Source organism: Pristis pectinata, chromosome 28 (genome assembly GCF_009764475.1).
Source record: "Pristis pectinata isolate sPriPec2 chromosome 28, sPriPec2.1.pri, whole genome shotgun sequence".
NCBI lineage: Eukaryota > Metazoa > Chordata > Chondrichthyes > Rhinopristiformes > Pristidae > Pristis > Pristis pectinata.
Genome location: NC_067432.1, coordinates 14,456,192 through 14,524,542, shown reverse-complemented (window position 1 = coordinate 14,524,542; position 68,351 = coordinate 14,456,192). Strand labels below are relative to the sequence as shown.

Genomic DNA, 68,351 nt, shown 5'->3' with positions numbered 1-68,351 from the left:
GCTTAGGAACTGGGGGAACCAGTCACAACCCAACACAATTGACTAATTCCCAAGTTAGCAAGATTGGTCCAGAAGCCAACTTGAGTTGTCACAAGCATTTCGGAGGATGTGCAGGTTCTAAGCAGACCTCTGTTAAGGTAAGTAAAATAGTTCAGAGTTAGCAATAAGAACTCCTGGCATGGCTGCCAAGTGGCTAAAGAAGCTGATTGCAGTTTGTCCACTACATACTTTGGTATTGGTATTGGTTTATTATTGTCACTTGTACTGAGGTACAGTGAAAAACTTGTCTTGCATACCAATCATACAGATCAATTCATTACACAGTGCAGTGACATTGGATTAGTACAGAGTGCATTGAGGTAGTACAGAGTGCATTGATGTAGTAGAGGTAACAACAATAACAGTACAGAGTAAAGTGTCACAGCTACAGAGAAAGTGCAGTGCAATAAGGTGCAAGGTCACAACAAGGTAGATTGTGAGGTCAGAGTCCATCTTATCGTATAAGGGAACTGTTCAATAGTCTTACCACAGTGGGGTAGAAGCTGTCCTTAAGTCTGGTGGTACATGCCTTCAGGCTCCTGTATCTTCTACCCAATGGAAAAGGAGAGAAGAGAGAATGACACGGAGAGAAGAGAGAATGACGCAGAGAGACCTGTTTTCAGGTGTGTAGCCCAGGGGCTTATGAAGGAGCCTTTGCCAATATGGTTGGCAATGTATTTCTGGCATGGAGTCAGGACAGACAAGTTACCTTTAATTGATGCTCCTATAATGCCTGTAAAATAGGCAAGGTAAAATTCTGTTTCTATACCAGCAAATTTGATGCCCAGAAATTCATCCATGGTTACCAGCAGTTATTGCATACATAAAGTAGTGGCTGCATGTTGTTTTCTGCTACCAAAAGTTCAATTGCATTGAAGTTAATTTGATGAATTTCAGAAGAATTGTACAATGTGCAGTCATTACTATATCCGCATGTTTAGCACAAGTAGCTGAGAATGAGGTTCTCTCTTTTGCACTGCCCAAGCATTGGGGTTAAAAATTGAATCCTGCATTATTCACCAGTTTTTTGAAATTGCCAATGGACTGGCAGTAACTTTGTTGTTGTACATTTTTGATTAAACACATGACAGTTGCCAGACAACTGCTTTCTAAGCTGTTGATGAGTTATACTGCATGATCAACATCCTGAAAGCAGGAGTGGCACTCACAGCATGAACTCTCGACATGAAGTGCTGCCAAGATTAGGATTTTAAAACAAAGAAATTAGAGTGACGCTCAGGAAATGTAATGTGAGCCAACAGACCACAAAGCTTTACACAAGAGATCTTAAAATGCTGTCCAAATATAACAACAACTATAACAAAGATACTCACCAGGGATGGGTGGGTGAGGGTAAATAGACAGAAGGAGCACAAGTATTGAATTATTAAATCAAGAACAAATATATAGTCAAAGTCTGTTCCCCAAGAGGTAGATCCTGCTGCTTTCGTGGGAACACTTACTCATGAATGATAAAGTATGCAAATAGTAGATGATGGAAAGAATGAGTGATTTCTTAATGAGGCAGACCAAAAATATGTTGGAGAGTCAGGCAAAATGTAAAGAATAAAAACTGACTGACAGCTAAGTGAGGGCAAAGGGAAGTAATGATAGACAAAAGTAGAAATTAGAAGCCACCTTGTCCAGTCAAATATAATGTATGTACTGTAAATACATATCCACATGTAAGAAAGTGGAGGCTGAGAGATATGACAAGCGCACACACCTAAAGGGTGATATAGAGAAACTTCGAGAATTTCAGTATGACCTTTTACCTGTCCTACAGGACTTTCTATATTTAACTACATGTTAGTCGGCTGAGATAAACTTTACTTCACTGCAAAAATAATTCATAGCATGAAATAGAACATAGTACAGCACAGGAACAGGCCCTTCGGCCCACTATGTTGTGCCGAACTAATTAAACTAATGACACCTAATCCCTTTTGCCTGCACATGGTCCATATCCCTCCATTCTCTGCACATCCATGTGCCTATCCAAGGGCCTCTTAAGTGCCTCTATCATACCTACCTCCACCACCACCCCCAGTAGCACATTCCAGGCACCCACCACACTCTGTATAAAAAAAAAACCTGCCCCACATATTTCCTTTGAACTTTCCCCCTCTGTCCTTAAATGCATGGTCTCTAGTATTAGACATTACGACCCTGGGGAAAAATATACCAGCTGTCTACTCTATCTGTGTCTCTCATAATTTTGTAAACTTCTATCACGTCTCCCCTCAGACTCCGCCACTACAGAGAAAACAACCCTAGTCTCACCATCCTCCCCTTATAGCACATACCCTCTAATCCAGGCAGCGTCCTGGTAAACCTCTTCTGCACCCTCTACATAGCCTCCACATCCTTCCTATAATGGGGTGAGCAGAATTGAATGCAATACCCCAGATGTTGCCCAACCAGACCTTCATAAAGCTGCAACATAATTTCCTGACTCTTGAACTCGATGCCTCAACTAATAAAGGAAAGCATGCCATATGGCTTTTTTAACACCCTATCGACTTGTGCAGCCACTTTCACGGAGCTATGGACTTGGACCCCAAGACCCTAAGATATGAAAAACAGGATATAAATTCATGATTAGATTTGGAGATGGGATATTACTTGATGTACTGAATATTTCCAGCATTGTCTTTTATTTCTGATTTCCAGCATCTGCTGTGTTCTGCATCTTACAGTTCTAGCATGTTGTTTTCCTCTCCCTACTTCCCTTTCTCATCTGCATCTGTTTATGGACTCCTCCAGAAAAAACCTGGGCACAGAAAACAACTGTTACTTGGTCAGTCTTGGTCTCTACCCTTGTGTGTTCATTCCATCCCTCTCCCTCTCTGCAATTTATATTCTCACTTTACCTGTTCTAATGAAGGGTCATTGACCCAAAACAATTACTCTGTTTGTCTCTCTACAGATGCTGCCTGAATGCCGGACATGCTCAGCATTTTCAGTTTTTAGTTCGGATTTCAGGCATCTGCAGGCTTTTTGCTTTTCAAAAATTGGTTATTTGTTGCAATCACGCAGAACACGCAGTGCCGCAGCTGTAAAGCCACTGCCTCATAGTGCCAGAGACCTGTGGTCAATCCTGACCTCAGGTCCTGTCTGTGTGGAGATCGCACGTTCTCCCTGTGACCATCTGCATTTCCTACAGTTGCTCCGATTTCTTCCCGCATCCCAAAGACTTGTATAGTCCCCTGTAAATTGACCCACATTTGTAGGTGAGTGGTGGAATCTGGGGGGAATTGATGAGAATGTGGGGAGAATAAAATGGGATTAGCGTAAGTGGATGGTCATCATAGAATCTGTGGGCTGAAGGGCCTGTTTCCAAACTGCATGCCTCTAAGATCTCCACCTGTTGTGATTCATACTCTAACTATTCTTTTGGCCGACAGACTCATTTGGGTGTTGTAGTGCAATTGCCTAGTTCTCTCTTAAGAAATGTATTCATTTTAGCCAAGAAAAAGAGAACATCAACTGACAGAAAGCAATCGTTCAGAGGAAGACCAGCTATACTTTGACTTGAATGCTTCTCACAACTGATTTTACTTGATCATTTTTGGCAGCTTGTTTCCTTTTGAAGACTCATGTTTCTGTTTTCAGCAAGCACAACACTGCGTTGCTACAATCAAAAGCCTGCAAATGGGAATTCTACTGGGTGCACCACGTATCCCTGTGATCTTCAGAGAAAAAGATCAGATGAAAGAAAGAATGCAAAGCACATTCAAATCATCACCAGCAGTCTCCCCTTAACCAGCAAACCACACGAACAATTGGAAAGTAGAATTGTTTTTCACTGTGATTGATTGAAGAAGAGGCCATTGCATTTTTTAAAGGAAATGTGAAGCAGAGGATGATCTATTGGGAGAGAACAGCACAGAGTAATTATTTCTGCATCATTTTCACGAGGACCCAGAATGGACACAATGGGCCGAACTATCTTGTTCTGTGGTTCAGCACACTACTTGGCAATGGATATGGAAAGCTTTGCAGTTTTTACTTAATCAGGTGAATAGAGGCAGATGTGTGCATTCTTTGGGAACATAACTTGCAGAATAGTTCCATTACATGAAGGGTGTGACAGCAGGGCAGGTTCACCAAACCCCTGATTTTTTTATGCCTCAGGGTTTTTCCAAACCACCAACAGAGGCTGCAAATGAATCAGTCATGCTGTAGAACATAGATGCATAACCTTTCTGCTAGAAACCTGACAGCAGAATGAGAGAGCTCTGTATTTCTTTTGACGTAGGAAGATTTCCCAAAGTACAGGGTTAATAAATGGCATTCTTGTAAGTCTCTAGCACTCACCACAAGCTCAATTGTCCCCTTAGGGTTCCAGTTACTTGTTGTGACTATGACTAAGTCACTGGAGAAACTGGAGATATGAAGGTCTTTATTCATCACAACAAGCAGGCATGCTCTTGGAGACACTCTCAGTGGAGTCTCCCAAACTCAAAGTGCATCAAGTTTTTATACTCCTAAGAACAAAGATAACGGCAGGTGATTCAATACAATTTCAATTGCTACAGTGACATTGTTTACCTCCATATTTTGAGTCTGACATATGGTTCCATTGAATTACATATTTACAATCGGAAAACACTGTACCTGACAAGACCTCTGAATGTCGAAACACCTTTGCTGGGACAAAGTAATTCACATGGATGTCTAAAAGCTTCTGAGGACAGAGAACCCAGATACCCGGAATTAGTATTGTGAGGGCTGACTCCCTGGGGACACAAATATCCCAATTATTGACAGAGCAAATTTGCCTATGACCACGTTTGATGCACTAAACGACAAAATAAGTCTGGTCTGAAAGTTTCTTTGATCATTATCACCGTGATGCAAAAATAACTGAAGGTGTCTGATACCTGGTTTGACGTCGGCCATTGTCATACATTTGCCTGATGCATACAAGCACATCTCATGGTCACGTCAGTTTGCAAGACAGCGTCCTGCTGTTGGCCAGTAGCCTGTGCTCTATAGACAGTGCTGTTTGTTTACAAAGCTGTCCTTTTAATTTGAAGACTGATTACTGTTTGTAGTCTACATTTGAACAGGTTTTCTTTGAACTGGTTACTACTTGCAATTTACATTAAGAACTGAAGACTGGGTTCTTGTTTGAATTAATGCCTGCTATATTCGCATAATTCCATAATTCCTGAACCCCTAATATTACTTTGCCCATCTAGAGCCAATGATGCTTAGTCCATGTTGCCTTCATTTTTAGTCAGTTCCCTCTGGGAAGACTATTTGAAAGGAATAAGACAGAGTAAAAATGGCTTCAGCTTTGGCTCAGTACAGCATTGATCATCATTATAAAGATTTAATGGGATAATGGTTCCACTAAAGCTACAGGAAATTGAAATAAATATTTGGTTGCTGCTAGATGGTTATTTCCAGGCTAAGCAATATGTACTTACCCCAAACCATCAAAGGTCAAAGAAAGGGCACTCTGGAAATGGTAAGTTTCCAACAGGGTAAAATAATTAAAAAATAAGACATTTTGACAGGACTAGAATAGTAATAAACACTGCCTTATGGTTGTTCAGATTTTTTTTATCCTCTAGAATTGTTTATCTTTTACTAACCAATTTATTCTTGAGAATAGCCACATAATGCTATTGTTGAACAAACACCTGGCCCTCAAAACTTGCCTAACTATAATCTTAACTTCAATAGACAGCTGCAATAGTCATGAAAATACTTTCCAAAGAAAATAAAGGAAATTTAATCTCCAAGGACCTCCTCTCCAAAATCAGAGTGACCTATGAAGTCATATCTTGGTTGAAGTTCAAAATGAATATCAGTATAACAGTTTTAACAGTAAATCATAGGCATGCTTTCAAGTAAAAACATTCTGTTATTGTCCCTGTCTCTGTTTTACTTTCTTGCTTTCTCTTGGCTCCTTCTCCAGTTACCTCCCATTTTTGTGTCCAATCATGTCACCTCATTTTTTCTCCACTCAAGGTTCTTTGCTTCCCTCAATCCCAAATCTATCGTTTTACTCTGCTATCACCATTTCAGCCATCATTATCTCTTTGGATAAGCCCAAAGATACTTCTTGTGATCCTCTTGGCATTCTTCATAGGATTCATCAAAGAACTTGTCAGAGTCTTCTCACAAGCAGCAATTGAAACTATCTCATTTTCCTTTCCTTCTGATTTACTCTTTGTATGTGCTCCCTGGGGCTAACATTGCCAGCTACTTCCTTGTATTATTTTCTCCACTAAGACTGCCAGGGAATTAATCTCCACCTCTCTCCAGGATATGTTGATCAGTGAATGAGGTGCCTGCCGTCCAAGGCTCAGTTTCAGTTGAGGATTACTGCACTCTCAACTTACCTTTGACGGGAACTTGGCTCACAAGTAGTGACACCTGTTTTTCCCTAGCGAAGTGTCCTCATTGGCACTACTTCCTACAAATGATTTGGTCAGCTCCACCCTCTTTCTCATATCCCTCATTACCTGCATTCCTTAACACCATCAAGCACCTCTTCGTTCTGGCTTCATGGGACCCTACCTGAAATCACTTATTGCTGCACTTTCAAAAGAATGTAATCTTTAACCTTCTGTAGTTGATGATCTGTTCAACCACTCTGTCATCTCCACCAGCTTATACAGTTTCCCCAAGTATTGCCCTTACTTTTACCCAGATTGGCTGTTGTCTCTGTTCTGGACCCTTCAGTCCAAGCATATTGATTTGTGCACATCTCAAGTATGCTCAATTGATTTATGCATTTGGTAGGGACACACCAAGCCTTTCTTGATCCTTGTTCTCGTTGGCCAATACTGTTTATTACACCAGGATAAGCCGTCGCTGCTTTCCTCTACTGTCACCATCTCCTTGAACTGTCACACCTGCCTTTATCGTCCACCTCCAATAATACTTGTCACTGCATTTGAAACTGTCTTTTAGCATCCCCTCATCAATCCTATTCATGCCCTTTAACACCAAGTTAAACCTTCTCCCAGAGAACCACTCGGTCTAGCCATAAACTGCATTAGGTTCTTGCACCTCATATACCTTGTATCCTCCCAGAATTCATCCTGTCCATGACATCTACCTCCTCTTCTCTCGGCTCCATTCCCACTAAACTGCTAACCACCCAACCTCTTTTCCTGGTTCCCATGTAGCTGACATGTAAAATAGACCTTCTCTTTAAGCTTGACTCTCTCTCTTCCAAAATTGCTGTTATCACTGATTTTCAAAAGGAGTTCCAAACATTTCTTTGCCTTTTGATGTTTCCAAATTTACCCCTAAATTTGAGACAATTACCCTACTCCTAGATTTCCAAGCCAACAAAAGTGATTTTCTTCTCCCTTGGTTCACCTTTCCTATTTTCCTCGCTCCCATCCTCCATCCCCCAGTTCCATCTGACACCATCCCTCCCTTATCTGATTTTACCTACCAGCCTCTATCTCTACCCTTCCCCCTCTCCTTCCCCACCCAGCTCCATCTGCTTAATTTTTTTCTTCCTATCTGTTTTAATCTATCACCTAACAGCCTCTGTCTCAACAGTCCCCATGCTCCCTCCCCCACTTGGCTCCACCTGCCCATATTCATGCCCCACCTCCCCCCCACCTGCCCGCCCTTCATCTGGCTCCACCTATCACTTACCAGTCCTACGAGTCTCTGTCTCACCTTCTCCCTCTCAATTCTATATCCTGTCTCCCTTCCCTCTGCACTCTCAATCCGGATGCAAGGTCTCAACCTGAAACATCAACCATCCCTCTTCCTCCACAGATGCTGTTTGACCTGCTGAGTTCTTCCAGCAGTTTATTTTTTGCTCCTTCCAGATAACTTTGATTATATCACCCTTTAATATTTTAAGTTTCATGGAATAGAACCCTTGGTTCTCTAATCTCTTTTTGTATCAGGCAGCCAAGTAACATTCTGTTTAATCTGCAGTTCACTTACTCTAATACATCCTTCCTCAGCTGTACATTAATGACACCGAATTCAAACTCTCCACCACCTCTCTGAACATCTTCCAATGTTTCTGCATTGTCAGATTGCTTATCACTTTTATGAGATGGAATTTTCTCCGATTGTATATTGATTAATGTTTTCTTTATAAAAAAAAGTTAACAAAAGTTAAGAAACGAGTGGTGCAGCAGTGATTCAGAAACTTGTCTACAGTTACTAATGCTAAATGGGTGTTCTAGTACTGGTTGCTCATTGTACTTCTATTTTGATATTTGGTTCTATTGTTTTGTGTCATGAGGGGAATACAACAGACAACTGATACTCCACCACACTTTTAAAACTGGTGACAAAAGGCAAATTTATACCCATGACTGTGCTATAGTGAAAATACCTCTGTTTAAAACCCAATTATGAATTATTGACAAATGCTTTATAATATTGGAAATTAATGAGAGAAAGTATAAAACAAAACACACCAGTTCTCTTCTGGACATTTAGAAGTTCTCAAACTTCAGATTAAGAACAGAGGAAATAATACAATCAAAGATCAGCTTCAATGTGATGGCTGAAGTCCAGAGAACACACACCAGTCCTTATTGAGGGGTCAGTGGTGGAAAGGGTGAGCGGTTTTAAGTTCCTGGGCGTCAGCATCTCAGCAGATCTATCCTGGGCCCAACACATTGATGCAATCATGAAGAAGGCACACCAGTGGCTATTTCATTAGGAGCTTGAGGAGATTTGGTATGTCACCAAAGACTTGCAAATTTCTATAGATGTATGGTGGAGCGCGTTCTGACAGGTTGCATCACTGCCTGGTATGGATGCTCCAATGCAGAGGATCGCAAGAGGCTGCACAGAGTTCTAGACTCAGCCAGCTCCATCACAGGCACAACCCTCCCCACCATCGAGAACATCTTCAAGAGGCGGTGCCTCAAGAAGGCAGTATCCATCACTAAAGACCCTGACCATCTGGGACATGCCCTCTTCTCATTACTACAATTGGGGAGGAGGTACAGGAGCCTGAAGACCCTCACTCAATGATTTGGGAACAGCTTCTTCCCCACCGCCATCAGATTTCTGAACAGTCCATGAACCCTTAAACACTATCTTATTATCCCTATTTTTTGTTCTATTTATTTATTTGTTTATTTTGTTACCTATAGTAATTTTATGTCCTTGCACTATACTGCTGACAAATTTCACGACATATAAGTCAGTGATAATAAATCTGTTTCTGATTCTGATTTGATCTATCAGGTTGGAATCCAGAGATATGTTGTCTCAGCTAGTAGAACACAGCCCTCTGATTCAAAAGGTTTGGAATTCAAACCTTATTCTGGGACTCAGACACATCTAGTCCTATAATAGGGTGGTACTGAAAGTGTACAGTATTTCAGAGGTGGGATTGGCAATAACAACCTGGATTTCTACAGCCCTTTTATCTAAGCAATGCATTCTAATGAGACGTTAATATAAGGGTGTACAAGATGATAAGAGGCATAGATCGAGTGGACAGTCAGAGACTTTTTCCCAGCACAGCAATGGCTAACACGAGGGGACATAATTTTAAGGTGATTGGAGGAAGACATAAGGGGGATGTCAGGGGTAAGTTTTTTACACAGAGAGTGGTGGGTGTGTGGAACGCACTGCCGGCAGAGGTTGTGGGGGCAGATACATTGGGGACATTTAAGAGACTCTTAGATAGACACATGAATGATAGAAAAATAGGGGGCTATGTGGGAGGGAAGGGTTAGATAGATCTTAGAGCAGGGTAAAATGTCGGCACAACATTGTGGGCCGAAGGGCCTGTACTGTGCTGTAGTGTTCTATGTTCTATGTTCCATTGCTGGATCAAGTGAACATTAAAGACCTTAAAGCAGAATACAGAAAAGGGTAGGGGATTGTTCCATCCTATGACCAACCTCCTTTTCTCAATCAACACCATCACGAAACTGGTGAACTGTCCATTTATTTTGCCATTGTGCTTCAGCACTTTCTCACATAACAATGCTGACTGCTCATAGAAAAACATATGGGAAGGTTTTTGGGAGGTTTGTGAGACATGTGACACAGGACTATGTAAATATGTTCTTTCTTTTCCAAAGGAGAACAGAATGACTCATTTCAATGACTCAAAAGGAAGAAGGAAACTGCCAATTAAAGTCAATAAGATCAACCGGAAGTGGTTGTTCTGTAGCAAATAGTTGCACTTACCTTCCTATTAATCACTTGGTTTTACTTTGTTACATGTACCCATTGCATTCATTGAATTAAAATATTGAAATGACAACCACTGACAAGATGTGTATGCAAAAATGCGAGGTGATGAAATGCACATTTATATTTAACTGTATATATTTATCTGTTCTCTAGTGTTTTCTCAGGGAAACATTTATGTTCATAAATCAAATTTTCACAACTATAATCCAGCTGCAAAAATGCATTTGAAACCACCGCTGAAGAAATTGGTTGAGGCTGAGGAAGTTGACGAGGGAAGAGAATGGAGTGAGCACCACTCACATTGGTGCCCGCTCTACACAATGCACAGTATTGATGACATTGGAAGGATGACATAACTTTTCTATCGGACTTTTGAATTAGGAAAGATCATATTTACTTTCACTTAAAGGTATTGGGAAGCATGCAATCCAAGGGATGGGATCCTTGCATCAGTACTTGTATTACTCAATTCAGACCAGTCCATTGTAAATTGCCTCAACCTATAGGTCACCAAACTAGAATTCCCAGAACCTAATCCACAGCACCTCCCACCCCACTGTCCCAAAGGCATCAAGTTCTGAGCTGTTCAATATTTATTCATTTTCCAAGGTATTATCACAATTGCTGTGCGCAGCTCTTTATGTTGTCTCTAGTGATAGCAGTGTTTTCCTTTCAGAAACTGACAGTGTGGAATAGAATTTCCACAGAAATTCTCCAGCTTGCCCTCTGTAACTTTGTTGAAAATTCTGTGGAATGTCAGGATAAATTGTTGTGTGCCAGTGGGTTGCCTGCAATATTCTATTTCCAGGGGTTAATTTTTCAAAAAAGGCTTAGTAGAAATGGAAACACAGAATGCTGAAAATTTTCAGCAGGTCAGTCAGTTTCTGTGAGGAACTTGCATTATTTTGCAGCTCTTTTTGTCTTTTCAACACCTTGGTGAAAGTTGCCATTAATTCTATCAATGGCTAGATCAAGATTTTCTCTTACCTCCTACTTTGGAGTCTGAAGGTTGTTATTTAAGTTACTTCAGATCAGTGTCTCTGCTGCACTGCAGTTTAAATGAAGAAATATACTGTCAGTAGTGCTTTCTTTTATATGATATATTAAGCACTGTCTCATTCACCCTTTCAAGTAGATGTGCAAGATCCAGAAGCACAACTTTGAAAATGAGCACGAGAGTTCTCAGTGTCCTGACCAATACTTTTCCCTTAACCAACATCAGTTTAAAACAAAAGATAATCTGGTCATTGTAATGCTACTGCTTGTGGAACTTTGCCGTAAACTTTATTATATTATAGTAGTGGCAGGCACGGTAGTGTAGCGGTTAGCGTAACGCTATTACAGCACCAGCAATCCGGGTTCAATTCCGGCCACTGTCTGTAAAGAGTTTGTACATTCTCCCCGTGTCTGCATGGGTTTCCTCCAGGTGCTCTAGTTTTCTCCCACATTCCAAAGACGTACGAGTTAGGAAGTTGTGGGCATGCTGTGTTGTGGCCAGAAGCGTGGTGACACTTGTGGGCTGCCCCCAGAACACTGTACGCAAAAAGATGTATTTCACTGTGTGTTTCGATGTACATGTGACTAATAAAGATACCTTATGTTAGTGGATACATTCAAAAATACTACATTGGCTGTGAAACACTTCAGAATGCCCTGAGATTGCAAAAGGTGCTATATACAACATAGTATATATAATGTGTATATGAAGATAATATATATACAAAGATGCTGTGTACAATATTTATTAATGGGACAAAATTTCAGATTTTGCAGGTGACATGAAATGTGGAACTATAAACAATGAGAAAGAAAGAGTCGGACTTTATACATCTATTCATGCCCCGTAAGGAAGTGTAGTGTTACAAGATGGGTGATTTAGAAGTGTGAACAGAAGATCTGAAAAGACGAGCTCAAAACCCATCATGGCAGCTAATATAAATCTGTGCTATTGAAGAATGTAAGTATTGATAAAGGTGAACATGAAACTACTGGATTGTTATTAAAAATGTATTTACTTTTGCTTTTTTCCTTACCTACTCCGGCCTGTTTGAGATTCCAGACCCACTGCAATGTGATCAACTGCACTGTTCAATGAAGTGCTCAGCTTAAGCTCAATTTGGGAGGAAAAATAAATAATAAACCCTAATCAGTATGCCTCTACATCCTTTAGGATCAATTACATCTTTTTGAAATGGGGCGACTACTATCAGGTGACCTACAGAAATAGGATGAATGTACGGCTGAAATGATTATGCTGAAAGGAGGGCTTTAGATTCCAGGGGGCCTTTGGGACCAGTTCTGGTATCTATGTGTCAGTTGGAGTGTATCTCAATAAGACTGGAACCAATATCCTTAAGGTAGGTTCGTTAGTGGTGTTGGGGAGAGTTTAAACTGGCTTGGCAGGGAGATGGGAATCTGAGCAAAGCTGCAGAAGGGAGGAAAGCAGAACCTGAAATGGAAGGCCGAAAATCAATGCATGAATTTGAAAGGCAGAGAAAACAGAGTAGACAAAAAAGGAGCCTGAATGTGCTTATGCAAGGAGTACAGCGAAGGCAGGTGAGTTGATGGCACTATAAACACATGGAAGTGTGATATTATAGAAAAATAACTTAAAAAGAGGGAGGACTGGAAGCTTAATATTCCTATAAGGATTGAACTAAAGAACAAATAGGAGGGATGATACTGTTGTGAGTGTTCTATAAAGTTCCAAACAGTCAAAGGGAGGTGGAAGAACAAATTTGCAAGCAGATTTCTGACAAGTGCAAAAAGCCTTTAGGCAGGAGCAATGGGAGATTTCAATTATTTTAAGATACAGTCAGCGTAGAAGGTACAGAGGGCACAGAACTTTCAAATTTCATTGTGGAGAAAAATTTTCACTAGTCTGCAGCAAATCCAGTAAGATGGGTTTGGGGTCAACTCTGGATTTAGTTTAGGAAATTAAACTGGGCAGGTGGAAGAAGTATCAGTGGGAGTGTGTGATTGTGGTTGTGATCATAATTCAGCTAGATTTAGCATAGTGATGGAAAAGAACAAAAAACGTAGGAGTAACAATTCTAAATTGGAGGCAAGGCCAACTTTCCAGACTAAAAGATGATAATAAGATGATAATAAAAGATCATAAAAATGGACTGGAAGGTAATCTACTTCAAAATAAATCAGTTCCAGTGCACTGGAAGGCATTTAAGGAGATTAAGGTCTTCAGGGTAGACATTTCTACAAATAAATGCCATATCTGGAGCCTCCTGGGTGACAAGATTCATGGAGGGTAGAAGAAGGCAGAAAGGGAAAGAAGTCAGACACTAAGAGCTGAGTACAGCAGAAAGCCTGGAAGAGTATAGAGGACAGGAATGAAATTCAAAGGGGTGTTGGGAAAGTATGAAAAACAATAATAAACAAAACAGAAAATATTAGAAACACTCAGTGGGTCAGACTGCATCTGTAGGAAGAGAAACAGAGTTAACATTTCAGATTGAAGACCATTTATTAGAACTATGAAAAATAACATTGGCAAGGAAAACAAAGAAAATCAGAATAAAAAATCACTAACTTGTTTTCTCTCTTTCCCAGTTCTGATGAAGGGTCAGAAACCTGAAACATTAATTCTGTTTCCACAGATGCTGCCTGACCTGCAGAATGTTTTCAGCATTTTCTGTCTTTAATAAAATCGAGAAATGTTTTATCAGTTCTTAAGAACAAGTGGATCAGGAAAGAGGAACATCTAATTGGGACCAAAGGGATAATCTGTGTGCGGAAGTGGAGGATGTGGGTAGCATTCTTAATATTTTGTTATGTCATTATGAAAAATGGGGAGATGTCAATGCAGCAGTTAACATAGACACATATGAAATATTGTGTGGGTTAAGCATTTTGTAAGAGGAGATATTAGATCTTAATCCTGCTGAAACATTCAATAACATCCTGGCTGATCCAAGTTTGGCCTCAAAGCAATTTTCACACTCTCTTCCCATATCCCTTTCTTTAATTCAAATGTCTGTCAATCTTTGCTTTGACTTTATTCATTGAAAGCACCTCAATATCTCTCCGGGCAGAGAATTCCAAAAATTCACAACCATTTATTTGAAACCATGTCCCCTGGTTCCAGATACCCCCACCAGTGAAATTTACAAAGATAATTTTGTGGAGGAGACACAAGAGACTGCAGATGCTGGAATCTGGAGCAACAAGCAAAATGCTGGGGAAACTCAGCGGATCAGGCAGCATCTGTGGAGGGAAATGGACAGGAACTGGATGAGTCCAGGTGAGAGGGGAAAGATGTAATAAGCTGAGAGGCGATAGGTAGAAGAGGCAAAGGGCTGAAGAAGAAGGAATCTTGTAGGAGAGGGCAGTGGATCATGGAATAAAGGATGGAGGAGGGAGGAGAGGAGATGGGCAGGTCATCAAGGCAGGGGAAGGGAGCCATAGGAATAAGGGAAGACAAAGGAGTCGGGGGGGGGGAGAAAAAAGAAGAGGTAGGGTTACCGAAGTTAGAGAAATTGATGTTGAGACAGAATTTGAGGTGGTGTTCCTCCAACCTGCATCTGGCCTCAACATGGCAGTAGAGGAGGCCGTGGATAGACATGTCAATATAGGAGTGGGATGTGGAGTTGGATGGTGGCCACCGGGAGGTCCTGGCTGTTGCAGCGGTAGTGTTCATGGACCATTCAGAAATCTGATGGTGGAGAGGAAGAAGCTGTTTCTGAATCGTTGAGTGTGGGTCTTCAGGCTCTCCTCTACCACCTCCCCAATTGCAAGGAAATTTCATGAATCATTTTCAATTAGTTTTCATGACATGGAAGAGCAATACAAGCAGCTTCAATAATATTTTTTCATAAATTACATAAATTCATGAAGGGATATTTTGTGGGGGATTTGAGGAAGAGGCAGGAGGATGGAACTGATGTACATCTTTCGCAAGGAGCCAGCGCCTCTGTTGCAGGAGTTGATGCCACCTAGAGAGGGCGCCCCTGAGTACAGGGCCGCTCCCTCTGCAGGGATGAAACAACCTCTTGCGCAAAGGCAGCAGCACTGCGCCTGCGCGGTCTTCCTTATTTCCCTAATCCCGCCTTTCTCACACAACCTGCCCGGGGATTGGTGAGTTTCCATCCGGCCGGCGGGGAGAAGGGAAGGGGCCGGAGGCGGGGCTTGATAGGCGGACGGGAGCGATTGGCGCAGGTCGACGCCAATGGAATGACGTCAGCGATTGGCCTGGAAACGGGGGAGGAGGAGCTCGGGCGCTGGCCACGCCCCCTTGGGTCCCTGGGCGAGAGCGAGGCTGCTGGAGGGCGGCGGGGCGAGGAGGAGGGAGGGAGTGCGACCTGTGGGCAGCTGCTGGGGCGACGCTGCTCGACTCAGCCGTGCCGGTAAGTGACGCTCGGCTGCTCCGTCCAGGGCAGCGGCGTCAGGCTGGTATGACCTGGTCATTGAGGGGAGAGGGGGTGGGGTCCGGAGCCGCCTGGTCCCCCTCGGGGCGGCTGTCAGGGAACGCCGGTGGGGTGGGTGGGTGAACGAGTGGGGTCCGCCCGCTTAGGCCCCACGCTCGTCCCAATGAAACACCGAGCGCCCCTCCCTCCATTCTACCTTGTCCCTTCCCGTTGCCTTGAGGGCTGTAGGTAGGGTCACCGGCGTGGGCTGCCCCTAAATATGTACTGTTTACGCCCATCAATAAAGCCTTTTATCGTCACCAGCTGAGGCTTCATTGTACCTCGGAGTCCGGGGGTGTGGATGGTGACATTTAAACGCTTTTTTTAATCCTTGACCCTTGCTGTGGTGCGTTGTGCTTCGGCAGAGCTGGTACGGTGAATAAAAATGCTGCCAAGTGCTGACTGGTGCTGCAGTGGACCTGATTTGTGGCTGGGTGTTGAGACAAAAGCAAAAAAGAAAGTTGGGGTAGCAACAATTAATATGTGGGGGGGGGGGAAACATTTGGAGGGACTTTGTTTTTCCAAAACTGAAACTGTATATTTCTGTTCCCAGCTATCCAGGCATTACAAATCAATTTATTAATGTTTAGGCATTTTGTCCTCTTTCAGGTTATAAGCTTTAAGGCTATAATTCATATTGTTGGCTATTGGTTGAAATTTTACAAACGTTTTAAGATTGAACTTTTGAGATTATAATTCTTGACTTTGTGTTGAAAATCCAGATGTTTGATGATTCAGATTTGCCTTTTGGATGCAATACTACCTGGTAAATCTTCATGAAGGAAGGGAGCAATTTATGCTTTGGGTTTTAAACAAATTGCCTCGTTGCATTTTACAAAACAGGAAATTTAAAGTTGGGGAAGGGGAAATGGAACTTTTAAGGTGCCTTTGAAAAGAAAGGTTGAAAATGATCTGAGCTGACCACTGGGCAAAAATTTATTTTGTGCAACTGCAAATGCTGGGTAAAAGAATAAGGAATTAGAATGCTGTTGGATGATTATACTAGGGTAATAAACCATTGTTTTTCTTCTTGGTAGACAACTTTGGGATATTCTGAATGTAGTTTGTTTTAAGAACTCTAGTCACTCTTAATGTAGAAAGTGGGTCTATAAATTAACATCCTGATTGAAAAATGGTTGCTTTGGTGCACCCTTGGGTATTGCAGTTGTGTTGGCCTTTTATTTTTGTTTGATAGGACCTTCTGACTCAGTTGAAAGTGTAGCCACTGAACCACAGCTGACAAAAGTTGCTTGATTGTGGAGATTGCTAAAAAAGTTGAGGGGTGGCATGAAAAGAAATAAATGGGATAGTCCAGGGAATTATAGACCAGTGAGCCTTATGTCAGTGGTGGGCAAGCTGTTGGAAAGGATTCTTAGGGTCTATGGGCATTTGGAGAAATATGGCCTGACAGGGACAGCCAGCATGGCTTTGTGAAGGGCAGATCATGTCTCTCAAGCCTGATAGTGTTCTTTGAAGAGGTGACCAGACAGATTGATGATGGTAGTGCAGTAGATGTGGTCTACATGGATTTTAGTAAGGTATTTGACAAGGTTCCACGTGGTAGGCTTCTTCAGGTCAGAGGGCATGGGATCCAGGGAGGCTTGGCCGTGTGGATTCAGAATTGGCTTGCCTGTAGAAACAGAGGGTTGTGGTGGAGGGAGTGCATTCAGATTGGAGAGCTGTGACTAGCGGTGTCCCACAAAGGATTGGTTCTGGGACCTCTGCTTTTCGTGGTTTTTTTAATTAATGACTTGGATGAGGGGGTAGGAGGGTGGGTTGGCAAGTTTGCAGATGACACAAAGGTTGGTGGTGGTGTGGATAGTGTGGAGAATTGTTGAAGATTGCAGAGGGACATTGATAGGATGCAGAGTTGGGCTGAGAAGTGGCAGATGGAGTTCAATCTGGAGAAGTGTGAGGTGGTACACTTTGGAAGGACAAGCTCCAAGGCAGAGTACAAAGTTAATGGCAGGATTCTTGGTAGTGTGGAGGAGCAGAGGGATCTGGGGGTCCATATCCACAGATCCCTAAAGTTGCCTCACGGGTGGATAGGGTAGTTAAGAAAGCTTATGGGATGTTAGCTTACATAAGTCGAGGATCGAGTTCAAGAGCCGCGAGGTAATGATGCAGCTCTATAAAACTCTGGTTAGACCAGTTCTGGTCGCCTCATTATAGGAAGGATATGGAAGAGTTGGAAAGGGTGCAGAGGAGATTTACCAGGATGCTGCCTGGTTTAGAGAGTATGCATTATGAGGAGAGACTAAGGAAGCTAGGGCTTTACTCTTAGGAGAGGAGGAGGATGAGAGGAGACATGATAGAGATGTACAAAATATTAAGAGGAATAGATAGTAGTCAGCCAGCGCCTCTTTCCAGGGCACCAATGCTCAATACAAGAGGGCATGGCTTTAAGGTAATGGGTGGGAAGTTCAAGGGAGATATCAGAGGGAGGCTTTTTACCCAGAGAGTGGTTGGGGCATGGAATGTGCTGCCTGGGTCAGTGGTGGAGGCAGGTACATTGGTCAAATTCAAGAGATTACTAGAAGCATATGGAGGAATTTAAAATAGAGGGATATGTGGGAGAAAGGGATTAGATAGTTTTAGGCGAGGTTTAAAGGTCGACACAACATTGTGGGCTGAAGGGCCTATATTGTGCTGTACTGTTCTATGTTCTAAAAGTAGGAATAAAAATCCTGGAAAGAACTGCTGGATACTTTGTACATTCTGGAGCCTTCCACCATTCTACATTTAATTGCATTTCCTAAGCTTCCATTTGCATTCCTTTTTTTTGCTATCTTCTTGGTACTTCCAACTCGTGTTTATTCATCCCTCTAGCTTAATCTGGTTTGTTATAGGTGCTGCACATGTCAAATCATTGGCAAGGATTGAGCAGTAGCTGTGGGGGACTTTGGATGAGTATGTAGTTGAGACTTTTTTCTGAACAAGTTGGTTTGTTTTTTGAAGCTGACAAGATTGAAGGTGTTGAGTTTGAAGTGAAAAGATGTACTTTGAGGAAGAAAGTTAAACGATTGCTGATAATTCAAATTTGGGATTACTACCTCACTGCTCTCTGTACTATCTCGATGCATTGTGTAATGAATTGATCTGTACAAATGGTATGCAAGACAAGTTTTTCACTGTACCTCGGTACAAGTGACAATAATATACTAATACCAATTTCTGTGCCTGAGAGGTCAGGCACAAAACATTTGGGGGAGGACTATTGGTGACAATTTATGCTTTGAGAAAGGGGTTGGATATGGAATCTGAGATCCAACAAATGTGAATGTGTGGGGTATGTGAGGAATAATAATTATTAAACCACACAAGTTGTACCATGATATCAGTGTCTTGTATATTGACATGGTTTCCCTTCTAACAGCCAGGGATTAAAAGAGCTGTTTTCAAGTTCCTCACTGGTTAAATCTTGCACTTAATTTAACATTTGATGGTGATTGATCAGATGTTTTTCTGTTGAAATGCAAAAGTAGCTCCATAATGATTTTTTTTATTTCATGGTGTAATATGCTAGCCCTGTGAGGTTGGAAGCTGTTTGATAGAATGCTTAGCATTGTGGATTGGATTTTTTATATTGTGGTTTATAGTAAAACCAGCTTTGTGTTCAACTTTTGGTAGTTTGAAATTGCTAAATTTTGCATTAGCTGATGGCTGTGGTGATCTTAATGACTAATATATACTGGTGTTGCTGCATCTTTCATTAAATTAATGTTTTGTTACCTTAAAATGTCAGCACATAAAAGTAGCATAAGTATTTCGAAGAGTCCTGCTGTTTTTGATGCTCAGAGTTCAGTAGGCCTATTTTTGTATTCCAAGGGATGTTAAACAAATTGTCAGTATTCTTGGGCTCGATACCAAGCATGAATCTAAAAATATTCCGCACATGCTTTTGTCCATAGCATCATTGTGAATTCTTTCAATTTTTATCTGACAGTTACTGTACATTTTTTTAAAATTGCATGCATCAGAAAATCTTTCGTTGAGCCAGCTTTGAAATGTCAGCATAAGAGTTTAATCCTGTATGTTTTTTAATTTTGTTTCTACTGGTTCAAATGCAAGAAAAAAAAAGCTATCACTTTGGTAATGACAGGAAGGATGTAATGCCTATCAGTGGTTAATGGTGTTTTTGAGACTGTTGAATACTTGCTGCCTGGAGATCTTTTGTTGCTGTGTCATCCTGTCGTATCTGCTTCATGATGCATCTATAAATACAAGTAGTCAATCATGCACAAGGGTGGGTTCAGACACAGACCCTGAGGAAAAACAAAGCAGAGTCTTGAATCACCTGCTTGGTGCTGCCTGATGGTGGATTGTGATCTCCTGGTGCTCTGCCGGTGGGTTCTTCCTTGTGATTTCCAGGCAGATGGGGGCAGATTCATCTTGCAGGTACGGGACTGTTTATTTCAGCTGGTTCTATTGGCCATTCATGACTTAAAACATTTACTCTCAGCTTCACTGGGAAATTAGTTCTTTTTTAAGGAAACAAGACTTTCTTCTCTAGCATTGAAGACTCAAATGTTCACATTTCACTTCTAAATTGCAATTATTTAAGCAGTGCCATTCGGAGTATAAGCCTTCCCCCTGACTTTACCACACCATATTTCTTGTATTGTGCCAGCAGCAGCAGCAAACTCTCTGGTACTCTGATCACTTGGTTCTTGAACTGAGCCATCAAAACAGAAGTGCTCAAATAGAGGCCTCTCATCTCTTATCAGCTATGGACCACCATGTGTTATCAGAATCTAACTGTATACTTGTTAATTTTAAGCTGCAGTGTTTCATTGGTCCTTAACTTGATGAGGAACAATCTGAGAAAAATCCTTTTTCGTAAGCTATGTCATTACTCTGCTCATGTTTAATAAAATTCTGGAGAAAGTATGATTAAAGAATTATATAGATAACTCGCTCTCATTGATAAGAAGGTACAGATCCAATAATGGTTTGATCTGAAGAAAATATAAGCTCTTGAAGTTGTGCATATTAGATCCTACGTTGTGAACAGTGTATTTACTGATGGAATTGTTTCTTTGAACTTGCAATCTACTGCAATTCAGTTAGTCTACGATGGAAGACATTTGAGTTTATGGTTTGTATCTAGCAGTTCTGTGAAGTACAAAATTCTCATTGAGATTGGAAGCATGGTAGATTTCCTAATAATTTGAAGTCATTTGTACAGATTTTTTTAAAAATTCTATTGAATAATTAGCAGGTAAGGCACATCTGTGGAGAGAGCAAGTTAATATTTTGCATCAATGACATTTCAGAATTGGGGAAAAGTTAGAAATAAAATGTTTAAAGGCACAAATGGGGAGGGTGGTGAGAACACAGAATATCTGCAGGGGGTGAGGGCACAGATGGAATGGCAAATGTGATGGTGGAGTTGGCTAAAAGAGCATGTGAATTACAAAGTAGGAGGTAGTGAGTGAAATGGGGAAGACAAAACCTGGAATTACCAAGAAAAATGTGTGAGGTGGTAGGAAATGGAGTTGGGGATGGAGACTAATGGTTGGAATGGCTGATCATCTGAAATTGTTGAGCCTGAAAGGCTAATGTGTGTAATTCAGGCTTGAGGTCCAGGAGGGGTCACTGGGATAGAGAATTCAAGTAGCAGACATGTAGAAGCTGGGGTTATCCTTGCAGATGGTATTGGATAAGTGGTTACCCTTGCATTCTATACAGAGGTTAACCTTCCTTGTCAGGATGAATCCAACCTCCCTTGAACTAAAGAAGGCACTGCAACTCAGCTACCTGGCTGCAGAGCACTAGGGTACTGCATACTGTCAATATCAGCAGGGTGGTTGTAATGTGGGGGTGGGGTGGGTGGAAAGGAGAAGATTTCTTGCTGGGTCGTAGGCCTTGGGGGACTGGAGAAGGGGGCTTCCAGTTGTGGGTGAGTGAAATTGAAGGAGGAGTGGATACTTGAGGAAAGGGGTGTGTGTGTCTGTGTCCATCTCCACATGTGCGCTTGATATTGATGCAGCACAGCCTGGTGTCCAGTTGCAGACTCAGATCTCACTCTTACGATTAAGAGCTAGCTGGTGTGCAACAGCCACCTTGCATTAAAAGGACTTGTGAATATGTGCTACCTTCTCATTAAAATGAAGTTCAGCACTTGGAATGTTAGGACCTGGATGGAAATTAGAGCAGTGACAGACCTGAATATCATATTGGTCCCAGAGCTTAGGAACTTGGGCGTTTTGATATTAATGTTGCTGTCCTGAGTGAGACATTACTGGCAGAAGACAGACACATCAAAGAACAAGGTAGTAAGTATACCAGCTAAAAGGGCAATGCAGAAAGAATTGTAATGGGTTGGGTTTTCCTGTCAAGTATGAGCTAGTTTGATATCTAGTGAAGTTATCCTCCTGACAGAATCCTTGTTGTATCCTTCACCCTGTTTTGTCAGAGACAAGTGCAAGACCTCATGGCAAAATAGTCAATCTAGGCACTGGCACTTGTCAACCTTTGTTGTTATCCAAGTGAGATCCCAAGGATGCATGCATCACTAGTGCCATGACAGGTGCTGATGACGACTGGACTGACCACTGCCTAATTGTTCTGTTATTTACATCAGACAACACCAGCAGCAACAAAAGCATTGCAGGAAAAAAGCAAGAAAATCAATGAAGGTTTCAAGGACCCTGCAAAGCAAGCTCTTCTCAGTTAGCACCTGGCAGACAATTTGACAACTCCCAAATGCTTGAACTGCTCTAAAATCCATCATAATTTGCACCAGTGAAAAGATTCTTGACTTCTCTGTCAGAAAATGTGTATTGGTTTGAGAATGACCAGGAGATCTGTGAGCTAATTGAGCACAAACACAAGGCATTCTTGAAAACTGCATGTCTCAAGGGGAGAAAAATAGCTTTATAGGAGTCTGAAGGCAGAGGTCCAAAATTACAAACTTATGACCTAAAGAACAGATGGTGGGTGGAAAGAGTGCAGGAGATCCAGGAACTAACTTACAACTACACTGTTAAGACTATCTGGGATCCAAATACCGAAGGCCTCCCCTGCTGAGAGCCAGGAACAAGGGAGCTTATTGAGCGCAGAAAGATGCTCGGTGTCTGCTGGATGGAGTTTTTCAAAGAATCTCCTCACCTGAGACTTTGATACACGCCTCGAAGCCATCTCTCACAGCACATCTGCATTCTCAGCATTACCCTGAGATTGTAGATGTGCTGTGAGATGGCTTGAGGTTGAAAAGACATTATGAGAAACAAGGAGGGCTCTAGAGCAGATGGTATTCCTGCTGAAACTCTAAAGCTTGGTGGAGAGTAACTTGAGACAATTCCTGTTTACCTTGCTCAGCTGAGAAGATGACATGTCGGGGACCCATTGACGTAATGTGACCACCTTGGAGGCAAATCGGATTGTGTCATTATCTGCCTACCAAAGGGCAATCTTCGCAGGGGGACCTCAACAGACTCTCATTTGGCCAGACCATTCCCTGAGTTTCAGCATGAATTCCATCTACTAAAGATGAAGTGGACATAATTTTTTACTGCATTGAATATATGGAATGGCAACAATCACTGCGTGACTGTTTGTGACCTCACCAAAGCCTTTGTCTTTCGTTTTAAGTGACAGTGGGAAAACCTCAAAATTGGTTGCCTTCAGAAATTTGTCTTCATTCTAAGTCTGCTGAGATAAGCCATTAATTATTCCATATTCCCTTACAACTTAGGAGGAGGGCCATTGAGTGTATACTGGCTCTGATCATTCTCATGTTCCCATTAGTTTCCCTGTAATTTATTCTCCCCACATTCCTGTCAACTTTTATTTTCCTCCAACTGCTCCCATCAACAACTTGTATCCACAGCACTCCTAACCTTAACCAATCACAGATATTCCCTTTGTCTTTTCCATCCCTCCCCCACCTTCTCTGGAACTTGTAACTGACTTATCTTTCCCTGTTCTGGTGAAGCTGTTTCAACCTGAAATGTTAACCCTGTTTATCTATTCATAGATGCTGCCCACAAATGTTTTCAACATTTTCTGTTTTTTGTTCTGGATTTCCAGTATCTGCAGTTTCCCTTATTGGCAAATAATACAATTGTGGTTTAGAAGTTGGTGGTATCAGTTTTACCATGCTTGGTAGCCTCTTCATCTTGAGAATCTTGTATGTGAATTTGATGTCATCTGGATGAATCTTTTTGAACAGGGAATGTTATTTATTACTCAAGGCAATGCAATTGTGAGAGCATTGCTGAATTGCAGGTTGAATATTTTGTTATTTTAATGGTCACAAATATAAATAACTGTTTCCTTGTTGAGGCATTAATTTTAAAGCGAAAGAATCAAATTTCTAACTAGATTTATGAAAATACTTGTGTGAATTTGAAGTTTTATCAATGAGCTCTGATCTGGGAACAGTTAGAAAAGGATTGCGTTCTTAGAATACTGTCCGTATCGCAATTTTTTTTGTAATGCAAGCCCTTGGCAAAAATTGACAAAATTTGTTTCTTTCATATTTTGTTGTTTTTATTCCCTTGCACAACTTCCCTAAGAGTGTATTTTTATTCTGTATATTTTTTTTGCAGTGATTTGTGAATTCTGTAAGGATGAATTTCTGTTACCAAACTGCCATAACCTGGCGGTACACTGTATCAAGTTATTTACTTGGCCTTAATTGTTTGCAGAGCAGTGGTTGATAATTTTGTTGTTAGTATTCATTAATGTTTTCAAATGTAAATGCTAAGAATGGTAGTTCTGTTTTCCTGGAAATGTTTTTAATTTGTTTTAGTTGATAATTGCAGTTTTATGAATGTAGCAAATCATAAGGTGGCAAATTTTTAATTTCAAATTGTTTGTGTTGACAAGCTTTGTTTAATAGTTCTTCTTGGTATTGTATCATAAGAAAACAACTTGGGAAATTTTAGCATAGTGTATAGTGGCAAAATGTATGTTTATTCTTGGTGTGATTTTCTTTGGGGAATATGGCCCCTTTAGACAAATTTTGTACTAGTAACAAATCAATTCAAAATGATGGATAAATCATTTAATCACTATTTTGCAGTAAGGCAGCAATAGCTAGATTTTGATACGACTTTACATCTGTTCTAAAATTGGCTATCTCCCACTTAAACATTTCTGACAACTTTAAGCACGTTTCTGTAGCAAGATTCGTGGCCAGTTTGCAGTATCATAGAATAGAAAGGTGTCGAAGTGTTTATTTGTGGTTGAATTATTCATTGCAGGTTCTTTTCAATGATTACATTTTAGAATAGCACTTTAATGTATTTCCAGATGCTTGACTCTTTTAACTGGCACCTAATTGGATGAATCCTGGAATTGTTCTTAATTGGCTAAAATGCCAGTTAAAACAATTCTGGGAAGCTGTGATATTAAAGGAGGGACAGATATTTATATGGCACATTTTGCAAAGGCCGAAAATGCTACATAACCTATGGAGTGCTTTTGAAATGCAGTCACAGTTGCAGTGGGACATCCAGTTTGTGTACAGCAATATCTCATAAGTAGCAAATAAACTACAAGGATTCTTTTTCACTTATTTGAGCTATAAATATTCGTCAAGGTCCAGGGAGAACTCTAGTCTCTAAGATAATTTCAAGTATTTTTGTCTTAAACTTGCATCTGAGTGAACAGATGAGGCCCAAGTTTAATATCTCATCTGACAAATGGTACATCCAGTGCAGCACTTTGAGTACTACATTTCACTCAGTCTAGAGGCAATTCAAGGCTCTTGAGTGGGACTTGTGTCCAAGCCAAAAGGAGAGCTCGGGATCAGGTACTGGGCCATGGCTGCCACAATGGGTAATTTTGCCACTTCAGTTTTTGCAATTAGCTCATTGCAAAGGACCAAGATCAAATATTTGATCTTCAATCTATTGAAGTAACTTTGAGTGAAAAGAAACCAGTCCTATTTTCTGTTTCTGTCTATTAAACAGTGATTCTTTACAAAGAATGCATATTTGGATATCAGTTGAGGATTTCACTTTTCTTTCCACCTCCAGTCAAGTAGCTTATTGCCGTTCACTTTCCATGCTTGCACATCAAAATGTCGATTTGGAATAAGAAATTTAAGGTAGCTGATCCTTTACTGCTGTGTCACTTTTCTGCACTAAACCATTATTCTGTGATTCTCATAATATGTCTTCATGTCTGAGAGCCTTTTTGGGGAAAGTGTAAATGGTATCAACCATCATAAATATGGTTTGCATGAATAGTTATCTTTTAGGACTGTCTAATCAAATAGGATTGTGCCTTGGCAATAATATTGGATACTACAGGAGAGAAATTACAAGTAGAGGTCTGTGTGGATATGAAATTAAAACCTGACCTGGTCACAATGAATCTGGACACAACTTGAGCCTGAGTACTTAATTTTTACCATATCTTAAATCCATCCTAGAAGCAGGAAAGGTGACTTGATTTGTTGCATGTATCTTGCTGTTGATCAAGAACTGAGGACAACATGCAGTAATATGTAAGGAAATTACCCTGACTGAGATAAATTACTCAGCTAGGTTACTCATCTCAGCCTGGCTCCACCCACCCAACCAGAACCCAGTTGTTATAGTAAAACATACACACATAGTTGGGTTCTGTCAGACATGGGTCAAGTAGCCAGATTATAATTGCAAAAGGTTAGGAAGTTGGGGCTGATACTGCTTTGTTATTCACCATGTTTACAGGTTATATGACTTCAGCTTTTGTCCTGGTTGATGTTGACAAAATAAGAAATCTACCAATCAGAAATATTAATAATGCCTTTTTGATGCTCTAGCCTAACAGTTACTGTTGTAGTCTAGTAGATAACATTAAGTTACTGGTAACATTGTCCACATGCTTTTTAGAATGAGTAACTTGATAAATAATGAACAAAATAGCAGCACAAGAATGCTGTTCCAAGGGTGTCCGTCTGCAGTAACTAAATGTCAGTTCTATATTCTAGTCTTGCCTGGTTCTGACCTGACTTGGTAGTGTCATTACTAACTCCTGTTTAAACAACCATGATCAGTTTGGAAGAGGTAGACTTCATTCCTAACAATGTGCAGCATTTTTAACCATGAGAGGAATTTACAAATTAATCTGACCTATTAGGATAAAAATTTGCATTGCACTTATGTGATTTGTCTTTTTTTTAATTTGGCATTCAACCATGTACAATAGTGTAGGGAGTGGCTGCAGCTGTGTGCATTGAACCCAGTAAAAGAGAAACTCAAATCATGGCAGAATTATCAATTTAAAATGCCTGTTTTTGGAGACTTTTAAACTCTTTATTCCTAAAATCAACAATGTGTACATTTGCTTGCATTTTGTTCACGTTAGGTGGAGTGATGCACAAGGCTGGTTAGGTTCACAGGACTATTAAAAGTTTGCAATTTGGCGAAGTCTTGGGTCCTGACCTAATGTCTTGACGTATTTGAAACACATTTGCTTAAGGTCTGAATCAAGTTTGCCTGGGGAAAAAGTTATGAAGTTATGTACTGTTTCACACTTAAACTGATTTTTTTTTCCCCTGCAGTAACTGAGACAGACTTTTGGATGCATTTTTAAATAGAATTGCAACCAATCCCTGTATTTTATGCAATTCCCAGTTATACCTTGCAGTTTGTTGAGAAGAATGTGTGTGGGGGGTGGGAGAGGGGTCTAACTTTGATATAACATAAGCACTGTTATTTAGGTGTCCATTATTGCAAATGAAAGAATGTTTATAGCTTCTCTGACATTAAGCATTGTTTTTAATTTTTGGCCTTGCTGGGACGGTCAGTATTTTAATTATCCCATTTAACCAGCATTGGGCTGCAAATATAGTATTCCATTCTCAGTTGATCAGAAACTACAGTGGCAGCCTAAGTGACTGTTATTTGTTCTTTCTCGATGGCACGTCTCAAACCAAGGTATACAGCATAATTCCCATAAATGTAACACTGCTTAATACTTTCAAAAATAGGATATTTTTGATTAAATGCATTGATTCTTGCCGTGAACTTTCTGTAAAGTTTGATCAATTTTCATAACCATATTTTCTTATAACATGGGCCATTTGGCCCGTCAAGTCTCTGCCAGCTCTCAGAACAGTCTCATAAATTCCATTCCCCACTTATTTCTTTACAACCATTCTTTCTGCTGCCTCCCTGATTCTTATCTACACTAGAGATAATTTTACAATAACCAATTAACCTACCAGTCAGCATATCTTTGTGATGGTGGGGGGGGGGGGCGGGGAACCGGAGCACTCACTCTTACGGGGAAAGCCTGCAAATTCCGCACAGGAAGTACCGGAGGTCATAATTGAAACTGTTGGAGCTGTGATTCCCCAGTCAAGCTCGTTGAAGTTGAACTTTCTACAGTGGCTAACTTAGAACCGAGAACATAGCAAAAGATTTCTGCCAGCTATAGAATTAACAAGTTTATCCAATTTCCTTTCAAATAGAATATCAAGTTTTGCAGATGTGCATTAAAACTAATTGGAGTACATCTGATGTTTGTGCAACATCATCCTGCCATTTAACCTGCTCATTAAATGTTCTGTATGTATTTTGGAAGGTACTGTAATTTGCATTCATTAGGCTAACCTTTCCTTTTACTGAAAGATGAAAGTTGTGTGGTTTGATCTGTGTAATGCATACTTTACTAACTGGTGTAATATATGGAAAAGGTTTCACATTAAAGTAACAATGTGAGTCATCTCTGGAGTATCGTGATGTGTTGATCATCTAACTACCACTTGTATGCATTCCAAATTGGGAATATAACTTTACTATAGAACCATAGAACCATACAGCACAAAACAGGCCCTTCGGCCCACCGTGTTGTGCCGTCCATCAGACCACCCTCACACTACCTAACCCCTTCCTCCCGCATATCCCTCTAGCTCACGTTCCTCCATATGCCTATCCAACAAGCTCTTGAACCTGTTCAATGTATCTGCCTCCACCACCACCCCAGGCAGTGCATTCCATGCACCAACCACTCTTTGGGTGAAAAACCTCCCTCTGACATCTCCCCTGAACCTCCCACTCATAACCTTAAAGCCATGACCTCTCGTCTTGAGCATTGGTGCCCTGGGAAGGAGGCACTGACTGTCTACTCTATCTATTCCTCTCAATATTTTGTATACCTCTATCATGTCTCCTCTCATCCTCCTTTCCAGTGAATAAAGCCCTAGCACCTTAAGCCTCTCCTCATATTCAATACTGTCCAATCCAGGCAGCATCCTGGTAAATCTCCTCTGCACCCTCTCCAATGCCTCCACATTCTTCCTATAATGAGGCGACCAGAACTGAACACAGTACTCTAAGTGTGGCCTAACTAGAGTTTTGTAAAGCTGCATCATAACCTCGCGGCTCTTAAACTCAGTCCCGCGATTTATGAAAGCCAACATCCCATTGGCCTTCTTAACAGCTCTTTCCACCTGTGAGGCAACTTTCAATGAACTGTGAATATGAACCCCCAGATCCCTCTGCTCCTCCACACTGCCAAGTACCTTGCCGTTTACCCTGTACTCTGCCCTGGAGTTTGTCCTTCCAAAGTGTACCACCTCACACTTCTCCGGATTGAACTCCATCTGCCACTTGTCAGCCCAGCTCTGCGTCCTATCAATATCCCTCTGTAAGCTCCGACAGCCCTCCACACTATCCACAACACCGCCTATCTTAGTGTCGTCCGCAAACTTACTAACCCAGCCCTCCACCCCCTCTTCTAAGTCATCTATAAATATCACAAAAAGTAGAGGTCCCAGAACCGATCCCTGCGGGACACCACTAGTCACTGCCTTCCAATCCGAGGGCACTCCTTCCACCACAACCCTCTGCTTTCTACATGCAAGCCAATTCCTAATCCACACAGCCAAGCTTCCTTGGATCCCTCGGCCTCTGACCTTCTGAAGAAGCCTACCATGAGGAACCTTATCAAATGCCTTACTAAAATCCATGTAAACCACATCCACCACACTGCTCTCATCAATCTTCCTGGTCACTTCCTCAAAGAACTCTATCAGGCTGGTGAGGCAAGATCTTCCCTTCACAAAGCCATGCTGGCTGTCCCTAATCTGTCCATGATTCTCAAGGTGCTCATAAATCCTATCCCTTAGAATCCTTTCTAACAGCTTACCCACCACAGACGTGAGACTCACCGGTCTATAATTCCCTGGCCTATCCCTATTACCTTTTTTGAACAAGGGGACCACATTCGCAACCCTCCAATCCTCCGGCACCACCCCCGTAGACAATGAGGACTCAAAGATCCTTACCAGCGGTTCAGCAATCTCCTCCCTAGCCTCTCGAAGCAGCCTGGGGAAAATCCCGTCAGGCCTCGGAGATTTATCTGTCTTAATATTATTTAACAACTTCAACACATCCTCTCTCTTGATATCAACAACCTCGAGAACATTACCCCTACCAGCACTCCCTTCCACATCATCAAGACCCCTCTCCCTGGTGAATACCGAAGAGAAGTACTCATTCAGAACTTCTCCCACTTCCGCTGCCTCCAGGCAAATTCTCCCACCTTTGTCCTTAATCGGACCTACCTTCACCCTAGCCATCCTCCTACCCTTCACGTACTTGAAAAAGGCCTTGGGATTTTCCTTAACCCTACTAGCCAAAGCCTTTTCATGTCCCCTTCTAGCTCTCCTCAGCCCTTTCTTAAGTTCCTTCCTCGCTACCCTATATTCCTCACGGGCCCTGTCTGAACCTTGCTGCTTATACCTCACGTATGCTACCTTCTTCTCCCTAACAAGTGATTAATATTAGGTATTAAACCAGGTTGTCCATTTTATTCAATAAGAAAACTTCATCAAAAATTCTGTGATGTACCTTGATCTTGTAGTTGATTATTGTAGACTATAAAACTTGAAGCAAATCTGATATTGAAATATGAGAACAAACTAGCAATACATAAAATATATATTTTAACGTGGCTTAATCCATCAGTCTGTTTATTGCTGAGATGCTTGTCATTTCGCCCAGCAATATTTGTGTGCTGCTTTTCAGGACTATAATAATGTTTTAGTGAAATTGCTTTTAACTCAAATGTTAAAACTAGATAATATACAGGCAGTTCCCAGGTAATGGCCAGGGTTGCGTTCTGAGAACTGTTCGTAACCCGAATTTTTCCTAAATCAGAAATGAACAAAAACTGTGTGGGAGAGGATCACAGAAATAGCTGTGATGGGGGAGTGAGCAGGCACGAGAAGAGCAGCCTCCAGCTGGCCTCATTGAGAATCATGCAAAACCTGCTGAATCTAGTTTCAATAATATGGAAAATTTGAGAACGTGATGAAATAGTGATACCAAACACTTTACACTAGAAAGCAAAAAAACCTGTACATAAAAAATTTTACAGCACAGGGATGCCATTTCACTCATGTTTATGCTAGCCAAGCAAAATCTATTGAGTTAAATCGCACGTAACAGCTCTTGGTCCACAGCTTTCCAGTCATGACACTTCAAGCTCATCAATACTTTGTAGGCTGCCAGCACCATCATCAACTCTCTCACCCTTTGGAGAGAAAAATCCCTTCTCAATTCAATTACCTTAAATTTGTGGGCCTTTGTTATGGGAAATTTTCATTAAATTTCTGCAAAATGTAATCATATTTACTTATGACTGAAATTGTTCAAACCTGAGCTGTGAAAGCAATGACATGTAAGTGAAGAGTTCAAACCTTTTCCAAACGTGGCATCTGTTGTATATTCCCTCTTCAGAGAATTCCTTTTATAATTGGCCTGTAGTATCAGAAAATTTGGCCACTTGAAAACACATGTTTGGGAAGGACAGTGATTTCATCAGTTGATTATTTAAGCAAAAGTGTGTTTGGAAATTTCACTTTTGCTAAGTGGAAGATCATTGTTTAACTTGAAGCAAACATCCTTTTCTGAAAACTTTAATTTAGGGTGGGATTTTAGATAATATTTCAAGTTGAGAACAGACTCCCACTTGGGATCTGATGCATGTAATCCCTTTGTTTCATTTCTATGCTTTCTTTAGCTATAACATCTGTTCAGCTAAACTATCCCAGAGCTGAAATCTGAGCTATCCGCTATGACAGAATTATTGAAATGTTATAGCATGGAAGGAGCCAATTCTGCCCATCAACTCGCTACTGGCTGTATCCCATGACCAACCCAGTTAGTCCCACTTGCCTTCCCACTTGTACCCTCGTTTTTTTTTCTCCCTTTCAAGTACTTATCCAGTTCCCTTTGACCATCGCCAATGAATCTGCTTCCAGTACTTCCGATGTGTTCCAACCCTATCCACTTTCTTGTTTAAATCCAACAGAAGGAAAAGCAGTTTTTAGCTTTATCAATCACCATCATGCTGTCTTGCTCTAGATCCTTTCACCAATGACAACAGTTTCTCTCTATCTAGACCATACATGATTTTAAATATCTCTGTCAAATTTCTTTGCAACCTCTTGTTCCAAGGAGGAAAAACTCCAGTTTCTTCAGTCTGTCCATAGAACCAAAGTTCCCTGTACCTGGAATCAGTACTGCAAGGCCTTCACATTGGAGTATGGTGTTCAGGACAGGGCGCAGTACTCTTAACTGTGACTGTATTAAAAGTTCATCCTGACCTCTTTGCTATTGTGCTTGGAAGTAAAGGACGCTTTGTTTTAATCACTTTTTGAACTTGGCATGCTGCTTTCAATGACTTATGTGCACATACCCCCTTATGCTTCTGTTGCCTTTCTAGAATCGTGCTTTGTAACTTGTGTTGTCATTCCATCTTCTTGTTCTTCCTAACGTGTAACACTTGGTTGGTTAATTGACCACTGACTTTGTATGTAGGTGAAATGTAGAATCGGGCTTGGTGAGGATAATTGATTGGAATATGGAGAGAATAATATGTAATTAATGTAGGATTTATATAAACGGCTGCATGATGGTCAGCATGAACTCTGGGCCAAAGGGCCTGTTTCCTTACTGCATGATTCTAGACTTCATGATTTCATATTTCTCTGCATTAAATTTCATGTCTTGTGTGCCCTTTCTGGGCGATCAATCTGAATTGTTTTGCTGAATGTAAAATGTTTCACACAGTCCCTCACACCATGTTGTATTTGAAGTCCTTGTGGTACACTACTCCCAATGCCCAGAATGAGCTGTAAGGAGGCCTTTTTGACTATCTCTAAATATCTGATGTTCAATATTTAGAAACATTGACAAACATTTAAATAATATAAAAGGATTAAACTTGGATAATTTATTTAAAACATTTTAATTCATGGTAATGATTTTGCAGGAAAAACAAAATAAAGCACTTCACCTGCCTGCCTTAATGAAGGTTAGTGACCCCATTAAACTGGGTTCACGCTAGATTTGCCAGACGAGGCCAATGTATAGCTTTGTATTGGGGTTAGATACAAACTGTGTCGGGTTCCTCATTCAGCTTGATTAGGAACTGCCCCCACATTTGGTACCAGTAGTAGGAGGTCAGATGCATTGTTGGCTCGGCCTCGGCACAATCCTGTCAAATAGTTGGAGTTGCGTTATTCCCCTGTACATCTGCTTCATGCCTGGTTAGTGGTCATTTGGGTTTCTTTCTGATTATTGGCTTGTAGCCAGACTGCAAAGTAATCTAACATGCAGCCTTTCTCTCTTGCCAGCTGACATATTTATGTTTAAAGTACCAAATAGATGCAGGCAACCCTCGAGTTACACAAATTCACCCTTGCAGAATTCACAAGTCACAACCCAAAAATTTGAGATGGGGAATAAAATTTGTTCTCATGGAATCAATGTGAGGGGGGATTTAAAAATAAAGTAAATCAATACTATTCAACGCTGTGTTTCAACTCGTGTTTCTTGACTCATGCGCAGGCATGGCTTGGTGGTACAACACATTTTCCAGGACTGCAACACCCCCTGTAACGTGGGGGTCGCCTGCACGTATGTTAAATCAAGGGTACTTAATATTTTGAAACCCTGTGCTACATACTTGTATCAAAACCTGTAGGCTGCATGATAATTCCAAAATGCAAGCCCAGTTGAAGATAGTTAAAACCTCATGCACAGAAACTGAGAGCCATCCCCATCACCAAAAATATTGAAGCAGTGAGATTGTCTTTGCACAAAAGAAACCAATCCTCCTACAGATCTACATCTTCCTTCCAATTGTCAACCCCTCCCTCCAGTTTGAGTTGAGAACAGAAATGGGGTAAGTAGATGGCTTTTGAGTACGATTATTTAAATTCTTGCTTAAATAACGCACGGTGGATTGTGCCATCCTGTTAAACTCTACCCATTTAAATCTAATCTGCAGCACAAGCATTTCCCATGTCATTTCCCTAAATGTTGTGCCGGTCACTAATTCTGAGGAATACTACCATTTAAATCTTTGCCCATTTCTGCCAGTAACTACTTTTCCATTCCTCAAAATAAACGGTGTAATATATGCTCTATCCAAATGCATTTCATCACCAGCAATTTAATGCAGGGTTATGAGCAGATGTTTGGTTAAAAATGCTGTTCTGTAATTGTGTATTTAATACTTAATCTCAAAGCCAAAACCCTCAGAACTAAATGCTGATGTGCTCTTTAGATTGTGGCAACTAACACACCGGGGATCTGCCAGTTTTCAAACAGTTGAATTTTAGATTTGAGAAACTGGTGCATAGTGATGTGAGCATGGTTCAAGTAAAGTGTTTCAGTGCTGATATTTTATATGTTAGATGGAATATTATCAAATCAGTTCAGGAAGTGTACATAATTCATATTAGGCATTGAATTAGTGCATGTCAGAAACTTCTTTGGAGTTGTATAACTAGAATGTGAATTAGCTTACTTTTTTCCCCCAAAGTGTGTAAATGTGAATTGAAGTGGGAAATTACCAAAATTTTGGTGAAGGAAAACGGTAAACACAGCCTCAAGCCTGATATGAATATTAAAATCTTGTTAAGTGAGCTAACTTGAAATGTGTGATCAGATGAGTTGGCACAATAGCAAGGGTAATAAATTGTAAATGTTTTGTCCTGAAACTGATGCAGGCTTTTCCAGGTTTGCAATGAATACCCAGGTTTTCCATTTTTTTGGGGAAATGGAGCTGCTTGGAAGAAACATTTATTGACTACTTATTAAAATGACATTGCAGAATGAAAATGGGCAGACTTTTTTCTAAGTTTGTGTAAATATTGAAGTGCTAGGAAGCTGAATTTGATGCTCTATATTGTTCATGTGAAACTATTCCTTGTTGGGTTCCGTTATCTTTGACAATTGCATTCTATTCCCAACAAACAGTAAGCAAGGTGTCCTACACTAGGTTCTTCCTGGATGGATACTTTTTGCTGCTTGTCGTGGATCTGTAAATTGCAAAAAATAATTAAGTCGGGGATTTGGTTTTGTTGAAAGCTTCATGTCTATTTACTGTAGAGCACTGCAACAATCTTGAAGCTGCATTTTTCAATGTGTACAAGTTTTGTAGATGGTCAATGAGGTAAATGCTGAAGGTGCACATGTTCTGTAGGGCTGTCTGATTTTGTTGCTAAAGGTCGTCATGAACTGTATGAAATTGCTTTGGAGACTGGCTATTTGCTAAACAAAAGCTTTGAAGTAAATGTTAAAACTATTAATTGAAAGATTTATGTAACTTTCGGATCTAATTATAGTAAACTAATATAAGCCCATGTTAGCCAGCTAGTGAACAAAGCCCTCTTTTCCGTTTTGGCTTTGTTATTCATTTGTTAATTTCTCTTATCGCTGCAAGTCAGATCCAGAAGGCATTCGGGTGTTCTGTCTTTCTATGGGCTAATCTGTTGGGTTGTTTCACGTACATATGTCGATTTATTGCTTAAAATTGAATTTTTGTGTGTATTTGAATTGTGAATGTTTCAATCTAATTTTAGATTAAAGGGTTCACCAAAGAGCTCTGAAAGTCAGTTTTTTTTTTAAGTGTTTCACGTGCTCTGAATAAACACCATTATAGAATTGTGATAAACTGTTTCACCTATCATGCCTGTTCTGGGTCTGGCTGGATGAAAAGACCTTTGTTAATGAAAGCAGTTTATTCTTGCACTTAAAACAGGTTTGAAGTCTCATTCACGTCTTCCCTTAACCTCCTGAGTCCCCTGGCTTCTCCAGTTTCAACTAATTGAAATGCTGTATCCTTGTTGCTTTTGATAAGAAATCTGCTCCCTTACAGTAGAGATTTGTGTACATACAGCTTCAGGTTAAATAGCTCCTGCCATGTTTTTACTCATTCCACTAGTCAGTGGCTTACTCATCTGTTACTGTCTTACAGGTTTTGTCATATGTAACTTTCCTGAATACCCAAGAGCAATGTTCTGATGTACATAATCTGCCCCAGAGAACACCAATGTGTACTAGGAATAATACAGACTTCTATCTATTGTAATGTTAAATTGTTTGACAGATGTTGGGTAGGGAGGTGAGAGTTGGCTATCATATGATGCCAGATGTTGGGGCTGAGCAATACAAAGATTTAATGACTTTCAGGCTATTCCCTGTTTATTGTTGCAGTCACTATTAAGGTACTGGCAGTTGTTCAATTTCTGACTAATGATTTAAGATAAAAATTGGCACTCATGGATATTTAAAGCAGCATTTTGTTTTGGAGCACCAGAGTTGGCGTGATTTTTCTATTTGACAATGTAGGAGCACATGAATTTTCCTTTTTTGCATGGGAAGATTAGTTAACCAGTTTATTCTAATATGAACACATTGGAAGTAATTATAGCTGAACAGTACTTTCAATAAAACGATGCATTGGAAAATGAACCTTTTACAGTCCTTTTTTTAATATAAGGCTTGCATGGATGATTTTGTTGCTTAACTTTCAATTATATGGAGCCTTTCATATTTGGATGCCCCAAAGTGTTTTATAACCAATTAATTACAATGTCCAGAAATAGCAGAACCATATTGTGCAGAGTAAGATTCAGTGAAAGTGGTCTTAACAACTAGATAATCAGATTGTCATATCAATTAAGGGGTAAAAGTCCAGGATGCCATTTTAAAAAAGCGCACTGTGAATCTTTTACAACTGTGGCATCACAGCTTTGGTCTGTGGCAATTCTTGGATTGGCCTACTGAAGGACCTTTGGGAAAGGTATTTTGTAAGGTGCCTGATAAAATAGGGCCTTTCTCCATGATCTGCCACTACTATGGAGATTATAAAGAAATTGAGATAAGGGTGGGTAGTGGGATTGGTCGGAAGTAGGGATTTTGTTAGGGGTGGTTGTTAAGGGAGATGGATATTCTCTGAATTGTATGGGGTGGTTGGAAAGGTTTCGATTTGAGGCTTGGCAATATTATAGGTGAGCAAACATATGGAGCTGAGGATATTAGCAGCAGGATGGGTTGGTGAGGGTGGGAGGCTGTGGCTAGTTCAGAGTCCCTAGAATCAACCCAAATAAGGTCAAACCTTTAATGCTAAAGCAGGCATCAACCTGAGCTTTGGACGTCCAGTAGAATTTTGGCCTGTGTTCTTCTGTTGTATGTCTTCAAATGTCCCTCCAAGCCCAAATGTTTGGACACCCTGCTTTCTTCACTTGAGAGAAATAGGCCAGGTTTAATGTCACATTGGATGATGGCAACTGGAACAGTGCAGTACTACTTGATGTAAATGTTGCTAGCAAGACCAGAAATCATTGCCCCTTCCAAAATACCCTGGAGGGTAGTCGTGAACCACTGCAGCATTTCTGGTGAAGGTTCTCCTTCGCTGTTATCGAGGGAATTTCAGTATGAGTCTACCCATGAAAGGTAATTTATTTCTGTTAGGCTGATAAGTGACTGGACATGGCAGGTGATGGTGTTCCCATGCAGTTACTGCTTCTCTTGTTGGAGGTCATTGGTTGGGAGGTGCTGGTGGAGTAGTCTGGATAAGTAACTGCAGTACAACCTAAATTGCATATTCAAATTTCAGGAGTAGGTCTTGAACCAATGACTTCCAGGGTGAGGTCAATATCTTCATATTATCTAAATTGTGTAACTTTGTTATCTGCCAAGTAGTTACAGTACTGGTCTCATTATTGGGAAATTTACTTCAACTTATGAAAATGCATTGACATTTCCTTTAAACTTGGGTACAGATTTGGCAGTTCACTCAATAGGTCATGAAGTTGAGTGTAATTGCCTATTTTCAGGCTCATGAAATTGGGGGCAATTGACTAATTCATGCTAATAAATGGGAATAAATTGGTAACTTTCAAAATGGCAAGTGTACGGAGTGGGATGCTGCAAAGGTCAGTGTTTAGACTACAGCCTTTCTAATTTCATAATCTTGGGTAAGAATGTAACATTTAAGTTTGTCAACAATACAAAACTTGGTGGAAAGTAAGTTATTAAGGTTGACATGGAAGCCACAAAGTGATACATGAGAAAGAAGATGACAAATAGAGTATAATATGGAGGTGTGGAAATAATCACTTTGGCTGGAACAATGTAAATATTCTTCGTGATTATTTGGGATTTGGAAAGGTTTTTGTTCTTGTAGGCATGAAAGGTGTGCAGATACAGGAAGCAGTTAGAAAGGCACACATCAGCCATTACTGCAAGGAAAGCAGTCTTGCACCAGTTGTAAAGGGCCTGGCGTATGTTAGCAATTTTTGTCTTTTAACTGATGAGTTATGCCTCTATTCTTTTGTATAGAAGGGCTTCTCAAAGGCCTATGTTCTCTGGAGAATGGTTGATCACAATTAAATGCACACTTTTTTAAGGGCTTTGACAGTGTTGCCACTGAGCTTGCTTTTCCTCTGGCAGGGAAACCTGAAACTGGAGGTTGTAGTTTTAAGATGGTTCAGACATGAGTAGAATTTTCGTCATTTTGATTTGTGAATTTTTGGAACTCAATTTGATATACCAATGGATGCTCATTCAAGAGTGAGCTTGTAAAATTTTTGGACTCGGAATCGAGGGCACAAATGATAAATTTCAACCATGATATTTTCAAATGGCTTAATAGGCTCGAGGAGGCAGTGCCATTTGCTCCTGCTTGTATTCTTGGATTTTGCAAAACTTTCACTTCTAGGGAAATTATCAATTCTGGGGAAACTTTGCACTGTTTTAAAATATCTTTTGCACTGGTTTAAAATATCTCTACACATTTTCTTGGCAGAAATTGCATCTGGTTAAGGACTGAATTGATACATTGTAGCAGAATAAAGTGATATAATTGCTGCCAAAGAGATGGCTCTGCCGTTCAAAAAGGATCTGGAGAAATATAAAGATATTGATGAGGATGAACTTCTTGGCAAACTGAGTGAAGAAGAATTGAAGCAACTTGAAAATACCCTTGAGGAACTGGATCCAGAGGTGAGATTGGAATTTTTGACATTTTCCAGAGGACATGTTTGGACTTCTAACTTTTCAGAACTGAAGCTAAAACATTTTTTGGGGAGAAAAAGTAGTAATGTTTAATTATCAGAAATATTTAACTTTATAAAAGAATTTGATTTTCCATACAAGCCATATTTAAACCATTGAATGAAGTTTTAAATTTGGGAACTGAGGGTCTGCAGCTTTGCATTGTGATGCTAAAACAGGCTTGTGTTACTGCAGAAGAGGTTTCATTAATTTGCTTAGAATTTGTTCCCATTCTGTCACTCTCCTACTATAACTGCCTGGTTTCCAGACTTTTATTTTTGGCATTTTCCCACAGCATTATGTGGTAAGAAATTCAGTAGCATGACATGTGCCCCTTCATATTGTAGGTTGTAGTTGAGTTCCAATTAACCTTTTAGTCCATGGTTTATGAATTTAAATTGATCACTTACTCAAAATCCACTCTGCTCCTTCCTGAAAATGTTCACTATTAAAGAACAGTGTACCTCTGATCCACTTAATTTCATCAGTATTGAGGGGGTCTGTAAGGTTGTGGGGGAAGAGTATCATGTAACACATCCTAAAGTGTTTAGGTGGCCATAACTATGTTGAAAAGCTTGCTGGAGTTTTGGGGAGTGATGGCAACTTAATGAGTAAACTCAAGCTTCATTGTAGCAAGAAATATTTCCTTTGTTCATGAGGGTAAATACAATTAGCAATGTAATGTTTGAAATTGTGTTGCGGGTAACTGCAATGAGGAAAACTTTACCTGCCAATAATTTGCTTTCATGTGGAAGTTCCCTGAGGTACAAGGCACATGGACATGTGATGGTCCTTAAAATACTTAATCCATGAAAACATGTCTTTCTCAGTGTAAAGATGATAGATAAATGGTGGATAACCAATTATTAGGTAAACAATTAATGAACAGAGCTCAATTGATTGTGGGCCAAATGAAAATGTGTAATGCATTTTAGGCTTTTTACCTTGCCAACCTCGATCAAATTTTTTGCTCAAAACGTATGTGCAACGTGTATGTGTACACATGTACATGTGTATATTCTGATTGTTGTCAGAAATCTAGCTTTTTCAAGTCTGATTATATGGAGACTGATCTATTGTCATAGAACATAGAGTAGTATTACATAGGAATGGGCTCATCAGCCCACAATGTTGTGCTGAACTAATTAAGCTAATGATGTCTAATTAAACTAATCACTGTCTTCTGTGGGAAACCAATTCTGAATCTGAACAGCCAACTCTCTGAATCCCATGCATCTTAATCTTCTGGATGAGCCCACCATGAGGGACCTTATCAAATACCTTACTAAAATTTATGTAGACAATGTCCACAGCTCTACCTTCACCTCCTCATAACTCAATCAGATTAGTAAAACATGACCTGCTCTGCACAAAGCCATGCTGACGGTCCCTAATTAGGCCATTGTTTTCCAAGTGCTCAGAACTGCTATCCCTAAGAGTCCTCTCCAGTAGCTTCCTTAACACTGAAATGAGACTCACCAGTCTATAATTTCCAGGATTATCCCTATTTCTTGAACAAAGGAACAACCATAGCTATTTGCCAATCCTCTAGGACCTCGCCCATGTCTAGAGAGGACACAAAGATCTATTGCCTATCTCAATAACATAGGGTTTATTCCATCAGGTCCTGGGGACTAATCCACCTTGACATTCTTCTAGAGACCCAAAACCACCACCTACCTCAAACTGCCCTAGCATATTAGCATGCTCCACACTGATCGCACTATCCTCCATGTCCTTTTCATTGGTGAGTACCAACACAAAGTACTCATTTTAGGACCTCATCCACGTCCTCTGTCTCCAAGCACATGTTCCCTCCTTTATCCTAGAGTGGTCCTACCCTCTCCCTGGATATCCTCTTGCTCTTCATGTCTATATATAGAATGCCTAGGGATTCTCTTTAATCCTATTTGCCAAGGACTTTCATGGCCCCTCCTGGCTCTCCTAATTCCCTTGAGTTCTTCTCTGGCTTTATTCCTCAAGGTCCCAGTTCGATTTTTAGCTTCTTAAACCTTGTATATGCTTCTCTTGACTAAATTCATAACTTCTCTCGCCATCCTTGTACTACTTACTTGAACATATTGGTCCTGTGCAGTTGGTCTTTAAACACCCTCCACATGTCAAGTGTGGGCTTGTCAAAAAACGGCTGTTCCCAATGAACTCTCCCTAGCTCCTGCCTGATACTCTTATAATTTGCCCTCTCCCAAATTAATACTTTCCAGCAAGGTCCATACTTGTCCTTATTCATAGCTATTTTAAAACTTGAAGAGTTGTGATCACTGTTTGCTAAATGTTTCCCCCACAAAGTCAGTTTCCCAACACAAGGTCCAGTATGGCCACTCCTCTAGTTGGACTATCCACATACTGCTTCAAGAAACTTTCTTGGATGTATCTAACAAATTTTACCCCATCTAACCCTTTTGCACTAAGGACATTCCAATCTATATTGGGGAAGTTGGAGTAGCTCACTACAGCAGCCTTGTTTTTGCACCTTTCTCTAATCTGCCTGTGTATCTGTTCCTCAGTGTCCTGGTGGCAATGTGGGGTGTGGTGGAGTCTATAGTATAATCCTGTCAGAGTGATTGTACCTTTCTTATTTTTGAGTTCTACCTATATAGACTCAGCGGATGAGCCATCCATTGTGGCCCTGCTGAGTGCAGCTGTGATGTTGTCCTTAATTAGTAGTGCAACTCCTCACCCTCTTTTTATCTCCCTCTCTCTTCTAAAACATTGAAACCCTGAAACATTAAGTAGCCTGTCCTTGTCCCCCTCTCAATCAAGTCTGTAATGGCCACAATATCATAGATATTTGTATTGATCCATGCACTGTTCATCTCCCTAGCTCTTAATAATATTTGCATTAAAGTAAACTTCAACCCTTCTGTCTCAATGTTTATCTTACTTTGCTTCTGTCTGTCCTTAGACTTGCTGGTCATGACATCTACCTTCCCCTCAATTCCTTCACTTTCTGATCTGGTGCTCTAGTACCCATCCCCCTGCCAAACTAGTTCAAACCCTCCTGAGTAGCAGTAGTGTACCTCCCTGCCAGAATATTGGTTCCCCTCCAGTGGATGTGCACCCGTTCCCCTTGTACAGGTCGCCCCAGCTACAGAAACCCTGCCCCTGCACAAGTTCCTCAGCCACACGTTCATCTGTCACATCTTTTTATTCCTGTTCTCACTAGCACATAGCACCAGGAGTAGTCCAAAGATTACTACCCTTGGTCCTGCTTTACAGCCTCTTAACTCCATAGTTGACACTTTTCTTTTCTCAGTGTCTCATTGCATTAGAGTAAAGTTGGAGTGAGGGCTTCAAGTTATAGGAGGGCTTATATCCTGATGTTTCTCAGGCTGAAAGTTAGAGATGAAGGGAGGACACCAAAGGAGTTCAGTGATGAGTGAACAGAATTTGTTGTCCTAGTCCTAACCCTCACCAAAATTTTATAAATGCTGCCAAGTTGATGGGAAGTGGAAGATGGAAGCTGGACAGAAGGCACTGTCAAGTCTTGAGCACGTGAGTTGAGGAACATTAGGGTTGGATGATAGAGGTGATCTTAGCGATGGTGTGCATGTTCAGTTAGAAGCTCACCTCAGTGAGATGCAACATCATGCTTACCAAGACAAGTGGCTTTTCACTCCTACCGTCTTCCACAAATATTTCCTAATTCATTGGTATTCTTATCAATTCATTAAAGTGTGTCTATTTTCACCTACACTAAAAGATTCACAGACTTGACAAAAGGCAAACCAGCCTCATGATACTATGGTGTTTACATCCTATCTTGTTTATTATCTCTGGAGACAGATTTGTGTTTTTGTCTCATTAATTCCATCCACTAAAGGTTAACGTATAGAAAGATGGCCAGCATTAATTTTGTTATTTCTAAGGCATTTGAGCTGAAAGTGGCTTTTTGTGTATATACGTACATGTATTTTGTTTAGACTAGTAAAATATTATTTTCTCTGCTGTTTCAGCATGCACTCCTGCCAGCAGGCTTTCGTCAGAAGGACCAGACTGTCAAATCCCCAACGGGCCCCTTTAATAGAGATCAGCTTCTCTTATTCTTGGAGAAGGAGGCCTTGGAATACAAGGATAGAGAAGATTTTGTGCCTTTCACTGGAGAGAAAAAAGGTACAGTGCTTGACTTGGGTCCACAGACTTTTACTTTTTTTTTGCATGTTTGCATCTTTGAGGGAATTAATGAATGATGCATTATAAAAGGATTTGAAAGTTTAACTCTCTTCAATCTTGTGCTTGTAAATTAAGCAGAAACAATATGAACCAGTTCAAAAAAAGTTTTAATCTGATTGAAATTTTTTAAATCTTCCAGTGTGACATTTAAAAATCAAAGATTTATTTGAATGCCAAAGTTCAGCATATTTAGAAACTTTAAAATCTTACACTGTTAAATTTTGCATTATAATAAAGCATTGACAATTAAAATCTTACAGAATTCAATACTTGGGATTTGCAGCTTGTTTTTCTGTCCATTTTAGATGAATTTTAAATGGCAAGCAGTAGGTGTTTGTCATTCTTTAAGACTATCAAAGAAGCCCTGAAAAGGAACAGAATTGCAGGAAGGGTAAAATCACTGAAATATTTTGTTAGTGGGAAATGTGTAGTTCCTGCTGCTAATCAAATGTAATTTTTGAATTGAAAAACAGACTTGGATACATTATAATATCCAAATGAGAGGGTTTTGCTACATTCCTGTCATGCATCAGGCATGCTAATTACAGTATTTAAAAGTGTTGTAATTGAGGAGAAATATTTTTTATAACGGATAGTGGGACTTTGTGGTTACTTACTTAGGATTTTTCTGTTGGCAGCAATATGGGGTCTTGTTTTTAGCTCTTGGATGAGTTTGTGTAGAAGTAGATCAAATACCATTGGGCGAGTGAGAAATGCCAAAGCACTACTGATTTAAATGTATAATGTTCTTCCAAGTAATTGCTGACTGTTGAATAGCACTGGCATTTCCAGCCAGTAGCAATGCCAGATATATTTTCCTACTTTTTAGCACTGTTGAGCATAAGCATCCCATGACGGTAGTCTGTTCTTGTAAATAAATATCCAATGAGCAATCTTTAGGGTCCTATTTCAGGGGCTTCTTTGAAATAAATACCTTAATGAAAACCAAATGTTTATCATGTACTATCTTAAAAAAAATCTAAGCAGGATGAAAACCATGTCAATTTACAATGAATTGCAGACCATTGTAAGCATTGAATCTTAGAGTATTGACTTAAAATCATCTTTTAATGTTAATAATGGAGAAGACTTTTATTTCTCAAGTATGATGAATTTTGATGTAAGTAGTAATTAACTTTCCCCAAACAGTCTGTTCATAATTCTCCATTAGAAACTTGCCAGGATGATTGGATCTGGGCATTTGATTCTTTCATCATGCTTTTAAGAAAATAGGTATTATTAGGTTAGAATGTTGAGAATGAAGGCAATTTTTGTGTTTTTGCTAGCAAGTCTCTATATGCATAATTTTATATTCCTGAAGTGAAAAGATGATTCCTGGTTCCTGCATCCCACCTGCACTGCCCCATTTGCACCATTCACCACCAAAACCATGTCCCAGTAATTAGTGTGATGGCCCATTAAGAACTTGTCGCTTTGAAATCCTGTAACTTGTGGTCAGTAGATTAGCAGTATTTAACGTTAGAATTGCTTTTGAGCTTGCTTAAACTTCTAATGTATTAATACAGGAGTGAATCTCTAAATCTAAAGCCAGAGATCAAAAGAAATCCAATACAACTTAGGTTTTTCCCTACAAGAAGTTCTTGACTAATCAGGTTTTAAATTCCATGAATAGCTTGGAGCATCCCACCTGGGTAGAACTGCTGGAATCATGTCCTGCACCTTACAAAATGACATTATTTTTTCTCTTTGATTTTATTAGTTTGCTAGAGTAAAAATACATCTAAAATCCAAGTGTTTCCTTAAATTTTTTTTTAAGAACTCGAAGAAAAACATTGAAAGCAACCGTGAACTTTAAATTCCTTTAGTACATTATACCTTGTGATGCCTACTCAGGTTTTTGCAACCTGAAAGAATTGGAACAGAACTTGCATACTTTTCTAACCATTTAATTAATATTCCGTGCTAATATGAATTGGGTAGAGTATTAGTGTTTTGGCTGTTTATGAAACATACCAGCCCCCACAAGGTCAATGCACGGCATACAAGTTTTTTTTGCAGCTCGTAAGATTCTTACCTATGCCAGCTAAATCCTATCCTTATAAAGGATGAAAATTATGTTCATAGACAACCAGAGACCTGTTTCCTAACTGCACAAATGGAAACTTGTGAAACATGTAGTAAGGTTTGAATTCTTAACTTTGCAGGATCACGGTCTAAAAATTATGAAGCTCTAACATGGAGCATAGTCGGTACTGTTAGAGGTTGCATTAATGACTTCATTCCCCTCTCCATTAAGAAAGTATGCCATTTAGTGTTTCTGGGATTGAAAGAAGCAATCGTTTAGTTACTGTATGTGCCTTACTTACTTGGTCTGACCCATGTGTCCCCAAGCCTGCCAGTGTGGTTGGTTCTTGAAAGCCCCTATGAAATAACCAATGAAGGCATTCAAGTAAAGGGTAGTTAGGGATGTCCAATAAATGCAGCTTTGCTAGCAACAGCCCAGTCCTGAAATATGAATATTTAACATCAAAGCCTGAGGATACCATGGAATGTGTTTTTCTTGCATTAACCTACACTATAGGATTGTCTCAATATCTGGTCACTTTTGAAAATCCACATGTTTTTTTTTCATACTCACATGGACAAAATTTATGAATGTTCCCTCATCTACAATTACTGACAGCCTTCAAATGCCAGCATGATTAGTTGCATACAACTTGCCCTTCACACGTTTTCACTTCTAAATGGGCTGATACATGATCAAGTGCTCAGACATTCTTTCAATGAGGTTCCAGTTATTTCCCCAGACTGAACAGTCGGGCCTGTAGCTACCTCGCTCCCTTTACCGGTCAAATGCTAATTGCAGTTTCCCATCCATTTGAGTAATCTGTTAGCAATTTCCTCAGCTGTTTCTTTCTGAAGGTGGGGAAAACTGAAGTTCTAAATATTTATCTTGAAACCAATATTTCCAATAGTATATTTCAAATTTTAATTTCATTGTTGTTCTCCTTTGCACCACTGGTATGAGCTCCTCTTCCTCCATTATGCAAATGTGCAATATTCTCAATTAACAAGTATTTACCTGTTATAGTTTCATCTGCAGCTGTTTTTAATGGGTCCTCTTTCTCCTTGTCACAGATTCTCTATTTAGAAAGGCTTTTCTTAGTTTTAGCAGCTAGTGGGAGTCTTTACATTAGAACATAGAACAGTACAGGCCTTTTGGTCCACAATGTTGTGCTGACCTTTATAAACCTACCCACGATCAATCTAACCTTTCACTCCAACACAGCCCATAACCCTCCATTTTTCTTGCATCCATGTGCCTATCCAAGAGTCTTTTAAATGTTCCTATGCTGTCAGCCTCTACAACCACCCCCAGCAGTTTGTTCCAGGCACTCACCACTGTAAAAACAAAAAAAACCTACCTCTGGTACCTCCCGTAAACTTTGCTCCACTTGCTTTAAACAGATGTCCTCTAGTATTTGCCATTGCCACCCTAGGGAAGAGGTGCAAGCTGTCCATTCTATCTATCCCTCTCGTAATCTTATACACTTCTATCAATTTGCCTCTATCCTGTGGTGCTCCAAAGAGAAAATGCCTAGCTCACTCAATATTTCCTCATAAGACATAGAGAATATGGAGAATCCTCATAAGACATAGAGAATTCAGGCAGCATCCTGAGAAATCTCCTCTGCACCCTCTAAAGTTTCCACATCCTTCCTATAATGAGGCAACCAGAACTGAACACAATACTCCAAGTGTGGTCTAACCAGAGTTTTCTAGAGCTGCAACATTTACCTCACGGTTCTTGAATTCAATCCCCTGACTAATGAAGGCCAGCACACCATACGCTGCCTTAACCACTCTATCAGTTTGCATGGCAACTTTGAGGGATCTATGGACTTGGGACCCCAAGATCCTTCTGTTCCTCCACACTGCCAAGAATCCTGCCATTAGCCTTGTACTCTGACTTCAAGTTCAATCTTTCAACGTGTATCACTTCACACTTTTCTGGATTGAACTCCATCTGCCAATTCTCTGCCCAACTCTGCATCCTGTCTATATCCCATTGTAACGTATGACAACCTACTACACTATCCTAACCTTTGTGTCATCTGCAAATTTACTAACCTACCTCTCCACTTCCTCATCCAAGTCATTTATAAAAATCACAAAGAGCAGGGGTCCCAGAGCACATCCCTGCAGAACACCACTAGTCATCGACTTCCAGGCAGAAAACTATCCATCTACTACCACCCTCTGCCTTCTGTGGGCAAGCCAATTCTGAATCCACGCAGCCAAGTCTCCATCAGTCCCATGCCTCATGACTTTATGGATGAGCCTACCGTGGGGAACCTTGTCAAACGCCTTATTAAAATCCATATACACCACATCCACTGCTCTACCTTCATCGATTTGTCGTCATCTTGGAAAAACTTAATCAGGCTCTTGAGGCATGACCTGCTCCTCACCATGTTGACTATCTCCAATAAGACTATGCTGCTTCAAATGTTTGTAAATCCTGTCCCTAAAATTCCTCTCCAATAGTTTACCCACCAGTGACGTAAAACTCACTGGTCTATAATTCTCAGGATTCTCTATTACTTTTCTTGAACAATGGGACAAGATTTGCCTTTCTCCAGCCAGGGAGGACATAAAGATCATCGTCAACGCCCCAGCAATCTCTTCCCTCGCTTCCTGTAGTAACCTGGGGTATATCCCGTCTGGCCCCAAGGATTTTTCAGAAGCCCAAACACTAACTCTTTCTTAACTTTGACATGCTCCAGCACACTAGCCTGTTCTACACTGACCTCACATTCATCAAGTCCCTCTCCCTGGTGAACACTGAAGCAAAATATTCATTAAGCACCTCCCCTACCTCTCCCACCTCCAATCACATGTTTTCCCCCCCTTATCCCTAAGTGGTCCTCCCCTCACTTTAGTCATCCTCCTGTTCTTCACATACATGGAAAACGTCTGGGGGTTTTCCTTAATCCTACTCGCCAAGGCCTTCTCATGTCCGCTTCTAGCTCTCCTAAGCTCCTTCCTGGCTACCTTTTATAATTCTCGTGCCCTGTCTGATTTTTTTTGTTTGCTTCCTAAACCTCAAATATGCTTCCTCCTTCCTCTTAACTAAATGTTCCACCTCTCTTGTCAACCATGGTTCCTTCACCCTACCATCCTTTCCTGGTCTCAGTGGGATAACTCCTGCACCCCCCCCCCCCCCCCAATTCTTAGCACAGGTAAACAAAATAATAAAGATGGATCTTGAATCTCAATGTATTTTTAGAACCACTCAAGTACTAAAACTCCTGAAATAAAAGTTGAAGTCAAAAAACTGCAGATGATGGAAATCTGAAATAAAAGTAATATTGGAAACACTCAGCAGATCAGGCAGCATATGTGGAAAGAAACACTTAATGTTTTGGGTCTAGGACCTTTTTCAGAATGGAGAATTTACAGGATTTTCTATTTTTTTTATTTAACTTCAACTAGCTGTACTTGTGGCTTAATACATTTTTTTTGCTTAATGGGGTGAATAGAATTATTTTCTTTATTTGTTGATGGTCTGCTTTATTGAATTACTGACTAGAAAATGTTAGTGGATTAATATAAACATTGTTCCCTGGAAATGATGTAGAAATGGGTGGTGAGCAGATTCTTCCATTTTCAAGGGTGCACAATGATTTCTGAATTACTTAGTTGTATCAGACATGTTGTAGATGGCTTGATTTAATTGCTTTATGTAGTAATTTAAATCAGTTGGTTGTGGAACTTGGAGCACACAAGTAGATAGTTTAAAGTGGTACTGAGGAAATGCTGCATTGTTTGAAGTACTCTTAGAGATCTCAAATCAAGTTGTTAAATATGCCTGATCAAGTGGATCTGAAAGGCTCCATGCTGCTATTTAAAGAGCAGGAGTTTTGGAGGTGGAAGTTCTTTTAGTAAGTTGGCCAGTGTGGACTTAACTAGTAAAGATTTGATCAACTCTTTTTAAACTCCTTGAGATGTCAGTGTATAAATTGGCTTCATTGTTTACCTGTATAGTATTGGTAATAGCATTGCTCAGTTGCTTTGTGACATTTTTAAGACAAGCTTTTTAATTATGGATCTAGCACTTGCTCAAGGATGATTTCTTGTCACCAAGACTTTAAAGTCAGTGCTGTGCGGTGTATGGTATCTTAACTTTCAAAACTATTAATAGGCTAGATTAAAACCTAGTTTATTAATAGCCCTAACCATCCAGAAGGGAATATCTAGTCTGTTTCCATTGTAGTAGTCAACATTTGTAATTTGCACAATGCAGCGTCAGTATTGACTATTTGATTTTTTTCTTGCTTTTTTAAGAAATTTTCTATTTCCATTTCATAGTGTGAAATACTCTTAAAATGCCATTTTATAATTTTAAAAATCTCCATTTGTCATAATTTTACCTTATTTGTAGGGTTGTGCATCCAACATCAAATTTGTGAAGCAACTTTAAAAGATGGATAGTTTAATTCATTTTGTAAACTAAGTTTAAGTAATGCACATGCTAATTAGTTTACTTATTCCATTTCCTAAATGTATATAGTCCAGTCCTGCAAGTCTGTTCCCCACATAATTAAATTGTGGCTAATCTATATTTTAAAATATCAAGCTGCTAAAATGTAAACTGGAATATCTAGCAGATGTCCTCTCTTCCTGAACTACAGTAGTGAAATGGAAAGTGTTTTTTCATTACGGCATAGTTTTCTCCATTGGAATGAGAGTAACTGGAAAACAAAGATTTAACGAGAGAATGTGTTGTGTAGGGAAAAATGACGGAATAGACCCATTCTGAATTATAGAAATTGGTGTTGCATGTATTCAGGGGAGCATGTGATGCATGGACTATCTATTGAGAATGTTGCTGTTTACCTTTGTCAGATATATATTGGTGCATTTTTTTGTACATGGATTGCAGTTAATGTTGCATGGCCTGTCCAATGTCACCCTTGTAATTAAATTTAATATTTGATTTAAAGTAGCTTCTATTTCAAAAACTTTGCACGGCTGTGCTACTCTCCGTGTTTTCTATTGACCGTTTTTTGCTGGCTTTTTCTAATTTGCTAACCAGTGCTCTCTGCTGCTCATCCTAATGCCAACCACAGGAGCAGCAGCTGCCACTACTTCAGGTGAGATATCCCTCAGTAGAAACATTTTGTTTCTGCTCAGTTATTTTTGCAATCATGTACACTCGCACACTCATCACGTTTTAAAATGTGATGCTAATACCAGCAAGTTGTTTTTGTTTTCTTATACTTTCCATTTTTATTTCTATCTCAACTATGCTTATTGGTAATATTGTTGACTTTGTTGCAATTTTTCATGGTTTGATACAAAGAAAATAGTGATGCAAGAGTTTACTGATTTTTAAATTTAAGTAAATTGTGAACAGCAGTTCAAAATATTTAATTCGCCTGCAGTTCTCATTTGGAGAAGCGGATAGTTTTGCTTTTTGGATGAATTGGCATATACATTTGGTTACCAGACTGATCTATCTTCAGTTAATGGAGAATATTCTGTTTATGCTTTTGACCTTTTTCTGTGCCCTCATCTCATATTCTCGAAGTTTAAGGGGTTATTCATAGTATGTGAAAGTTGCCTAAATTGATTTTCTTTTGTTTTTACTTTCCTCTTCCACAACTTGTCATGCCATAATTTGTCATCTTTGTATTTTTTTGTGTGTAATATCATATCTGATCTAGTATAAATCAGAAATGTGGATCTAATTTTAATGCCTCATGTATCTATAACTTAGTGTAAACCAAACTGTAATTCTAAAATTGTTAGACAGTTCCATATGTGTCTTGTTAAAATGACGATGAGGGTTGCCATAAAATGTCTGGTCAACAATATGATGTGCTATTGATTTGAAATCACTCTTTCATTTCAGGTTGCAAGAAACGTAGTCTTGGGTTGTAGGATGAATGCTTTCAGCAATAATTCTGAAACTTAATGTAGCATTAGATTTGAAAGGAATATAAAATTGCCTGTTTACAATAGTTATTCTGCAATGCTGGCAAAAAGCAGTATTTAGCCACTCAGGAATTAGTTTTGGATGTATAGTATTCTCTGGAGCTTGAATCCTGTCTCAACTAATGGCAGTGCCACTGGTTGTAAATTAGTGTTAACGGTTCTTGCCAAATTTTGAAGAAAAAATTGAGGCATTGATACACGTTTTATTTTTATATATTTAAGGGGTTAGGGAATACTATGTTGAAGTCTTTGTGCTGCAGAGTAATTGGTCTATGATAGTTTTTGTAAGATGAATAAATTCTTAATGGATTTAAGCTCTAAGCTTTAGAAGACTAAGATTTGGAATGTGATAAATCAACTAACTAAAATGGTGATTTATGAATTAAAATAAAAGTTTAATATCTTTATACTAAACCTCATTTAACAAGTTGCTGGCTAGATGTCATCAGTTAGGCAAACTTCCAGGTTTGGCTTATTACTAAGGACCACAAAGTGCAAGTTTTCAAACTATTTTTCTTTTTGTAACATGTTGGTAGGAATATTTCAACAAATTATCCAGAAATGTTAACAAAGAGTATTTGTGTCTGTTATCTATATACTAAGTATTTGTGTCTGTTATCAATATACTAAGTCAATAATACTAGATAAAAGGTATATGGTGCATGGTACTGTATTTGACTTGAAGCAGGTCCAGGTTAACTTGGAAATGTATTGTTCCTCCATCATTCTTGAAGAGAATGAAAGTTAAAGTGCTGAATGAGGTACCAATCAAGTGGATTGATTTGTCATGCATGGTGTCGTGGTCCTTGTGTTTTTGGAGATTCCTTTATTGTGCCTTGTAGATAATGGAAAGGCTTGGGGTGCTGGGAGATGAGATGTTTGTTGCAGGATGCCCATTGTTCTTTTGCCACAGCATTTGTGACTGGTCCAGTTGAATTTTGGTGAACAGGGAACTGTCCCTCCCCAGCATGTTGATGGCAGGCTGGGCAATAACATTGAATGCCAAGGATAGGTGATTAGAATCTCTCTTGTTAGAGATGGTCATTGATAGGGACTTTTATGGCATGAATGTTACTTGAGAATGCAGGGTGATTTTTTTTAAATTTATGGCATTTAGATTGGATGTGACCAAAGCATTTCTCTGAAAAGAAACATTCAGAATCAAAGGGATCAGGGAAAGATTTTGAAGAGATTTGTGGCAGGGAGGAAGCAGCTAGAATCTTGATCATGTGTGCTGATTTGATGTAATGGTTGTTTATCCAAATTATTTAGTTGCATGACTTTAATATAGAACTTGTTCATGATCTTAATGTGCTCAATGTGCTGAGCATTTGTACACCTGAGACTGTTTAGAATTGGCAATGTAAGATAAGCACCTGCAGCAGAGAGGTAACTTATTGACTGTTGTACTGAGCTTGTATTTTGTTTCTACTACTTTACAATCACAACTATTACAAATCTCTGATCCTCTGAATCCAAATGATATAAACTTTATCATAATCAAACTCCAATGTCTTGGCATAATGTATAACTCTGCCAGTTGCCAAGGTAATACTTATTTTTAAAGTCTTTAGATTTGAAAATCAAATTTTTCATTGCCTATTGGTCCTGTGATTACTGAATAGTCAATTATATTTTAATCTCCTGATTTAATTTTACCATGTATATTGTTCTCCAAAACTAACTGCTAATGCATTTTACTTTTTGTTACTTCAGCCACTTCAGGAGCATGGACTGGTTCAATTGCTGCCATATTATGAAATTGCAAAATCATTGAACTTTTTGACAGTAGTAAATGGGTTATAAATTGTTTTAAATACACCAGTAGTTCACTGTTCTCCTGCAGGGGAGAAGCAGCTGTCATTCCCATTGGTCTGGGTCTATACTCTGACCTTTCCCATGATGTTAATACCTTCATTTTCATCTAGAAAGCCATTTGGTTGAAATAAACACTTCAGAGATTGGCAAAGCTACATTATTATCAATGTTATCTATGGGGAGAAAAACTTTAATTTTGTTTCTTCAGTCTTTTTTTAAATGTTAAAATGGTTTGTTTTGAAATTCAAGTTGTAAATATTTGAGTAATGAGGAATGTTGTGCCAGTTGTTTACTGCTTCTGTACATGCACTACACAAATTACAATGTTGTAGTTGCCAACTCTAAATTGTTTCTGTAACTGTAGGATTACTGTACAATTTGACAAATGGGCATGGTGTATAATTCTTTGAATTGGGTATAGAATTGGTTGAACTAGATGTGGCATTAATTTGACATTTATTCTTTTGATAACACATGGATATACTCATTTACATAAATCTGACTAGTCTGGAAGCTATTTAGTAATCCATTCTTGTAGTTTCTGCATCAAGGGATAGTTGTGTAAAAGATCAAGCTACAGAAGGTAATGATGCCAATAATTTCTACTGATACTGATTTTACTTGCATCGAAATGTCATTTGATTTTTTTGAATAAATTGTTCAGTTTAAATTTGAAGAGATTCTTAAAATTGTTCATACAGTTCACTGGCTATGTAGTTACAATGCAAGAGCAATGCTTATTAAGAACTTTGTAGTTTTGAAAAAAAGCAAACGTGTATCAACTGTGGCTGTTAGAATAAATACCAAGAAGCAGAGGGTATGTTAAATTTGTTTGAAGTACATATAAATGTTTTTACACGTTCTCAAAAGTAACATACCACTAAAACTCATAACCAGGTCGGACGTCTTATTTTGTTAAGTAGAAATCATGAAGCAACTGTTCTCCATAAAGTAATCTGCCCATGGGACGAGCCATCTGTTCCATGAAGATGTTTAATTCCTTAACTTATGGTATTTTGACCTTTTGTTATAGAATGCAGTCCAGCAAATGTTTCATTCTGTGGTATAAGAGTAATTTCTTTAAAAAGCACATCCCATACCCATGCCACCAAGAGCAAAGGTAACAGTGCATTCGAATACTGCCACCTTCAGGTTCTCCAATTTGTTCAATAGCATGATAGGGAAATGTAGTCTTCACCACTACTATGTCTTGGTCCTTGATTGCCCTCAAGCCAACAACATTGGGAGTATATATATCAGAAGCACTGGAGGAGTTCAAGGTGGTAGTTCACCAACACCACCTTGAGGACAATTAGGGGTGCATAATATTGGCCTTGCACCTGTAAGTAATAAAGCCTCATGTTCTGTCAGTGAACCACAATGGCGATCACCCTCAAATTAAGGGATTGCCAATACCCTTTTGCTACATTTTGCAGCTTGTTGGATTTATTACTTATTTCCTAGCAGTATGCTACAATTTGTTTGCCAATTGTTTAAATAGCTATTGTTGAAACAGGCATTCTTCTCTACTGCAGTATGCCTCCAATTAATAGCCTGGTTCTGAGCTTGCAAACTGGATGGAGTTGCAGGCATATTGAGTCACAAGCCAAGATATGACCTAAGCCTGCACCTTTATTTGAGTCACATGCAATGCATTGCATTTTGGCTCATTTTCAGCTCTTTCTAACATAATGTAATAGTACATTGTAAATGTGAGTAATCTCCAACTTTATGCTTGAATGAAAACATCTCCACAGTTACCTTTTCAGAATATTTTTAGTGACCTGGTGCAGAATTTCAGAGAAATTCAGAATTCCAGTTGTACTTAGGTATTTTGTTGAATTTTAAAACACTTGTATGCATCATCTAAAAGTTAATATGAAATAGTCAAAATCTTGGAATATAACTTAAAAATAATTTGTCACAGGAAAGTTATGGATGCCCAAGCAGAAACCCATAGAGCAGCATGTAGAAGAGAAAGTAATTTTGGATCCAGAACTGGAAGAAGCTTTGACCAGTGCATCAGATACTGAGCTCTGTGACCTTGCAGGTAAAACATCTTGAGCAGAACTTTGGTACATTGCTGGGTCATTTGTTTTTGTCTTTGGTAGGACAATGGAGGGGGATTGTGCAAAACTTTTAAATTAAAAGAATTTTTGTTTACTCTCACTTTCAAGCTTGGCCCTAATTGAAAATTAACAGAATGGATGTAATTCCTATTCAACTTAAGATATTACACAGTATAACAGATTTTTTCAGTGAACAAGATGAGTGTAAAGGGAGCATGGGAAAACAAAACCCAGTGAGTTTGGAGGGAATGTGGACATCCAAGTCTGGTGAACCAGTTGCCAAACCAATTAATCAGATACAGGATTATCAAAGATGTACTGCACTTCATAAATTGCATCATCCATTTAATGCTCTATTTGATCTAATTTCATGAGGCCTAAACTAACAATCCAGAGACTTGAATTCAAATCCTGCCATGGCAACTGTAGAATTTAAATTCCGTTAAATTTGGCTAATAATTTAATATTTTTAAAAGCTTTTCATGATTAATTATGTCCACAGAAATACTGGAAATATGCCACCTTTATTCAGTCTGGCCTATGGGATTCATGGCCCATTACTGTGGTTGATTTGTGCCTTCTGAAATGGCTGAGAAAACCATTCAGTTCAGTGGTAATTATTATTTCCAAAAATCTTGGGTGTCTGTGCTGATTACTGAGCAACGTGGAGTGTACTGTTACTAGATGCATTATTTATGGCACAAGTGGTCTTCATGTAGTCTTTCAGATGAATTTCAGTGAAATATGTTGTACATATTAGGAGATCAGCATCCAGTGCCACAGTACTAGAGTGTATTTTCCCCCTAGATTCTTCTTGCTTATTGATGTTTCCAGTGGGTGGAGTTGGGGAGGAGAATGAGGAAAGAGAAATATAATAAGACTCCAAACGAGTCCTAGCTGCTTAACTAAAGAAATGCCAAGGAGGCACCCATGCTTCTCTTAGAAGTGGGACTTGTATTCCAAGTGGTAAAGAGCAAATAGAATAAATCAATGACATGGGGTAATAAAGCAATTTTTTTTTAAAGTCTCAAACTATATTCGGTACTCATTGTTTAATAGACTATAATTGTATCAAATTTTAGGTTAGGGTGTCAGTGTGTAATAAATTATTGTTTTGATCTTTTCCCCATGCACATTCTGGAATTTTTAATTCAAAAACCACAATCGTTTAATATTTCATTGTTTGCAGCAGAGCTGCAACTTAGCATTGCTAATGACTTCCTGACAAATGGTGAATTCTAGCAATTTGCCACATTAAAGAAACGATAGCCAATTACATTTGGCTGTTTTGTTTCAAGATTGTTTTGAAATCTATATTTTGTGCACCATAGAAAATGTGCGAAAACATGATTAATCAAATGCAAGTAAGGTAGACCATCTGTTCCATCGTTTGGTATTACGTCTCCTGTTTCATTCAAAGGGGAAATTACTGACAGTAATTGAATTAATCAGTTTTAATGTGCCTGTTTTTCAAAGTTTATGTTATAGCTTGGTTTAAAACTCACTCAATTGAGCCAAATGTTTGAAAGGTTATCGAACCTGTTAAGATTTTATTAATTTAATGTTTCTTAATTCCAGCTATTCTAGGAATGCACACTTTGACCAACACTCATTACTGTGATTCAGTTGATGGAAACAAAGGGGGTTTGAACAGTAAGTTGGAGAACATCAATAATATCTATGATTTATTTTTCACTTGATTTTGCCCCATTTTTCTTGGAAAATAACTGGCCTTCATGTTGAAACAGCATTACTGATTTCATTATGTATTCAAGAAAATTTGTTCTTTTACATAACATGTGAGCAGCATTGGGGCATAGAGCCTTTGGACCATGTTCTGCCATTCAATCCAGTCATGGTTGATCTGATCTTTGGCCTCAATTCTACTTCCACTGCTGCCCACCACCCCCCCCCCCCCCCCACTTCCCTCTCCTAACTGATAACTGCTATTGGAGCAAAACTCAGCCTTCAATATATTCAGTGACAGTCTCCCACAATCCTCAGATTCACCATTTCAATCTTAAATTATTCTGAAACTATGACCCCTCTTGGTTCTGGGTTCCACCATGAGGGGAATTATTTACTCCATCTACCTTGTCAACCCCACAAAAGAATCTCATTCTAAACTCCCAATATATGTATAGGCACAGACAGTTCACCCACATCCTTTGAACTGTTTTAAATGGAGGTATGTCCCTGTAAATAAGGCTGCCAGATGTAGTCTTAACAAAGATCTATAGTAAGTCTTCCTACTTTTGCACTTGATCCTCCTTGCAATAAAGGCCAATATTGCATTTACCTTGTGAATTACTTGCTGTACCTCTGAGATATGCATGTCAGATCCTTTTACATCAGCGTTCTGCAGTCTCTTAATCCACTTTTGTTCTTCCTAGCAAAGTGAATTTAATTATAATTTGTCTATATTTGAAATTCCATGTCCTCAACTTGCTTTCCCATCTTCCTTTGCATTCAGCAAAGTTTACTGTATTACATTTGGTCCCTCCATCCAATAATGTAGATTGACATTTCTTAATTCATAGCAAATTCTATCACTGTAACAAACCTTTAACTGTCAGTAATCTACATGCTGCTTCATGATGACCTGTTTGGTCACTAAACACCTATACTAGATGCTTTGCACATGACATTGAAAATTTCCCTGTGCGTCACCTACATTTTCATCAAGTTCCAGTAACTGTCCCAAATTACTCTGGTCATATTTCCACATTTCACTTCACCTGAAGTTGAACCAAAGTGGTAGTATTTATTGCTGTGTACTTGTACTTTGTGCTTAATGAATTAACCAACACATGGATTTGTTCAAAAGTATAAAACAGCGATGATGTAGGTATTGAGCAGGTCAGATGGCTTCCATGGAGAGTGAAACATTTATTTGGGGCAATGACTTTTCATTGGAATGTTTTCCGGTCTGCAATTTTTGTTTGCTTTTGATTACTGTTCATTAGAATAGTTTGGCTTAATAGAATAAAATTTTGCTTAGCAATTCACTAAAGGTGTTATTTTAAACCCTGCACATATAAAGTGAAAACAACCATGTTAAGTACACTGACTTCACTGAAGTAAGCCTTAAACCAGCATCTATTGCAATCTTGGTATCATGTCAGTATGATATTGCTATCTGAAGCAGCACGTCAAGCAGATTGCAACATTTAAAATGCACTGGACAAGAGTCCTTTTCCTTTACATAAAGGGATCCATTTAATATTTTAAAAGGTTCAGGATAATTGGTGAAAAGTGTGTCTGATTTGCTTTGAATGGTACCTTCCAGATGTTGTCAAAGGTGAGAAGGTCAAACCTGTTTTGGATGAACCTCCCAACCCAACAAATGTAGAAGAAAGTTTACAGCGAATAAAAGCCAATGATCCTGGCCTTGTGGAAGTTAATCTTAATAACATTAAGGTAGGAGTCATGTTTATTGGTTTATTTATTGGTTTATTTATTGGTTTATTATTGTCACTTGTGCCGAGGTACAGTGAAAAGCTTGTCTTACAAACCGATCGTACAGGTCAATTCATTACACAGTGCAGTTACATTGAGTTAGTATAGAGTGCATTGATGTAGTGCAGGTAAAAACAATAACAGTACAAAGTAAAGTGTCACAACTACGGAGAAATGTTGTTGAATACTACAGTATTTTTAGTTGAAAAATGCAATTTTATTTAAATCCTCCCTTATTGCAGTAAAAAAAAGGCTACTCTAAGCCATGTGTTAACACATGCTTTAATTTATTAATTTTAATAGTCATATGTGCTTTTAGCAAGAAATAACTCAGTACCAGAAGTACCCCTCTGTCATGCTTTGTACTTGGCAGAGGTCTGCTGCAGAAACTCCTGTTTTTTTTTAACTGAATGATGACCTCCCCAACTTAAGTAGGGTAGGTCTGAGATTGCAGCAGGTAATATACTGTGGTTTGGCATCAAGTCAGTGCCTTGACTGAGGAGCTTTTCCAAAGTGCTGCTTCCAATGATTGGTGCAAGCCTGTTGCTTGATAAGCTCACCTCCATTCTATGCTGTCGATAGTAATAGCCCTCAGTGTTTTGCACCCTCAAGGTGTTGTTAAGACCATCTAAAGGATCCATGCATACTATGTCTGTTTCGTTTCTTGGCCACCTGTACTCTTTTTGGACCCGTGCCTCGTGATTATAGATTTTTTTTTACTTTTCCCCCTGAGGCTTATTGTTTCCAGTCCAATTAGTTCCCGGATCCCTTGGGCATTCTCATTAAACCAGTTTTAGTGTTCATGGTAGAGGAGCCAAGAGTTTCTTCACAGGCTTCAATTCTTCAACAAACTCATAATCTAATAAGTGGTGGTGTTCTCCACCCTCTTGTATGTCTTGAACACATGGGCAGCCTACAATAGGTACCTTGAGGCACTTAAAATATTATCCAACACTCTCTGCAAAATCCTCCAAATCTATTGATTCACCTACTGTCAATGCTGGTGTCTTCTCCAGAGCTAATATTCCATGCATCAGGATTGTGATGGCTTTCAAGCAGCTCCAGTGAATGGGCCACATCTTCTGCAAGTCTGGTATCAGACATTTGAAATGAGCATTACTCCTAGGTCCTACATGAAAAGTGATTTCGAGGAAGACACAGTGCTTCAAAGAAGATTTATCACATTAGTGGGAATTAATATCCTTGCTGACATGCCTGGTCCACAACTGCTCAGTGTAGGAGGACATCTCTGCAGGGGTTCCTGGGAGTAGAATTCTAGGCCCAACCATCTTCATTTGCTTCATCAATGACCTTCATTCGCAAGGTCAGAAGTAGCTATCTTTGCTGATTGTGCAATGTTCAGCAGCATTCATGACATCTCAAATAATGAAGCAGTCCACAACCAAATGCAGCAAGACCTGGACAATATCCAGACCCGGACTGGTAGGTAGCAAGTAATATTTGCGCCACACAAGTGCTAGGTAATGACGATATTAAACAACGGAAAATCCAGCTATCACTCCCTGATGTTCATTGGCATTATCATCACTGAATCCCCCACTATCAATGTCCTGGGGGTTAACATTGATCAGGTACTGAACTAGAGTAGTCATATACACAAGAGTGCCTCCTAACTCCCCAAAGCCTGTCCACCATCTACAAGGCTCAAGTCAGGAGTGTGATGGAATGCTTTTCACTTCCCTGGATAATTGCAACTTCAACAATCATGAAGCTCAACATCATACAGGACGTGGCTGCCTGATTGATAGGCACATATGCACCCATCCACAACCATTCACTCCACCATCAATGTACAGTAGCAGCAGTCTGTCCCATCTACAGGATGCACTGCAACAACTCACCAAAACTCCTTAGACATCACATTCCAAGCCCATGACCTCTACTAGCTAGAAGGACAAGAGCAGCAAAAGTATGGGAACACTATCACCAGGAAGTTGCCCTCCAGGCCACACACCATCCTGACTTGGGAATATATTACTGTCCCTTCACCACTGGGTTAAAATCCTGGAACTCCCTCACTTAACAGCATTGTGGGTATACCCAGACCTCAAGAACTACAGCAGTTCAATAAGTCAGCCTGCCACCACGACCTTCATGGGAAGCTAGGGATGCACAATTAACTGCTGTCTCAGCCTGTGAAACCTACATCTTTTGAAGGGATATGGGTTTTTACATAAATATAATGTATATAAATATAAAAAAAGCATTTGGCACCTCAGATCTCTAGGCAGTGTTCAAACAGCAGAAGGAACTCCCAACATCCCAGATAGCTGACCCACCTACCTGCCCTATCAATTAGCTCATGCCTTGCCCACAAGAGTCTGTAGTTCTTGTTTAGAGGTTGGCCACTTTAGTACAAACCCACAGAACTGGAGTGGAAACAAGTCATCCTTGACATGCTGGGATTGCATGAGAGGGACAATGTCCAGGTACCAAAATGATCAATGGAAGATCTAGCTCATGATCTGTGATGCCTCGATTCTGCAATAAAACATAAATTATTTAATTCAATCAATGAACTACAAAAAATACTTAATTGCTGCTTTATTTCAAATATTTGTTTTTAATTTATGCCTCCAAGTTTTATTTTTTTACTGCCAGTGGACTTCTCTCCATTACCTAAGAGAAAATGGGCTTCAAAGGCCAGTTCTTTCAGCAATTGAATTTCTTGCGGTTTGGCCAGTCAAAATTTACTTGGCTGTTGTTTACCTGAGAAAGGAAAGAAGACTGACCATTCTCTTTCAGCATCCAGTGCTTAACATGAGCTAAGTCAGAGGCCTGTAAAAGGGTTGAGGAGTAAGCAGTCAATAAATTGCAAAAAAAAATCTGAAATTCTTTGAATAAATCACTTTATTGGGGCGTACTTTCAGCAGATTTTCAACGTGGGCAGATCTGGTAAATATAGTTAAGATGTTTGAAAATGGGCAAGTTGGCCAATGATCCAACTGGTTGACTAGTTAGGATCCAGTGTGGTCAGAGAAACCAAGTAAATACTCATCAATTATTTGAATTTGTCCTCTAGAATATTCCAATTCCAACGTTAAAAGATTTTGCGGAAGCTTTGAAAAAGAATTCTCATCTGAAGAAGTTTAGTTTGGCAGCGACTCGGAGCAATGATCCCATTGCTTTCGTAAGTTTTATTTTTGTCTAGTTGCACCTTCGCAAGAAATATTTTATTTTGTGATGGATTAACTTGAAATTGATCTAGGCAGTGTAGTGTTGCCTACCCTATTAACGTTGCTGCATTATCAATGCTTCCTCACCTAACAACCAACTGCTGGCCAAAACTAAGGCAACTTGCACTGTGTGTATTTTTTTTAATGGTTTGTTTAGTTGGAATAACAAGTCCACTGGAAGAATAGTACAAATTGTTATTCAAGTCTTACTCTATTTAAATGTTGCAGTAAAAAGGGATTTGCGAGCCATGGTCCCTAAAATGCTAAGGATTGCCATGCAGATGCAACAAGTAATTAGGAAAGCTAATGGATTGTTTTTTTGATGCTAGGTGTGTGGGTTACGAAAGTAGGGAATTTTTGATGCAACTTTGCAGGCTGTGCTGCTGCATCTGGATTACGGCATGCAGTTTTGTTATCCATATTGAAGGAGGCAGTTTAAGGAAGGTTCATCTCTGGGATGGATTAAATGAAGAAAGGCAGTTTTACATCTGTCGCAGGGAAATTGTTAGAAACCATTATTAGAGACATAGCAAGACACTTGGAAACATTCAAAGCAATCAAGCAAAGTCGATGTGATTTTGTGAAATGAAAAATGTGTTTTACTGATTTTTGGCATTTCTTTAGTGCATGCTGTGTATAAAGAGGGAACTGGTTGTTGTGCAATACTTGGCTTTCTAGAAGGCATTTGATAAGTACTGTATCAAAGGTCATTATGGAGGATAAAAACTCATGATAGGAAACAACATGGATAAAATTTTGGCTGGCTTAAAGGAAACAGTCAGCACAAGGAGCCTTTTCTCATTGGCGAGATGCAAAGTTAGGGATGCCAGAGGAATTTGTGTTGGGGCCTCTTTTTTTTCCCCAATTTATATAAATGCATCGATGCTAAATTTGCTGCTGATACAAAGATGCATGAAGGAAAGTTGTGGAAAGGATTTAAGGAAGCTGCAAAGAGATGCAGGTTAAGTGAGTGGGCAAAGATTTGACAAATGGATTATAATATCGGAAATTGAAATTTCTCATTTTGCTTGGAAAATAAAATGAGAGATTGCCAAGCCCTGGAATACAAAGTGCACTAGAATTTAAATGCTTTGTTCTGGAGACTGCACCTGAGCACTTACCAAACATCTTTTTTTGAAAAGGCTTTAGCAGATATGCTACGAGTAAATACAACACTTAGAAGTTTAAATATTGAGTCAAACTTCATCACTGGTGTTGGAATACAGGCAATCATAGATGCACTGAAAGAAAATGAAACCTTAATGGAGATCAAGATTGATAATCAGGTAAGCTGTTTTGCATATCATGGTCTTTGGTGTACTGATGTTAAAACAGTAAAGTGTTGCATGAACCCTCTTGGATCTCAACTGAAAAAGCCTACAATACATCTGTATCAAAGCTGAACCAACAGTACCCTTTATTGGTTAAATTTGTTACACATCTTTAACTTAATTAGTTTTAATTACTTATGCTTTCTACCAAGAAGTAAATATTGCAGCACCATCCTCCTCAACTAGACTTTTCAAGGTATTATTAGTGTATGGAGATTTGCAAAGATATGCAGGAGTACATTGTCATATTTTTGCATCGTTTTAAAATGCAAGTTGAATGAGTGTTTATATTTTAAAAAAAGACCTATAGCTAGTTTATGAAAAATAATTGCTAACTTGTAAAGTTGGAAAGTTTTAAATACATTAATAATAATGTGTTGTTACCACACCTGAAATGCTTTAGATTCATTCCCAAGCCTTTTTCAGCTCCCTCTCATTTAAAATGTCAGTCAGACTATTTGAACCCTTAAATTGTCACTTTATAGCAGTAGAGGAGTGACATAGTCAACAACTTTCATCAGATGTGTTTCTACTCACAGCGCCAGCAACTAGGTGCAACAGTTGAAATGGAGATGGCACAAATGTTGGAAACAAACACCTCAGTCTTGAAATTTGGGTATCAGTTTATGCAACAAGGACCGCGAACAAGGGCAGCAGCAGCCATAACTAAAAACAATGATTTGGGTAAGTAAGGTCTACAGTCACCTTTGGTCACATCATAGTAGTGATTCCTGAAGGGAGATTTCTATTTTTGCATTCCAGACCACCAGAGTTTATTAATAAAGGTACACATTTGAATATAATTCAAAGGTCTCATTAAATGGTTTAAAAATAGAATACTGGAAACTCAGCAGGTCAGGCAGTAATATGGAAAGAAGCAGTTAATATTTCTGATCCAGAACTGGGAATCCTCTGGGTTCTTGCCTGAATGATCATTTATCATGGATGACGAAAGCTAAGTGCTGCAATGCTGGAGATCTGAAATGAAAACAAAATACTGGAAATACTCTTTGCCTCATAAAAGATCTGTGGCGAGATAAATTTTACATCAATATGAAATATTAACTTTTTTTCTTCAGTCTACCTGATCTTTTGAGTATCTAATTTTATTTTTGTGAACCTTGTTAGTGCATGTTGAAGCTTTTGTACCCAGAGGAAGAGAATAGAATAAGTTCAGTTCATGCAGTGTCAGTCAAGCCATTCTTCTCTTCATAGTGCATGACTCTAGGGGACGTTTGACCAAAAGGAGTAGGTTTGACCAGTTTGTTTAATTTTGACCCAAGTATTCTGTGTTTTAGCTCTAAGTTCAGAATTACAAAAACATGAAACTATTCAATACAAGGCAGACAGTAATCAGTAAGTATTCTGTTTCTATAGAAAGTCAGATTATTGCAGGGCAATAGAATTCAGATAAGACTTTCCCTGAAATGCACCCACATCCCACAGTAGTTTGGGTAATATATAGAAACTACGCAACTGATATCAGATGGAGAGAAAATGGAAGTTGAATTTCTTTTCGGTTATCCTTGCTGTGTAATGGTGTCAGCTGATGAGACTTGGCACTGACTTCACACTTTTTCTGAACAGACTGATGCTTGCTCTTACTGATAAGGGTTCTCAGAACCTGTGGAGCTCTAACTCTGCAAATCAGTAGCTTCAGAAGATAAGGGAATCAGGTGGCTATCATGATCTTGGAATGACCTGCTTTCATTCAAATATTTAATTTTTGCGTTTGAAGTAGCCACCCACCACCATTTCCCCACTCTTGCAGCTATCTGTACCAATTTTTTTGTATTTTGGTTATGTTCTCTATCATAACACCAGACCAATTTAATGAGTCAAGTACATACTTGGCAACCACTGTAGAAGCTATGAAGTGTAAGCAGATATTAACACCTCAGCTAACAAAGCAGGGCATCTTGGTGTTTCCATGTATGGGTATGAACTAAAACAAATCCCATGAAGGACACTCAGTTCTTGAGGTTATCTCATTAGTAACAGTGGGGACCATCAAAGTGCTCCCAAATCATCAAAATAAAAACAAGCCAAAGTCACAACTGAAATAGCCTTTGCTTCCTGCATAGTGACAAAGTAAACCTCTTACATAATTCACCATGGAAGCTTTCTTGATGTACAATTATGGATAAAGTACTATCGCTTTACCTTAAATATAAATTTGGAGATCCTTTATAGTTGCATTAGTTCCGTTTCTTTCAGTAGGAGATATTTGAGGAATCTTTGGTGTAATGTAGCTATGAAATTATCCTTTTAAATTTCCTCTATTTTCCATGAACAAAAGTTTCCTGAAAACATTTTGTATGAACCAAAGATATAACTGATGTATCTACCCTTGAAATTACACTGTAAAATGTCACTTTTACATGCTAAATTATTTTTGTTCCTGCTAGTTGCTGTCATCTTGATTCTTCTTCAGTCTGGGATATGAGTTAATTACACTTCATGCACCTTTCCAGCTGTCCGGCCACGAAGTTTCAAATGGTATTAAGTGTGAGCATGGAGAAACTGGAATTGCTGAACTAATCACCAGTTTTCTGGCATTGCACTAACTGATTTTAGTTTTTTTGACTTCATCTTAACTTCACTGCTTTACCTATTTCTGACCAGTTAGAATTTCTGAGACTGGATGCTGTTTGAATGCATGTTCCAATATACTTGCAGTGGACCAGAGAAATTCTAAATTTCCAAAAGATAGTAGTGTGTGTCTGTTCTAAAAGTTTGACTATTATTTTAAGCCTCTACAGTTACGTTTTTTTCTGTTTTTAATACAGTTCGCAAAAAGCGAGTTGAAAGAGTTACATATTAATGGTATTCTGGAGCCTGTGCCTGCCTGGTGCTGTATTTCATCCTATGGAAGATCCACTACAGTGTATTGGGCAAGTTGCCAAGCCTAGGTCAAGGCATTCATATATTTGCTGTCTGGGTAGAAGGGAAAAGACTGGAATTTAACTCCTCCACTGTTCTAGTAGTAAGTGTAGTTTGACAGTAACTTTTACCCGCAAACATCACACTTTTTTCTTTAACTTTTTTCAGGTGACCTCATGAATAGCACCAAACTATCTTGATATGCAAAAATGTTAGATTAAAATATCCAGTACAGGAAAAATGTTTGACTTGAAATTTGCACTGTGCCCAACATCAAGTATTTTTTAATCTTTTTTAAACTGTAATTAAAATTGTGCTAAAATTATAGTGTCTTGTGCAGTTAAGTGTAATTTTTGTACTGCATTTAAGCTTCCAATGTAACTCAGACAAAATACTTTTTTTTAATTTTGTATTAATTAAAAGCTGTAATGAGGTTTGTTTTGGGACTTTGATTTGCCTGTACTGTGCAGAGTTAAACCATGACCACAGAAGGTATCTGAGTTTCTACATGAATGTGGGAAGAACAGTTCAAATCAAGTCTCAACACAAGTAATTCTTCGGACTTCCTGCCAAAAAAGCTGCTTGCAAATGTTAAATTCATTGATAGTCTTCTGCTGCAAATTAATTTTATTACCAAAATGATTTGCTTCGATGGAAACTGTTAGAAGAAAGTAATAAAATACTTGTAGATAATCTGAATGGACTATGGTAGTTGGCACTAGTCATAACTGTTTAACCAAAGATCTATAAATCTGGACTTTGACAGTTTTATTCTCCTAATGTATTAAGTATTGAAACCTGCATACAGTTTCAGTAGGCAAGTTAGATTCTATGAAGTACAGAAGCTAATAGTATTGGGGAAACATCTAAACAATGCCCACACCAGGTGTTAATGGTTTGTAAAAAATAAAAAATGCAAAAGATCCATGCCAACTTGCGCTGAAAGCTCTGTGCAGTAAAAAAAAAAGTTATGCCCCTTTAAAGTTTATATTTGCTGATTATTTTAAAGTTTGTCTAATGTTTGTATATATTTAAAAAAAACCTGTGGCAGCATGACTAATATTACAGGAAATATTCTGAATGCTAGAAAATCCATGCACATGCCTGCATTTTGTGGTAGGTTGCTTAAAGGACCAAGTTGTGAATGCTGTCTGAAAGTCCTAGGCCTTGAGCGTTTGTGTGGTTAAGCTATGTTATGATAACATAATGAATAGCTATGTCATTGTTTGTAAGCCCATGTATAATGTTTTCCTTATCAGCTAATGCATTGCATTGATGTGGTGGTTCTTTCAAACATTCACTTAATGGGATTTTATAAAGTTGTTAACTGCTGAACTGTCTGAAATTTGAGCTTAAATCATACAAAAGATATTGTCTGATCATGAATGAGAATCTGACTTGTGGTAGTAATTGTTCACAAACTAAAAATTGATTGTTTAATGTAATTGTATCACATACCCTTATTTCTGAAATGGCAAAATGTCCTTGCAGAAGGTGTAGGATTGTGATTGTTCTGTTTTATTGAATAATTGGTTACAATCTAAGTAAAATGCATATCAGAACTAATCTGTTAAATGAGGGAAGTTTATGTAAGATGCAGTGCTGTGTATATTTAAAATGTACAGCATTCTACAACAAAACCTGAGGGATAATAAAGTTTTTCATACTTAAACTCTATTGTTTGTTTCTCATTTAGTTATCATCCTAAATATGGAGGTGTTTGATAAAGTACCACAAAAAATATTGCACTGTGTATATTGGAGGACAAATTAGTAGGGAAGAAGATTAGCTAACTATATGAAAACTGAGTTGAGGGAGGAGTCAATATTCAGGTTGGCAAGTATTACAAGTGGATCAATGCTGGGTCCTTAACTGTTTACAATCTGTTATTAAGACATGCCTTTTCCTGTGTTTTTTTTCCACATGAATGAACTGCGTGTCTTGAAAAATAGACGGGAAAGCAAGTTCTGAGCAAGATGCAAAGTATGTAAAGAAATATCGATAGGCTAAGCAGTGGATGAAACAAATGGAAAATGGAGTATAATGTGGGTGCATGATGGGAAGAATAAAAATGCAGAATATTGGTTAACTGGAGAGAGGCTGTAGAACGCTGCTTTGCCAAGGAATCCAAGTGTCCTGCTACATAAAAACAAAACTAGCATGTAGGTACAGCAAGCAGTTAGGAGGGCATTTGGAATTTGGCCTTAATTGAAAGAGTGAAAATAGGAATGGGGAAATCTTAGCAAAGCTATGTAATGCTTGCTGTGGCCACATGTGAAATAGTGTGTAGAGTTTTGACTTTTTTTTAAGGTTATACTTACAGTGAAGGCAGTTCAAAAAGTTCATTAGATTGGTTCTTGTGAAGAGGAGTCTTGTGAAGAATCAATGCCTATTTTCATTGAATTTCAGAAGAATAAGTGAAGGTGATCCTACTGAAACACTTAAGATTCTGAGGGGGCTTGGGGTAGCAGCTGAGAGGATGTTTTGCCTTGTGTGGGAATGTTGAAAAAGGTGG

At 39.2% G+C, this 68,351-nt stretch overlaps 1 protein-coding gene across 3 annotated transcripts; it reads left to right on the top strand.

Moving 5' to 3' along the window:
- Window positions 1-15,350: 15,350 nt before the first annotated feature.
- tmod2 (tropomodulin 2) lies at window positions 15,351-67,508 on the top strand. 3 transcript variants are annotated; one of them, XM_052040601.1, is made up of 11 exons: window positions 15,432-15,563; window positions 38,679-38,875; window positions 42,901-43,057; window positions 50,212-50,235; window positions 54,825-54,947; window positions 56,545-56,619; window positions 58,256-58,386; window positions 61,469-61,576; window positions 62,765-62,908; window positions 63,493-63,637; window positions 65,743-67,508. In XM_052040601.1, exons 2-11 carry the CDS (start codon window positions 38,750-38,752, stop codon window positions 65,775-65,777), a joined length of 1,068 nt encoding a protein of 355 aa, XP_051896561.1. In that variant the 5' UTR covers window positions 15,432-15,563; window positions 38,679-38,749; the 3' UTR covers window positions 65,778-67,508. The 3 variants fall into 3 exon arrangements, with proteins under 3 accessions (XP_051896563.1, XP_051896561.1, XP_051896562.1); XM_052040602.1 differs by lacking the exon at window positions 15,432-15,563 and adding an exon at window positions 19,883-20,021; XM_052040603.1 differs by lacking the exon at window positions 50,212-50,235 and having other exon boundaries at window positions 15,351-15,563.
- Window positions 67,509-68,351: the final 843 nt, after the last annotated feature.

Bases quoted from the DNA above. Each gene is read 5' to 3' on its own strand.
- tmod2 (XM_052040601.1), top strand. From the start codon at position 38,750: ATGGCTCTGCCGTTCAAAAAGGATCTGGAGAAATATAAAGATATTGAT. The intron at 50,236-54,824 runs GTGAGATATCCC...AATTTGTCACAG, and splicing joins AGCAGCTGCCACTACTTCAG to GAAAGTTATGGATGCCCAAG. The intron at 56,620-58,255 runs GTAAGTTGGAGA...GGTACCTTCCAG, and splicing joins AAACAAAGGGGGTTTGAACA to ATGTTGTCAAAGGTGAGAAG.